General features: G+C 38.7%; 6 protein-coding genes across 8 annotated transcripts in view; 5 read left to right on the top strand and 1 right to left on the bottom strand.

Moving 5' to 3' along the window:
- Positions 1–268: 268 nt before the first annotated feature.
- LOC131308910 (ABC transporter G family member 1-like) lies at positions 269–27,039 on the top strand. Of its 3 annotated transcripts, none has more exons than XM_058335957.1 (8): positions 269–875; positions 23,806–23,885; positions 23,978–24,442; positions 24,544–24,630; positions 24,761–24,886; positions 24,976–25,170; positions 25,459–25,545; positions 25,801–27,039. In XM_058335957.1, the coding sequence occupies exons 1-8, from the start codon at positions 521–523 to the stop codon at positions 26,482–26,484; spliced, it is 2,079 nt and encodes a 692-aa protein (XP_058191940.1). In that variant the 5' UTR covers positions 269–520; the 3' UTR covers positions 26,485–27,039. The 3 variants fall into 3 exon arrangements, with proteins under 3 accessions (XP_058191940.1, XP_058191939.1, XP_058191938.1); XM_058335956.1 differs by lacking the exons at positions 23,806–23,885; positions 23,978–24,442; positions 24,544–24,630; ... (2 more) ...; positions 25,459–25,545; positions 25,801–27,039 and adding exons at positions 964–1,043; positions 1,263–1,727; positions 1,826–1,912; ... (2 more) ...; positions 2,545–2,631; positions 2,779–3,581 and having other exon boundaries at positions 442–875; XM_058335955.1 differs by lacking the exon at positions 269–875 and adding an exon at positions 22,948–23,415.
- LOC131308909 (ABC transporter G family member 1-like) lies at positions 8,513–15,887 on the top strand. Its single transcript, XM_058335954.1, has 8 exons — positions 8,513–8,980; positions 9,273–9,348; positions 9,440–9,904; positions 13,655–13,741; positions 13,872–13,997; positions 14,087–14,281; positions 14,571–14,657; positions 14,913–15,887. Exons 1-8 carry the CDS (start codon positions 8,553–8,555, stop codon positions 15,579–15,581), a joined length of 2,133 nt encoding a protein of 710 aa, XP_058191937.1. The 5' UTR covers positions 8,513–8,552; the 3' UTR covers positions 15,582–15,887.
- Positions 27,040–32,881: 5,842 nt separating the features above from the next.
- On the top strand, positions 32,882–34,281 carry LOC131308914 (ABC transporter G family member 1-like). Its single transcript, XM_058335961.1, has 2 exons — positions 32,882–33,000; positions 33,243–34,281. The coding sequence occupies exons 1-2, from the start codon at positions 32,932–32,934 to the stop codon at positions 33,924–33,926; spliced, it is 753 nt and encodes a 250-aa protein (XP_058191944.1). The 5' UTR covers positions 32,882–32,931; the 3' UTR covers positions 33,927–34,281.
- Positions 34,282–37,652: 3,371 nt separating this feature from the next.
- On the bottom strand, positions 37,653–38,990 carry LOC131308908 (protein EXORDIUM-like 2). The gene has a single exon (XM_058335953.1). It carries the CDS (start codon positions 38,926–38,928, stop codon positions 38,023–38,025), a length of 906 nt encoding a protein of 301 aa, XP_058191936.1. The 5' UTR covers positions 38,929–38,990; the 3' UTR covers positions 37,653–38,022.
- A 9,204-nt stretch (positions 38,991–48,194) lies between these two features.
- LOC131308907 (uncharacterized) lies at positions 48,195–53,934 on the top strand. Its single transcript, XM_058335952.1, has 7 exons — positions 48,195–48,455; positions 48,486–48,622; positions 50,200–50,412; positions 50,929–51,024; positions 51,936–52,081; positions 52,653–52,872; positions 53,548–53,934. Coding segments are annotated over exons 1-7 (990 nt in total). The 5' UTR covers positions 48,195–48,454; the 3' UTR covers positions 53,725–53,934.
- A 5,273-nt stretch (positions 53,935–59,207) lies between these two features.
- The window catches only part of LOC131308906 (7-deoxyloganetin glucosyltransferase-like), a 5,549-nt gene continuing 3,808 nt past the window's right edge, over positions 59,208–60,948 (top strand). Inside the window, exon 1 of the mRNA XM_058335951.1 lies at positions 59,208–59,835. Within this exon, the coding sequence (XP_058191934.1) occupies positions 59,319–59,835 (517 nt within the window). The 5' untranslated portion in view covers positions 59,208–59,318. The remainder of the gene's footprint in view (positions 59,836–60,948) is intronic.

The raw sequence follows: 60,948 nt of genomic DNA, 5'->3' as shown, positions 1-60,948 counted from the left end.
GGGGCAAATTTCATTTTATTCCACCCATGCACTAAAGACATATAAAGGTTATTCGATACTCTAGAGCCATGCTCTTGTGCACAAAATAATTTTTCCTTAAGACAATTTGCAATGTATCCAAAAACATAGTCACCATACCATTATTGATTCCCTAAATCCTGTGTGAATTATGTTCTGCAGATTTCTAAAATTTCTAAAAACGAACTTCCTTCCTAGGTGGTGTTACCAACTAAAATTAAATGGCATAGGTAACTCTGTTTTTCACTTATCATAATAGCATATAAAACTGAGTATATGCTATTCTATTTATTCTCCAGTAATTTAACCTAGGAAGTAATGGGAAATTTCTCTTTGATGATGTTCTGCATGTACGTACTTCCTTTCCAAAGCTAGGTCTATATAAAGTCTGCCATCTCAAAGCCACAAGCAACTCTCTCTCTCTCTCTCTCTCTCTCTCTCTCTCTCTCTCTCTCTCTCTCTCCATATATAGCCCCTCTACATCTTGTGAATACATCTAGCTATGGCTTCCCTTCATCACTCCATGGAACCATATGTTGCTGACGCTCAACTGAATTCCAACTCATCAGCCACACATAGTAGCCTCGAGATCAAAATTAACCCACTAGAGATGGAAACCACTCCAATGCCAAACCATGGAGAAGCAGCTCATCAGGTTGTTGGAGTTGGACCTCCGTCGAATGCCGACAACGGCATTTCCTTGACGTGGGAAGATTTATGGGTGACAGTTCCAGATGCTAAGGGTAGCCGGAGACCCATCATTCAAGGCCTCACGGGCTACGCTCAGCCCGGTGAGGTCTTGGCCATAATGGGCCCTTCCGGCTGCGGCAAGTCCACTCTTCTTGATGCCTTAGCAGGTGCTAAACAATCAGTTAAGAGTGCAAATTTTTAGAAATTATTAAATAATTAAGGAACTGTTTGTTGAAATCTACTGATAAACTGCAGGGAGATTAGGAGCCAACACTAGACAGTTTGGTGATATTCTGATTAACGGTCGCACTCAGACTTTGGCTTATGGAACATCAGTAAGCAAAATATAAACCTACCAACAAAATTAAAGAAATTGATTTTCACGCTTCATTATTGTACGCAAACGTTCCACTTCATGTTAAAAGTGGAGCGCCCTTTTTAGCCCAAAAAAAAAAAGTGGAGCGCTAAAATTAGCATCCCAAAATTAATTGTCTGTAATCTTTATAATTCTTGCCATCACTTGAACATACTTGTTTTGCATTTCATTAAACAAGGCTTATGTGACTCAAGACGAAACTTTGATCACAACGCTAACGGTCAAGGAAGCCGTGTACTACTCCGCTCAGCTCCAACTCCCAAACTCAATGACGAAATCTGAAAAAAAGGAGAGGGCGGAGACGACGATAAGAGAGATGGGATTGCAGGATTCCATGAACACAAGAATCGGAGGTTGGGGAGCCAAAGGCCTCAGCGGGGGCCAAAAGAGGCGAGTGAGCATCTGCATCGAGATTCTGACGCGCCCAATGCTCCTTTTCCTCGACGAGCCAACCAGCGGGCTAGATAGTGCAGCTTCCTACTATGTCATGAGCAGAATCGCGAAACTAGAGCAGAGAGAGGGGAGGACTATCATCACGTCCATTCATCAGCCGAGCAGCGTAGTGTTCGGTCTGTTTACCAACCTTTGTCTCTTGTCTTCGGGTAGAGTGGTGTACTTTGGCCGTGCTAACGCGACAAATGAGGTAAAAGCACAGAGAATTCCTTAAATTGCAGGCATACCTTCTTCTTTTTTCCCGAACCGTTTGATACGACTAATTGGTCTTGATTTTGATGGATTTAGTTTTTCGCATCAAATGGTTTCCCTTGCCCAACTCTTCAGAATCCATCAGACCACTTCCTTAGAACAATAAACAAGGATTTTGACGAGGTAACACACCAATTAGTAGCGCAACTTGGTTTTGATTGCATTTCAATTTCTTATACGTATGCAAGTTTACGCATTATATTTTATACTAGATCATGTGATTTTATACCAGGACATAGAACAGGGTTCGAAAGGAAAGAGAGCAACAGAGGAAGTGATCGAAATTCTCGTAACATCGTTTAAATCTTCTGATGGCTACCAAGAAGTTAAAAGACAAGTTTCTGAAATATGTAAATGGGTAACGAAGCAAATACCTTTAAAACCTATCTTTTCTGTCGTGAATTCAATCTAGTTTCTATACTTGAAACAATGATCACTTATTGTTTGTGGGATAACTTCAGGGTGGTACTGGATCATCACTGGAGAAGAGCAGAAGCCATGCTAGCTTCTTCACCCAATGCCTTGTTCTCACCAAAAGGTCTTGTGTCAACATGTCTCGCGATCTTGGTTATTACTGGCTGCGTCTTGCAATCTATGTCACCTTGTCGTTAGGCGTCGGCACTATCTTCTATGACATTGGATTGGGGAACAGTTCGATCCAGGTAAGATATAGAAGTTGCATTAAGTTTCTGTTGAAACAAACAGACTTCAACCAATAAGTTTCTGCTGATAAGTATGGTTTCGATCATTTCCAGGCCAGAGGTGCAATGCTCATGTACATAGCTTCATTCCTTACTTTCATGACAATCGGTGGCTTCCCTTCATTTGTGGAGGATATGAAGGTATAAACCATCACCAAATCCCCGCTCTTCCTATATTTGTGTCCCCCATGTTTAGCTTTGAAATGTCTTGTGAGTCAGACTCAAAAAAGTCAGAATTCAGAACATGAAAATCGTTTTACTGATGAACTTCCCTCCAAATGACCGCAGGTGTTTGAAAGGGAAAGATTGAATGGGCACTATGGCACCACTGCATTTGTCATAGCCAACACACTTTCTGCCGTGCCATATTTGCTCCTAATCTCACTTATTCCCGGAGCACTAGCCTATTACCTAACCGGGCTTCGTCCAGGATTCAAACACTTCTTGTACTTTGATTCAGTTCTATTCACCTGCATGGTCCTTGTAGAAAGCCTAATGATGATCGTCGCGAGCATTGTGCCCAATTTCCTCATGGGCATAATCACAGGTGCAGGAATCCAAGGCTTAATGATACTAGGAGGGGGATTTTTCCGGTTACCAAACGACCTCCCCAAGCCGTTCTGGAAATACCCTTTGCACTACATTGCGTTCCACAAGTACGCGTATCAGGGGATGTACAAGAACGAATTTCAAGGACTGACTTTTCTGAGTAACCAAACAGGGCGAAAGGGCGTGATCACCGGTGAGTATATTTTGAAATATGAATTTCAGGTGGAAATGGGGTATTCCAAGTGGGTTGATCTTGGGATACTGGTGGGTATGGCGGTTTTGTACAGGGTCCTGTTTTTGGCGATAATCAAGATTGTGGAAAATGTGAAGCCTGCCATTAGCAAATTCTTGTCTGTGAAGCCTAAGCAGAAAATACAAGTGATGGAGACTCCCACTGCTACTCCAATTCACATGAATTAGCTTTCTCACCATTTCTTCCCTTTTCCGCGTTTACTGAGTTTTCATGTAATCGTCAACCTATATATGTAGTCATTGTACTTGCGTTTTTCTATATAGTTAAGTTCGTAGGTTTCATCTTCGAATAGACCTTGATCTCACGTTATTCTAGAGATCTACAATTGGCAGCCAAGACTGTGTTTTTGTGAGTGTGTGGACTGATCTACTTCTGGTTTTTCGCATTTTACCTCCAATTGAAACTGCCATGGGCACACATCTAAGTTTATGTTCCATCTTATATACTAATACTAATAATTATATCCTATCTCACAAGTGATGGTGGAACCTGTTTGGTAACAAAATGGCTCAAGGACTGAGCTCGGGCGTGCCAAGACTTTTCATGGTGAACGTAAAGGACTGGATGCCATTTTTCTGACTTTTTGACCGTGAGCGAGAGTGCTGCGACCCTAAGGGCTGGATCACAGTGATGATTCGTGATTTTGCCTCAACGAGCGAGGACTTAACAATTTCCTAACCGTGTAGGAAAAGAGTAATAACGTAAAAGATAACTTTATTAACCGTGTAATAAAGTTGGGTACAACTGAAAATTAAAAGATCCAATTTACTTAAGGAAGTAAATGGATTGATTGACAGGAAAATAAAGATAAAATGATTCGCAGTGAAGATTTTGGTTGTACGCGTTGGGCTTGATTGACGTGGGAACTCTTTTTTCTCCTTCGGATCTTGTATTTATTGGCCAAAAGCTTCCACGGTTCTGCATGTAAGGGTACCTGCTGGCTTCTCCTTGTGAGGCCATGTGTCCCATGATTGAGCTTTTCCCTCCTGAGCAGCAGTTATTGGAAGTTGGCAGAATATGGCACATGTTATTCTTCAATCATGGGTAGTTACCAAGATAATGGGCTCCCTCTACTACTTGTTTTCGTGAGACTGAAAAAGAATGGGCCATTTGACTGGCAGAATCCCCTACTAACATATTCCTATTTTTGCTCGTGCAATTCCATCATGGGCTTCCACCTTCCAATGCCGAACTTTATATTCTCTGGTTCCAATTTAAATAATACTAGGAGTTGGGGTACACGCGATGCATGTGCAAGTCAAAATTTGACAGAAAATGGCAAAACATCTATATGGGTACCAACACTGATTATTAATTTTTGCAATAAGTGGTAAATTAATGGGTACAAAGTGTGTGTGTGTGTGTGAGAGAGAGAGAGAGAGAGGGCGGGGTAGTAATTTTGTATGAAAGGAGAAAACTGGAAGAGGGAACCATGTGAAACCGTTAATTTATGGGAACCATGAACTGGAAGAGATATTCATAGAAAACACAAAAACTGGAAGAGGAATTCATAGGAACCATGAAAGAGGATGAAAGAAATCTTCTTCTGATTTCTTGGTTTTCGTGTGAAGCATTGTTGGAAAGCACATGTCAAGCACTAGATAATTATTTCTAGATTTCCTCACTTATCCAAGCAGTTGGATACCTACGAGTTGTATTTTATCTTGTTTTACATTATTCTTTTTTTCCTTTATCTTTCTGATACAAGGATTTTTATCCTTATCTTTTGTAACTGATGTACTCCCATGTAACTAGTACATATACGCACTTTGAGATTCAATAACATTTATGCTTTTCTAGCTTTCATTAATTTAACATAGATTAATATCTCTTTTGGAGTTACTACTTTGTAGGTATACAAAGCTTTTGCCAGCAACCAGTAAAATGAAATTTCACCATTTTGGGATAGGACTGCAGAAGGTGAAGAATAACTGTTCGGTGAGTAACTGCAAGTAGTGTTTGTATGTAGGGTGGTTGTTATTTTACTTTGTTGCCCATTTAGTTATTGGGTACAGAGATTTGTTGGGTTCCCTCCTTATGTGAAATACTGAAATTAGCGGAAGCCCAATATTTTATTAACAATTATAATTGTGTTTGGCCTAAATAAGTTATATTTGTGTGGGCTAATTTTAGGAATATTCTACACATTTGGAAGCACATGACTTGCACATGTTTTGTACTTATCTTCTCTTGAAAGCCAAATAGTATTTGTTTTGTCTTTGGTGGAGAATACAATTAGAACCTACCAGAAAAAGAGAAACAGAAGTCCTCGTGTGTGTGTTCATCAGTGAAGTGCACAAGTGTGGGTTTTGTGTTTCGGAGGTCAAAGAAAATTGGGGTAGCTATTTACTCTCTGTTTTTCGAAGCAATCAGCGGCAGCAACTTATTGTGCTCATTGGGGGCTGATCTGCTCTCAGTCCGTGACTCTCCATTCGGCAACTTTGGAAGGTTTTGTTTATCTAATTTGGTGAGGTCTTTCCTTTTTGTATTGAAGTTTGTTGGATACACCTTAGGGTGTTTGTGAGATCTTGAATCTCTTTGTAAACCCATTTGTAAGACGTTCGTTGATAGTGAAATCGGACTCCGATCCCGTGGGCGTACCTCACATTTTTTGGGGAACCACGTAAATTGCTTGTATCTCGCTTGGTTTGTGGTTTTGCGCATTTCGGATTTCATTCGCTACAGTTTTATTATTTCCTTCTTGATTTACTTGCGGGAAATTCCACATATTTTTCCCAACAACGTTAACTGTTTTGATTAGTATTTTTTAGGGCATTTAGGGAAAAGAAAAATAGATGACAGGGTTTTTAAAAAGGGAGACACCAAAGTGGTACTCTCCCTTTATATATTAGAATAGATTATTTCCTTCGTTATTTACTTGTGGGAAATTCCGCATATTTTTCCCAACAACATTAATTGTTTTGATTTGTATTTTTTTTAGGGCATTTAGGGAAAAGAAAAATAGATGACAGTACTTCAAAAAAGGGAGACACCAAAGTGGTGCTCCCCCTTAATATATTAGAATAGATAGACAACCCATAGCTCATAACTTCAGAATTTCAACTGAAATGGATTAAAACTAACCGGGCCCAATCAACACTATATTGGGCCCATTAATTTTAGTCCAATACATCTCTATTTTTTGGCCAAATTTAATCAAATTTCAATTAAATGGCCTTTCAGTACTTGTCTAGGACTGGGTGTCAAAAAATGAGTGTAAACAGAACCTATAACCAGTATCTTGGGTCCTATATATAATCACTTGCTAGAGAATTTTTAAGACGGATGTAGCATTGCTCGTCTCATGTTTGTGGGTGGAGCCAATGACAGAACCAGGATTCACCCAAGGAGAGGCAGAATTCAGGTAGGGCGAGGACTCCTATATTTGAAGGGTGTAGACCTTATAATTCTGGATTATCTTAGAGGTCAGTAATACGGAATTCAAGTACAACATGTAGGTTGAAGCAACACCACTAAGTGATTGTACTAATAGGTAAATATTTGAGTTCCTCGAACACGGTTAAGATTCAAGTCTCTATAGCTACTTGATGAAGCTAAACATATTTTTCAAAGCTCTTACCCCAACAATATAAATGGAGCAAGGTTACAGCTACATTATCCTATCTGCTAATCTGCATATCGCATCATGCACCAAAAAAATTTCAAGGGTTAAGCCTACAAAATAAGTAACTAAACAGAAGCCCAACACAACGAAATGAAAAGGATGTATATATTTCCCTAGTTATGTGCATTCTTATGACTGTTAAAAAAAGTCGATTGTCAAGTACTGCATTCATTCATTCATTCATTGTATTAAGACATAGCCTTAGCATGCCATTATTAACCTAGACCTAACTTGGTAACATTATCATTCATAATATTTACCTTCAAAAAAATAATCTTTCATAATATTATGCTAACAATAACTATATCACATTTAAATTGATCAGAAAGTTGGAGATCAAGAACAAACTCTCTTTTAGTTCAATTTTAAATAGTTAACAACCCAATAATGGAAAATCTAGGCCTAATCTGTGGGTTCGATTTTAAAAAAATAAAATAAAATACGCTCTTTGTGTTTGCCTCAAGGTGATGAAAGTAAGCGAAGCACTAAATGCCAACTCGGATCTTCTGTCCCAATTGCCCTATCCCCATTCCTGTCCCCGTATTCAAAAGCCAACACGTGTCCAGCACTATAGAAAGCCAATGGACTAGACTACACCCAATCCCTCCTGTGGTGTGAAACTTGTTGCCTAAAATCTGTGTTTTCCTCTTCTGCAAATTTCTGCCGCCGCTTCACTTTTCTCCCCGTCAAATAATTGTGTCTATGCGGATCAAAATAAAAAACTATTGTGTCTGTTATTATTATTATTACATTAACAAATAGGTTATCTCGGATTGATCAGCAAAATTAGAAGAAAAATTGAAAACATAAGAAGCCCTAATAGCTCTCTGTATGAATCTCCAGAACACAATAATCTTTTTGTATAGATTCTCAAGCAGAATTAGCAAATCAAAAACGTAAGAAGCCCTAATTGCTCTTTGGTTGTATCTCCATAACACATAAATTTGTATTTTTTTATAGATTGTCAAGCAGGAATTAGCAAACCGATCTACTAATTTTCACTTTGAATAAGCACCTGTGGATCTCTAGTCATCTCACTTAAGTGCGTGAGATGGTTTGCTTGGTTACAGAAGTGAGAAGGCGGCGGTGGTCGAGGGGAAGTGAGGGACGACGACGCCGAGGCCAGACGAAGCGTTGGTGATGTGCGGTTGCTGCAGGTGTGAGCAAGCAGAGAAGATGAAGGGGGGATTGGGTGTAGTTTAGTCTATTGGCTTTCTATAGTGATGGACACGTGTTGGCTTTTGGATACGGGGACAGGGATGGGGACAGGGCAATTGGAACAGACGATCCGAGTTCACTAAATGCTAACAATACAAATTACATTAATTCTGCTGTCGAGAATTTGTACTTCGCACCAACCTTAGTACAATCACAACAGGGCCAAAAATAATTGGACTTCTGTGGCTCACTGCACAAAAACGTGGTAGACATAAATTGGAGATCCATAAGTCCTGGAAATCCTCAAATTGTTGGCTTATAACTTAAGTGTTCGGGCCAGATTGTGATATCTCACCGCCCCACCTACCGACTAATAAAGAACCGCACTGAATGCAAGAAGAAATCTCAATAACTGAGATTTCTCAATAACCGAGCATAAGTCAATATAAGCAGAATTCTGCCTTCCCTTGTCACTGCATGCCCTCCCACCAGCTCTCTCTTTCTTTCTTAAATACACACGACAGAACAATTTCCACACTTCAACACTCCATGGAACCTAATGTGGGTACCTCTCAACTGATCAACTTCAACTCATCAGACACACATACCGATACGAAAATCAAGATTCACTCAGTGGAGGTGGAAACCAGCACTAGCCCAACATTGCCGGAGTACCATGGAGTAATGGTAGATCACGAGGACGTTAGAGTTGAACCTCTGTTGAACGACAATGGAGGCATTTCTGTGACATGGGAGGATTTATGGGTCACGGTTTCAGATATAAAAGGTAGACGGAGACCCATCGTCCAAGGCCTTACGGGTTACGCACAGCCCGGTGAGGTCTTGGCCATAATGGGCCCTTCGGGCTGTGGCAAGACTACCCTACTCGACGCCTTAGCAGGTACGTGTACTATTTTCCCATTTTCAGGACAATGATATACACTCTGATACTGACAAACAAGTGCATGTATCTTGTTTACGGAGGTGCTGTAAACACTTGTCTGTAGAACTCAATCGTGACCGTCCAAAAGTATTCTGGAATGAGATGTACTTATTTACGGAGGTGCCATTAACATGCTGTTTATAGCACCAACCAATCACAGCCGTCCAAAAGTGTTCTGGACGGTCACGATTGAATCTGTAAACAAGATTTTCTCCTCTTGGTATATTTAGTAACATATCACAAACTGCACGGAGATTGGGAGCCAACACTAGACACAGTAGTGATATTCTAATTAATGGTCGCAAACAGGCTCTGGCTTATGGAACATCGGTAAGGATAAAAAATAAATAAAAATTCCTCAACTTATTTAAAAACTCAATCCCTTCAATAACTACTTTTTTTCTGTTTGTCATCAAATCAGGCTTATGTGACTCAAGATGAAACCTTGCTTGCAACGTTAACGGTCATAGAAGCCGTTTACTACTCCGCTCAATTTCAGCTACCGAACTCCATGTCCAAATCCGAGAAAAAGGAGAGAGCAGAAATCACGATACGAGAAATGGGATTGCACGATTGTATGAACACAAGAATTGGAGGCTGGGGCACCAAAGGCCTCAGCGGGGGCCAAAGGAGGCGGGTGAGCATTTGCATTGAGATCCTGACACGCCCAAAGCTTCTTTTCCTCGATGAGCCAATGAGCGGGCTAGATGGTGCAGCTTCCTACTATGTCATGAGTAGAATCACCCAACTAGAGCAAAGAGAGGGGAGGACTATCATCGCGGCCATCCATCAACCGAGCAGTGAAGTGTTCGAACTGTTCGACAACCTTTGTCTCTTGTCTTTGGGTAGAGTGGTGTACTTTGGCCCTGCTAGCACAACAAATGAGGTAAGAGCAAAGGAAATTCCATGTATACATCCTTGAAGTGTTTTCATAAAAAAGTTTGTGTAGCTACTGTGGGTATATGATATATCTTGCAACCGGATGCACCTTTTCCAAGAACTCTGCCGGTGACCATCTCCTGGAGGAGCAAGGCCTCCTCCACAGGATTCCTCCCCAGGAGGAGTAGGCCTCCTCCACAAGATTCGTCCCCAGGAGGAGCACGCACGCCTCCTCCACAAGCTTCGCCTCCAAGAGGAATGTACTTCCTCCACAAAACTCACCTCCAGGAGGAGCATGCCTCCTCCACAAGGTTCACCTCCAGGAGGGGCATGCCTCCTCCACAAAGCTCACCTCCAGGAGGAGGCATGCTTCCTCCACAAGATCCACCTCCAGGAGGAGCATGCTTCCTCCATAAAGTTCACCTCCCGGAGGAGCATGCCTCCTCCACAAAGTTCACCTCCAGGAGGAGCATGCATCCTCCACAAGCTTCACCTCCAGGAGGAGGCATGCTTCCTCCACAAACTTCACCTCCAAGAGGAGCATGCCTCTTCCACAAGACTCACTGTAATACCCGTCCCGAATATTAGAGTATTTAATTCATCTTTTAATTGAATTATATGTTTTTGGGGTTGATTTGTTTATGACGGAAGTTCGAGGGGCTTGTATGTGATTCATGGGTGGAGCATAAGTAAGTTTATGTTTCAATTGCATACAATAATTTTCCCATAGCCTTTATCAAATATCCTGGGGGGTATTTTGGGGGATATTTCTTCCCCTATTTTCTTCTTGTTCCAACGTAGAGAGAGAGAGAGAGAGAGAGAGAGAGAGAGAGAGAGCAACGGTGGAGGGAGAAGAAGGAGAAGAAAAGGGAATTAGGATTAGAACATGAATTGAAGACCCTATTTGGCCGGTAATTCATGCTTTCCTATACTTAAATCAATGATTTTATTGTTCAATTTCATACTTGGCATATTGCTAGCTCTGAATTGAAGCCATGAGAGAGGGTTTTTGAGGTTGGAATTGGGTTTAATTTCAGAAAATTCGTGGTATATTATGAATATGCATAACTGTGTTGAACCAAGTTGAAACTGTCCTGTTTTTGACGAATTTATTCAAGGTACCTAGAAATCTTCTAAATTCTTGAAACAAATCCTGAATGTTTATCTGTGAGTTTATTGCATCGTGTTAAATTTTCAGAAAATAACACAAAGTGGTTTGGCCTACAAAATTCGTGGACCGAGCTGCTGTCAGATTCGCGTCTGTGCAGGCAGCACAGACACGTGTTGGAAACACGGGCATAACTTCTTGCTCGGGTATCGGTTTTACGCACCGTTTCTTGATTCCGAAACTAGACTCGTATATCTTTCTGAATATGTATGGGTTGTGTTATGGTTCTTTCTAGATTATAGCAGTTTTAGAATTAAAGTTCAGGTTTTGTTAACTCTGGAAATCTGGGCAGGTTTTGGAGCTATGTTATTCATCAATGTTATCATAGTTAAATATACTTACTAGCTATGGGTTCTCATGAGTCTTAAACACTGATCAATTGGTGATGTTTTGGTATTAGAATTAATTGAAAAGATTGAGTATGTGATTTTTAATGAGCATTCGATCACAGGCTGTTCTGCAGAAACTGCAGAGTTGTGTTTCTAAGTGTGCATCTTTGGACAGTCGTAACTTTGTCATTCGAAATCTATTTAGGACAAACTCTTTATCGATAATGGTGTACTGAAAGTCTACTTTCTAATGGTGATGGTTTCATGACCCAACTTTGATCCTATAAAATGCTACAGTCTTTTAAAGACAGGCTGGTTGTAGGATGTCTTGTTATTTTGGGAGTGTTGTTGTATTTGAACTTCATGTGTGTTATTCTTTGGCCATTGTTTAGTTCCTTATGAGCTTATTATTCTTGTGTTGATCGTTCGTTGAACTTATTACTAATACGGTTAAGCGTGTGGTTAGGTAACGAGCTGAGTAATCGGGAGGTGCCAAAATCATAAGTTGGCATACTTCGGTCGACTCACAGGTGAGTGTGTTTGATATCTTATATCTTCAATAAGATGTTAACATGTTGGTTGTGCATCATGCTATGGTTGGTTTAGTTACTGGCATGCATGATTGGTGTATGTTGATTGTACCCGTATAAGGTTTGTGGAGTGAGTCACACCTTGTCGTGGGCCGTGCCGTTCTATTTACGGTGAATGGGAGCTTGGTGTGCGGGACACAATACCTTGGGTACATGGGATGTGGCAAACGTGTCACTGCATGCTTATGTGATTTATATTCATGCTGTCGTTGATTCAGTTATTGCTATGTGGTTGTTTATTGGATAATATTGCTATGTTTGGCAGATGTGGTGGTTATAACTAATGTACTCATATGGGTATTGCAGTTATGTTGGTGGTGAATATTCTTATTGATATTCTTTTGGGTATTGTGACATTTTATTGAGCATTTCTATATCTCACACACTCTGGTTTTCCTTTTTGGACTACCAGGTAGCAGGTGGCTTAGAGTGGGTCCACTACTGGTCAACGCTTTGGAGAGTGCTGAGACTAGCGTCGGGTGATGTCTTTGGTTAGATTGTTGCGTAGCTGATTCGTCTAGATGCTAACCTAAATGTTATGTAATTAATTGGAGAGAGGGGTATTTATTATAACTTGTGAGTTGAGGTTTTGGCGTTGACTTGGTTGTATTTTAAGTGAGAAGTCTTCCGCTAAATTGTATTCTGATTGGTTGTAGAGTGTGGTGTGGTCTATTGTGTGGAATGTCACATGGCCGCACTGACTCGGGCCCACTTTGGGTGCCGTTTGCAGGGCGGGGCGTGACATTCACCTCCCGGAGGAGCATGCCTCCTCCACAAGATTCACCTCTAGGAGAAGCATGCTTCCTCCACAAAGTTCACCTCCAGGAGGAGCATGCTTCCTCCACAAAGTTCACTTCCAGGAGGAACATGCTTCCTCCACAAAGTTCACCTCCAGGAGGAGCAAAGCTTCCTCCACAAACTGCGTCTCCGAAGGAGCAAGGCTTTCTCCAAGAATTCTCCACCCGCGGAGGGGTGAGGTCACCTCCGGGCACCTCACCTCCTACTCGACACTTCGAAGACTCCACGAACTCTTAAAGGCGGCTCTATACACCATCCTAGGCCGGGAGCAGGGCCTAGGTACCCCGCTCGGGACCAACGGAGGAATGTGGCTTGGAGGCTAGAGCAAGGGGTTTGTCAAGGCTCTAACTTGACCGGTCCTAGAGAGAGAGGGGGCATTGACCGCCATCTGACACCTCGGAAGAAGTATCATACCTACCGCCTGGCACCTCGGAGCTCGTATCATACCTCGCCTGACTCAGCAGATGATACGGGTCTCCATGTATCACCGAAATAGCCCCTGTCGGCTCCTTGGTTACAAGCCCCAAGGCCTGACTTGGGACTAAGAGAGAAAAAAGAGGTCAACCTCCACTCTGTCCACCAATGGGGAGGAGCCCTACACCTGGCTCTCCCTCATCTCCAAGGTTCATATAAAAGACAAGCATTCAATACCGATCAATAACCAATTCAAGGCATTCAACACACACCTACTCTCCGCTGCCATCCCTCTCTCTCTCTAAGTCCGCCCCGAGCTCTCTCCTCCTCCACCTCCGGTGGTTTCCGAGCACCGTTGTAGCAACCGCCATATACCCGGAGGGCGACCTCAGGTACTCTTCCCACTCCTACCTCCCACAGCTACTAATTCATTCATTCGTGATTTTGATTCGTTCAAGTTTTTCACATCAAAGGGCTTCATTTACCCGACTCTTCGGAATCCAGCTGATCAATTCCTTAGAATGATAAACACAGATTTTGACGAGGTAAAAACCTTATTGAACTGCACCTTCGTTTCGATGCATTCAACTTCATACTTAGTGTTTGATCTTTCTAATAAACGGTTTAATTACCAAAAAAACTTCCTACTTAGATAAGATTGAACATTTTTAACAGGACATAGAGCACGGATCTAATGGAAAGGTAGCGAAAGAGGAAGTGATCGACATTCTCGTAACATCCTATAACTCATCTGATAGCCATCAAAGAGTTAAAAGACAAGTTTCTGACATATGCAGAAAGGTAACTCAGGAAATAAGTAAAACTTGGAATTTATCATTTTTGAAATCTGATGGACATAATATAACGGCAACTGTTCCTGTGTGTTTCAGGGAGGTGGATCACTTGAGACGAGCACAAGCCATGCTAGCTTCTTTACTCAATGCCTTGTTCTCACCAAAAGGTCTTCTGTCAACATGTCTCGCGATGTTGGTTATTACTGGCTGCGCCTAGCAATGTATATCGCTTTGGCTGTCAGTTTGGGAACTCTTTATTATGATGTTGGCACGAGTTACAGTTCAATCCAAGTAAGAAACAGAGGAGCAAAACAATTTCACCATTTTGTCTTTTTTTTAAAAAGTGAACACTTAATATTGTGAAGGTAGGATAGCATTCGTTGCTAAAAAGACGCGTGCTATCAGAACTTCTGCAATGTAGAAGCTTTTCAACGAAAATTCGATGTGTATATGTCATTATTGGAGAGGTAAAGAATTCACAGATGTTAGGATGCAACAAATAGAATGTGTGATTCCATCATTTACAGATTTGTGCAACAAGATAGGCAATATTGATAATTATGGTTGTGATTATTTTCAGCCCAGAGGTGCACTCCTCATGTTTATAGCTTCATTCCTTACTTTCATGGCAATTGGTGACTTCCCCTCGTTTGTGGAAGATATGAAGGTAGGAAAAGATCGCGATCCCCTCTCTTACGTAGTTGTACTAGTAACGTATGGTTCCAAATTAGTTGAACGTCATGCATGTCGCGACCTTATTTTCAACTAAGGTTTGCCATGGCTCTAGTAAAAATTAAAAGAAAACTCAAACGGTGTAAGCCCGTAGTTCTGTGGCCAGTAGCCCCTATGCCTTGAGAGTGTCTTGTGCACGAATTCTGTATCTTTTTCTTGTTACTTACAAACTTTCCCCAAATCTATCAAGGTTTTTGAAGTGGAAAGACTAAATGGTCACTATGGCACCACTGCATTTATCATAGGCAACACACTCTCTTCTGTGCCATATTTGCTCCTGATCTCACTAATTTCCGGAGCACTAGCCTATTACCTAACCGGACTCCAAAAAGGATTTGAACACTTTGTGTACTTCGATTTGGTGTTATTCACCTGCATGATGCTGGTCGAGAGCCTAATGATGACCGTTGCGAGCATCGTGCCAAACTTCCTCATGGGCATAATCGCTGGTGGAGGAATTCAAGGGTTAATGATGTTAGGATCCGGGTTCTTTCGGTTGCCAAATGATCTCCCCAAGCTGTTGTGGAAATACCCTGTGCACTACATCGCGTTCCAGAAGTACGCATATCAGGGACTGTACAAGAACGATTTTGAAGGATTGTATTTTTCTAGTGACCAAACAGGGGGATTGGATGTGATGATCAGCGGTGAAGAAATTTTGAGAGATGAATTTCAAGTGGAAATGGGGTATTCCAAGTGGGATGATCTTGGGATATTGTTGGGAATGGTGGTGGTTTACCGGGTCCTGTTTTTGGTTATAATCAAGAGTGTTGAAAAAGTGAAGCCTGTCATTAGCAATTGCTACTGCAGTTCACATGAGTTGATCTTTTTTTTTCCCCTGGTAAATCACATGAGTTAATCTTTTGTCCATAATCATTAATCTCCGTGTCTTTCCCGGACGAAGGAAGACAATGGTGGAGGCGGTCCAATGATTAATCATATCGATACGTTTGTCGGCCTCGCTGCTATGAGTGTTTGGGTTTTAATCAGTGTGAGTTTACGTTTGCGAGTAGGAGTAGGAATGGGATGACTCATTCTTTGGCAAGGAGAGATAATAGTGGTCCAGGTGTCTGTACCTGGGAAGGCCACTCTGCTACTTCTAGGTGATTCTCTTGTGTACCTGTGTTTCTTATTACCATTCGAACACTTCCTGTACTTTAATTCAGCGCTGTTTGTCTCCATGATGCTCGTAGAAAGCCTAATGATGATCGTCGCAAGCATCGTGCCCAATTTCCACATGGGCATAATCTCACTTGTTCGTCTCTGACGTTTATTGAACTGCTGTATAAATTAATCCATGTAGTCACTAAAATTAGTTGTACTTCGTAATCTTACACAGTTAGTCCTGGGATTGATCTTGGACGTTTATTGGTACTCTATCTCATCGTTGTCTCTCGTTTTGTGTATATATCTTTTGAAAATTCAAGAACTATCATAGAGAAGACGAAGGAATTAAGTACAGCATGTCTCTGGACGGGGTGAAGCAACACCACCAAGTGGCTTGGTGGTTAGTTCAATGGATAAGTATTTGAGTTTCTCGCTCGATCGGTGCTTGAATTCAAGCATCGTAGCAGGTAATGAAATCTTGGCTTCGGCCCTGTTATAAAAAATTCTTGTTTTCTTTCCAATCGACGGAGAATCGACGGGAAACTGTATCGTAAAGCTTGCTGGAATGTGGATGTGAAAAGTGGAGTTTGGTTCCTTGCCGTATTTCAGGACTTCTTTGGAAACAAACAATGAAGTGGGTGAAGTATGAAAGAAGATTAACAAAATGGACTTTATTAACCCTCAAAGTAGAAGAACAATCAATCGAGATGATTGAGTGAACAATTACAAGTTAATTCTACTCCTAGAAAAGAAAAGATAAAGGCCTGATTGGCGTTGTTTGTGTGTGTTTGAAACTGCTACTAACTTGTACTTAAATAGGCCTCCTTCAATTTGAATTTGAATCCTCCCTCCAGTATGGCAGTTATTCTTTCATGTTCTGCCTTTAAACAATTCCCACGAGCAGTGAAGCAAATAACTTCCACATTGTGGAACTGCTCCATGACTAAGCAAAACTGCTCCCTTAATCGTGGGGGTAACTGCATACATCTTCTTTTAACACCTGTAACTGAATTCATCAGAAGAAACAAGTCCAAATAATGCTTAGTTGCATGTTAACGGGAATACACCACATATTGGCCAATAAACGGGCCAATCGACGGAAGGGTAACGCATAAAACTTTGTCATAGTTTTATTTTACTTAATCAAGTTTCCTTAACTTAAACCCATAATATTAAGGTAAACCAAAGTCACCTTTCAATTTCCAATAATATCATTCTTTTTCATGCCATGTGTCACTCAATCGACGAGGATAAGAAAAATCACAGATATGGAGCAAACAGGCCCCGACATTAGTGGGCCATGCTACATGGGCAATATATTATCATCATGTACAGTTATGCACCTAAAAAGTAGGGTGAAGCAAGGAGAATGACTGAGCCAGCCAGGCTCTTCGATGTAAAATATTTTCCAAGACAAAGAATTGCCGAATTTAACATTCTTCACATATTGTTGAATTTAAATATCAACAGATAATCTGTTGAACGGGGCTTCCTGGAAAACCAAAGACCCACAATTTTCCTTCAAGAAATTCATCATGAGCCCAAAAAGTAGTAAAAAAAGACCCAAATTAACAGTCCATACACACAGCTGTACGTATAAAACTTTCAGAAATGGAAAGATGGAAGCTTTACCGAGAATCTGTTGAATGAGGGTTTCTTCAACTTTTAAGTCTCTTCGTCAAATAGTCATTATGGGACGTTCTTCTTCTCTACCGCACTGGCTCTGAGTCAAGGTGGAGGAGGAGGAGAGAGAGAGAGGGAGAGGGAGAGTGTAAGGACCCGCTCAAAATTTTAACGCCATCGCGACTTTAAAAAAGGTCGGGTACAAGGTAGGATGACGATCTAAATATTATTTATAATTTTATAGCACGCAATTTACACTTCACCAAGCAATGTGAGACCACCCCTTCTGACCCCTCTAGTCATTGGTCAAACAGTCCTGCACGGGTCCCAACTGCCCTCAGGCCGGTCGACTACTGCCTAGAACTCCCCGGGGGCGGGGCATGAGGGAGAGAGAGGTGGAGGATGATGGGTGGAGGTGGGAGAAGTAAAGAGGAGAGAGGATGAGGAAGGAAGAGTGTAGACGGTTTTTTTTTCGGAGATCTCAACCGCAAACTTTAACAACCTGGACGCAAAGTGTTTTATCATGACGCAACTTTTGAACCATATAGCCCGAAAGTCGTATGTCATGGCCGTAATGTTAGATTTTGGGTCAGAAATTGGGCTTCTTGGGCTCGATTGGACCTAGCCTACCTCCATTTCAAGTCCGAAGAACAATTGAAGCAAATTCAAAACAACCTTTCACAATCTTTTAATTAGCCCCACATATTTTTTCTTGTAAAAGTATCTCAAGATAAATATTATCAAAATCATTTCTTTGAAAAATTTATAAGAAATTGCTTGGAGGCCTGCGGTTCCACTAAAATTGTAATCCTAGCACGGTAAACTCCTCCGTTGATAGTCAGTGGATTGAAAAGGTGATAACAAAGGGAATTATCTAAATCTTTGAAGCTAAGATCAATTAAAGAACTAGGTTAACATAATTCATCACTAAGTGTAGTTTTTATTACTTATTACTACTACCCAATAAATCTAGTGCAAAATATTTATAATTACTCCCCATCCAGGTGAAGGTTACACATTTTGCCTTGATTATAACTACAACACTCTATTTATCGTGACAACGCAACACATTATTGTTTTAACATCTAAAACTTCACCCCCACCCTGACCACCCCAATATCTACCCTACCACCACCATCTCTACCCCTCTACCACCACCATTTACCATCATTTCACCACTACTAAAACCACAATTCCTCCAGCATCATCATTTCACCTCTGCCACCAATCCCTCACCACCGCACCTCCACAGCAACTACTACCACCACCAAACCACACAATCCCCATCTCATTGCTTCTACCACCACCTCCACCATAATTAATCACAACTATCACCACACCTCCACCACCACTTGATTACCGCAATCACCACCATCACCATCACTTTACTAGGTATCATACCTCCACCACCTTTTTTTCACCCCGTAGATAAATTGTTCTTTGCTTTCTGAGAAAGCTAAAACAAATTTCCCAACAATATTATTTTACGAAATAGGTTCAATCACTCGAAGCTTTCAAACTCCTTCAAGTAAATTATGGTATTTTAGGCCTTGTTTGGTTCATGTTCTGTATAAGTTCTGGGTTTTTGTGGGAACGATTGGTATCCTTTCTTCAAATAATTTGTCCACTGTGCTTTTTCTTTTCCTTGGTTGAAAATACAAGAACATCACTAGATGGGAAGATGAATTTAAGTGCAAGAAGCAGATTGGAATGCAAGAAAGTACCCAAACTGAAGCAAATGGCCTGCAAAACAAAGCCACTAAACAAAAGCCCAAAGCAACGAAAGACCTTTCTGTATGTCTCCTGTTTTATGGCCCCTTATAAAATCAACTCCGTTCCAGCCCAATGTTCCATCAACAAACAGTTGGAACTCTTTTGGAAATAAAAGGACGAAGGGGTCATTTGATCCTTACAATTGGTACCGACCCTGTTCGGTTAGGATTTTAAGAGAGGTTTTAAAGTGTAATGAGTAAAGAGAGAAAAAAAAATTATTGGGGACCGTACGTAGGGGTTTTGAGTACTCCAAACGAACAAGCCTACCTTTTCCATTCTACAGTTGATCCTATCTGCCAAAATGGGAACATGCTCATTGCTTCTTCCATTCTTCTTCAAATAAATAGGGTGTGAAACTTTTCCCCTTCTGGAACTACTTAAACTTGGAAAAAATATAAATGAAATAGCTATAACGACACTCGTCACAATTCTTCAAAATGTCACGTGCTTCCATTCTCAATCCTTAATCACGTCAATTTTAATAGTTTAATATGTGTTTCAAAAATGCTTTAATGCTTGCGCTCACAAGACTGCACCTGCAAGCAAATTATGCTGCTTTACTCTTATATAACTTCATACCACGTAGGTAGATATATATCCATGCCAGTAGCCCCTATGCCTTGGGAGTGTCATGTGCACGAATTCTGTATCTTTTTCTTGTTACTTATAAACTTTCCCCAAATCTATCCAGGTTTTTGAAGTGGAAAGACTAAATGGTCACTATGGCACCACTGCATTTGTCATAGGCAACACACTCTCTTCTGTGCCATATTTGCTCCTGATCTCACTAATTCCCGGAGCACTAGCCTATTACCTAACCGGACTCCAAAGAGGATTTGAACACTTTGTGTACTTCGATTTGGTGTTATTCACCTGCATGATGCTGGTCGAGAGCCTAATGATGACCGTTGCGAGCATCGTGCCAAACTTCCTCATGGGCATAATCGCAGGTGGAGGAATTCAAGGGTTAATGATGTTAGGATCCGGGTTCTTTCGGTTGCCAAATGATCTCCCCAAGCTGCTGTGGAAATACCCTGTGTACTACATCGCGTTCCACAAGTACGCGTATCAGGGACTGTACAAGAACGATTATGAAGGATTGTGTTTTTCTAGTGACCAAACGATTATGAAGGATTGTAATTTTCTTTTTGCAATAGTAAAATGCCCTTCTCTTTCTCCGATGGAGGTAGCTCGGAAGCACAAGTCTGATTGCTCTTATCTGGTGTTTTACAACCATGATACTATATCGGTACGAGAAAATCTTTTTCATGGTTCTGCCGTGAATAGTTGTTTACGGCACTAGTCGTAACCATCCAAAAGTGTTTTGGAAGGTCAAGATATTAATGATTAAACTCTTTCCCGAAAAAATTTTATTTAAAATCTAGACCGTCCAATATCGAAATGGATGGCATATTTTTCCCAACAACGTCAACTGTTTTGATTTGTATTTTTTTTAGGGCATTTAGGGAAAAGAAAAATAGATGACAGGGTTTCAAAAAAGGGTGACACCAAAGTGGTACTCCCCATTTATATATTAAAATAGATTATTTCCTTCGTGATTTACTCGTGGAAAATTCCGCATATTTTTCCCAACAACGTTAACTGCTTTGATTTGTATTTTTTTTAGGGATTTAGGGAAAAGAAAAATAGATGACAGGGCTTCAAAAAAGGGAGACACCAAAGTGGTGCTCCCCCTTTCTATATGAGAATAGATATTAGAATAGAAAACTCATAGCTCATAACTTCATAATTTCAACTGAAACAAATTAAAACTAACCAGGCCCAATCAACACTATCTTGGCCCATTAATTTTAGTCTAATACATCTCTATTTTTCGGCCCAATTTAATCAAATTTCAATTAAATGGCCTTCCAGCGCTTGTCTAGGACTGGGTGCCAAAAATGAGTGTAAACAGACCTTATAACTAGTATCTTGGGTCCTATAATCACTTGCGAGAGAATTTTTAAGATGGATGTAGCATTGCTCGTCTCAAGTTTGTGGGTGGAGCCAGTGACAGAACCAAGATTCACCTAAGGAGAGGCAGAATTCAGGTAGGGCGAGGGCTCCTATTTTTGAAGGGTGTAGACCTTCTAATTCTAGATTATCTTAGAGGTTAGTAATACGGAATTCAAGTACAACATGTAGGACTGGGGGAAGCTGTTGTGCAGCTTCGTGCTGCACAGTGTGCTGCGCACCCTCCGGGGAGCCTTGCCGACATCTGTCCGGCGATCGGAGACGTTCACCGCGTAGAGCTCATCAAGTTCTACGTGTACGCCAAAAATCAGCTCGATCAAATATCGATAAGTGTCTCATCCGAACACATATAACTTGAAAAAAATGGATTCAGTGGTTTTGATCTAGTGTTTTGTATCCATTAGGATTTATTTTTTTCAAGTTATATATATTCCAATGAGGCCCTTAACAATATGTGATCAAGCTGATTTTTGGCGTACACATAGAACTCGATGAGCTCTACGCGGTGAACGTCTCCAATCACCGGACCGATGCCGACAAGGCTTGCCGGCGGGTGCGCAGCACGCTGTGCAGCTTCGTGCTGCACAGCAGCTTCCCCCAGTCCCAACATGTAGGTTGAAGCAACACCACGCAGTGATTGTACTAATAGGTAAATATTTGAGTTCCTCAAACACGGTTAGGGTTCTAGTCTCTATAGCTACTTGATGAAGCTAAACATGCATATTTTTCAATGTTCTTACCCCGACAATATAAATGGAGCAAGGTAACACGTACATTATCCTATCTGCTAATCTGCATATCCCATCATGCACCAAAAAAATTTCAAGGGTTAAGCCTACAAAATAAGTAGCTAAACAGAAGCCCAATACAACGAAAAGAAAATGATGTATATATTTCCCCAGTTATGTGCATTCTTATGACTGTTAAAAAAAAGTCGATTGTCAAGTACTGCATTCATTTATTGTATTACTTAAGACATAGCCTTAGCATGCCATTATTAACCTTGACTGTTAAAAAATAATCTTTCATAATATTATGCTAACAATAACTATATTACATTTAAATTGATCAGAAAGTTGGAGATCAAGAACAAACTCTCTTTTAGTTCAATTTTAAAAAGTTAACAACCCATTAATGGAAAATCTAGGCCTAATCTGTGGGTTCGATTTAAAAAAATAAAATAAAATGCGCTCTTTGTGTTTGCCTCGAGGTGATGAAAGTAAGCGGAGCACTAAATGCTAACCATTCAAATTACATTAATTCTCCTGTCGATAATTTATACTTCGCACCAAACTTAGTACAATCAGAACAGGGCAAAACATAATTGGACTTCTGTGGCTCACTGCACAAAAACGTGGTAGACATAAATTGGAGATCTATAAGTCCTGGAAATCCTCAAACTGTTGGCTTATAACTTAGGGGTTGTTCGGTTAAATAAGCCACTTGGCTATAAGTCAATTTTTTCGTCTTTATTAAAAAAAATTAGATTTCGATCTAAATTTTTTACTTTTTAGATTCATCTTGTCATGAAGAAGCAATGATCCCCAAAAAATTGATCAAAAACTAACAAATGCGAAAATAATTTGAATAAGGACAAAAAAAATGAGCTAAGTGACTTATTTTACCGAACAAAGGCTTAGGTGTTCAGGCCAGATTATGATATCTCACCACCCCACCTACCGACTAATAAAGAACCGCACTGAATGCAAGAAGAAATATCAATAACTGAGATTTCTCAATTACCGTGCATAAGTCAATATAAGCAAAATTCTGCCTTCCCTTGTCACTGCATGCCCTCTCACCAGCTCTCTCTCTTTCTTTCTTAAATACACACGACAGAACAATGTCCACACTTCAACACTCCATGGAACCTAATGTGGGTACCTCTCAACTGATCAACTTCAACTCATCAGACACACATACCGATACGAAAATCAAGATTCACTCAGTGGAGGTGGAAACCAGCACTAGTCCAATATTGCCGGAGTACCATGGAGTAATGGTAGATCACGAGGACGTTAGAGTTGAACCTCTGTTGAACGACAATGGAGGCATTTCTGTGACATGGGAGGATTTATGGGTCACGGTTTCAGATATAAAAGGTAGACGGAGACCCATCGTCCAAGGCCTTACGGGTTACGCGCAGCCCAGTGAGATCTTGGCCGTAATGGGCCCTTCCGGCTGTGGCAAGACTACCCTACTCGACGCCTTAGCAGGTACGTGTACTATTTTCCCATTTTCAGGACAATGATATACACTCTGATACTGACAAACAAGTGCACGTATCTCCTGTGCGATGCACCGATAAAAACCAATGTCAGATTCCCTTCTTCTTTTTTCAAATGTCACAACTTATGCATTAAAGTATTTACTTATGAGAAAATCTTGTTTACGGATGTGCTGTAAACACTTGTTTATAGAACTCAATCGTGATTGTCCAAAAGTGTTCTAGAATGAGATATTCTTATTTACGGATGTGCCATAAACATGTTGTTTACAGCACCAACCAATCACAGCCGTCCAAAAGTGTTCTGGACGGTTACGATTGAATCCGTAAACAAGATTTTCTCCTCTTGGTATATTTAGTAACATATCACAAACTACAGGGAGATTGGGAGCCAACACTAGACACACTGGTGATATTCTAATGAATGGTCGCAAACAGGCTCTGGCTTATGGAACATCGGTAAAGATTAAAAATAAATAAAAATTCCTCAACTTATTTAAAAACTCCAATCCCTTCAATAACTACTTTTTTTCTGTTTGTCATCAAATCAGGCTTATGTGACTCAAGATGAAACCTTGATTGCAACGTTAACGGTCATAGAAGCCATTTACTACTCCGCTCAATTTCAGCTACCAAACTCCATGTCCAAATCCGAGAAAAAGGAGAGAGCAGAAATCACGATACGAGAAATGGGATTGCATGATTGTATGAACACAAGAATTGGAGGCTGGGGCACCAAAGGCCTCAGTGGGGGCCAAAGGAGGCGGGTAAGCATTTGCATTGAGATCCTGACACGCCCAAAGCTTCTTTTCCTCGATGAGCCAACGAGCGGACTAGATAGTGCTGCTTCCTACTATGTCATGAGTAGAATCACCCAACTAGAGCAAAGAGAGGGGAGGACTATCATCGCGGCCATCCATCAACCGAGCAGTGAAGTGTTCGAACTGTTCGACAGCCTTTGTCTCTTGTCTTTGGGTAGAGTGGTGTACTTTGGCCCTGCTAGCAAAACAAATGAGGTAAGAGCAAAGGAAATTCCATGTATACATCCTGGAAGTGTTTTCATAAAAAAGTTTGTGTAGCTACTAATTCATTCATTCGTGATTTTGATTCGTTGAAGTTTTTCACATCAAACGGCTTCATTTACCCGACTCTTCGGAATCCAGCTGATCAATTCCTTAGAATGATAAACACAGATTTTGACGAGGTAACAACCTTATTGAACTGCACCTTCGTTTCGATACATTCAACTTCATACTTAGTGTTCGATCTTTCTAATAAACGGTTTAATTACCAAAAAAACTTCCTACTTAGATAAGATTGAACATTTTTAACAGGACATAGAGCACGGATCTAATGGAAAGGTAGCGAAAGTGGAAGTGATCGACATTCTTGTAACATCCTATAACTCATCTGATAGCCATCAAAGAGTTAAAAGACAAGTTTCTGACATATGCAGAAAGGTAACTCAGGAAATAAGTAAAACTTGGAATTTATCATTTTTGAAATCTGATGGACATAATATAACGGCAACTGTTCCTGTGTGTTTCAGGGAGGTGGATCACTTGAGACGAGCACAAGCCATGCTAGCTTCTTTACTCAATGCCTTGTTCTCACCAAAAGGTCTTCTGTCAACATGTCTCGCGATGTTGGTTATTACTGGCTGCGCCTAGCAATGTATATCGCTTTGGCTGTCGGTTTGGGAACTCTTTATTATGATGTTGGCACGAGTTACAGTTCAATCCAAGTAAGAAACAGAGGAGCAAAACAATTTCACCATTTTGTCTTTTTTGAAAAAGTGAACACTTAATATTGTGAAGGTAGGATAGCATTCGTTGCTAAAAAGACGCGTGCTATCAGAACTTCTGCAATGTAGAAGCTTTTCAACGAAAATTCGATGTGTATATGTCATTATTGGAGAGGTAAAGAATTCACAGATGTTAGGATGCAACAAATAGAATGTGTGATTCCATCTTTTACAGATTTGTGCAACAAGATAGGCAATATTGATAATTATGGTTGTGATTATTTTCAGCCCAGAGGTGCACTCCTCATGTTTATAGCTTCATTCCTTACTTTCATGGCAATTGGTGGCTTCCCCTCGTTTGTGGAAGATATGAAGGTAGGAAAAGATCGCGATCCCCTCTATTACGTAGTTGTACTAGTAACGTATGGTTCCAAATTAGTTGAACGTCATGCATGTCGCGACCTTATTTTCAACTAAGTTTTGCTATGGCTCTAGTAAAAATTAAAAGAAAACTCAAACGGTGTAAACCCGTAGTTCTGTGGCCAGTAGCCCCTATGCCTTGAGAGTGTCTTGTGCACGAATTCTGTATCTTTTTCTTGTTACTTACAAACTTTCCCCAAATCTATCCAGGTTTTTGAAGTGGAAAGACTAAATGGTCACTATGGCACCACTGCATTTATCATAGGCAACACACTCTCTTCTGTGCCATATTTGCTGCTGATCTCACTAATTTCCGGAGCACTAGCCTATTACCTAACCGGACTCCAAAAAGGATTTGAACACTTTGTGTACTTCGATTTGGTGTTATTCACCTGCATGATGCTGGTCGAGAGCCTAATGATGACCGTTGCGAGCATCGTGCCAAACTTCCTCATGGGCATAATCGTTGGTGGAGGAATTCAAGGGTTAATGATGTTAGGATCCGGGTTCTTTCGGTTGCCAAATGATCTCCCCAAGCTGTTGTGGAAATACCCTGTGCACTACATCGCGTTCCATAAGTACGCATATCAGGGACTGTACAAGAACGATTTTGAAGGATTGTATTTTTCTAGTGACCAAACAGGGGGATTGGATGTGATGATCAGCGGTGAAGAAATTTTGAGAGATGAATTTCAAGTGGAAATGGGGTATTCCAAGTGGGATGATCTTGGGATATTGTTGGGAATGGTGGTGGTTTACCGGGTCCTGTTTTTGGTTATAATCAAGAGTGTTGAAAAAGTGAAGCCTGTCATTAGCAAATTCATTTCTGTGAAGCCTCAACAGATGACTCAAGTGACGGAGAATCCAACTGCTACTGCAGTTCACATGAGTTGAACTTTTTTTTTCCCCTGGTAAATCACATGAGTTAATCTTTTGTCCATAATCATTAATCTCCGTGTCTTTCCCGGACGAAGGAAGACAATGGTGGAGGCGGTCCAATGATTAATCATATCGATACGTTTGTCGGCCTCGCTGCTATGAGTGTTTGGGTTTTAATCAGTGTGAGTTTACGTTTGAGAGTAGGAGTAGGAATGGGATGACTCATTCTTTGGCAAGGAGAGATAATAGTGGTCCAGGTGTCTGTACCTGGGAAGGCCACTCTGCTACTTCTAGGTGATTCTCTTGTGTACCTGTGTTTCTTATTACCATTCGAACACTTCCTGTACTTTAATTCAGCGCTGTTTGTCCCCATGATGCTCGTAGAAAGCCTAATGATGATCGTCGCAAGCATCGTGCCCAATTTCCTCATGGGCATAATCTCACTTGTTCGTCGCTGACGTTTATTGAACTGCTGTATAAATTAATCTATGTAGTCACTAAAATTAGTTGTACTTCGTAATCTTACACAGTTAGTCCTGGGATTGATCTTGGACGTTTATTGGTACTCTATCTCATCGTTGTCTCTCGTTTTGTGTATATATCTTTTGAAAATTCAAGAACTATCATAGAGAAGACGAAGGAATTAAGTACAACATGGTTAGTTCAATGGATAAGTATTTGAGTTTTTCGCTCGATCGGTGCTTGAATTCAAGCATCGTAGCAGGTAATGAAACCTTGGCTTCGGCCCCGACATTAGTGGCCATGCTACATGGGCAATATATTATCATCATGTACAGTTATGCACCTAAGAAGTAGGGTGAAGCAAGGAGAATGACTGAGCCAGCCAGGCTCTTCTATGTAAAATATTTTCCAAGACAAAGAATTGCCGAATTTAACATTCTTCACATATTGTTGAATTTAAATATCAACAGACAATCTGTTGAACGGGGTTCCTGGAAAACCAAAGACCCACAATTTTCCTTCAAGAAATTCATCATGAGCCCAAAAAGTAGTAAAAAAAGACCCAAATTAACAGTCCATACACACAGATGTACGTATAGAACTTTCAGAAATGGAAAGATGGAAGCTTTACCGAGAATCTGTTGAATGAGGGTTTCTTCAACTTTTAAGTCTCTTCGTCAAATAGTCATTATGGGACGTTCTTCTTTTCTACCGCACTGGCTCTGAGTCAAGGTGGCGGAGGAGGAGAGAGCGAGGGAGAGTGTAAGGACCCGCTCAAAATTTTAACCCCATCGCGACTTTAAAAGGTCGGGTACAAGGTAGGATGACGATCTAAATATTATTTATAATTTTATAGCACGCAATTTACACTTCACCAAGCAATGTGAGACCACCCCTTCTGACCCCTCTAGTCACTGGTCAAACAGTCCTGCACGGGTCCCAACCGCCCTCAGGGCGGTCAACTACTGCCTAGAACTCCCCGGGGGCGGGGCATGAGGGAGAGAGAGGTGGAGGATGATGGGTGGAGGTGGGAGAAGTAAAGAGGAGAGAGGATGAGGAAGGAAGAGTGTAGACGGTTTTTTTTCGGAGATCTCAACCGCAAACTTTAACAACCTGGACGCAAAGTGTTTTATCATGACGCAACTTTTGAACCATATAGCCCGAAAGTCGTATGTCATGGCCGTAATGTTAGATTTTGGGTCAGAAATTGGGCTTCTTGGGCTCGATTGGACCTAGCCTACCTCCATTTCAAGTCCGAAGAACAATTGAAGCAAATTCAAAACAACCTTTCACAATCTTTTAATTAGCCCCACATATTTTTTCTTGTAAAAGTATCTCAAGATAAATATTATCAAAATCATTTCTTTGAAAAATTTATAAGAAATGGCTTGGAGGCCTGCGGTTCCACTAAAATTGTAATCCTAGCACGGTAAACTCCTCCGTTGAAAGTCAGTGGATTGAAAAGGTGATAACAAAGGGAATTATCTAAATCTTTGAAGCTAAGATCAATTAAAGAACTAGGTTAACATAATTCATCACTAAGTGTAGTTTTTATTACTTATTACTACTACCCAATAAATCTAGTGCAAAATATTTATAATTACTCCCCATCCAGGTGAAGGTTACACATTTTGCCTTGATTATAACTACAACACTCTATTTATCGTGACAACGCAACACATTATTGTTTTAACATCTAAAACTTCACCCCCACCCTGACCACCCCAATATCTACCCTACCACCACCATCTCTACCCCTCTACCACCACCATTTACCATCATTTCACCACTACTAAAACCACAATTCCTCCAACATCATCATTTCACCTCTGCCACCAATCCCTCACCACCGCACCTCCACAGCAACTACTACCACCACCAAACCACACAATCCCCATCTCATTGCTTCTACCACCACCTCCACCATAATTAATCACAACTATCACCACACCTCCACCACCACTTGATTACCGCAATCACCACCATCACCTTCACTTTACTAGGTAGCATACCTCCACCACCTTTTTTTCACCCCGTAGATAAATTGTTCTTTGCTTTCTGAGAAAGCTAAAACAAATTTCCTAACAATATTATCTTACGAAATAGGTTCAATCACTCGAAGCTTTCAAACTCCTTCAAATAAATTATGATATTTTAGGCCTTGTTTGGTTCATGTTCTGTATAAGTTCTGGGTTTTTGTGGGAACGATTGGTATCCTTTCTTCAAATAATTTGTCCACTGTGCTTTTTCTTTTCCTTGGTTGAAAATACAAGATCACTAGATGGGAAGATGAATTTAAGTGCAAGAAGCAGATTGGAATGCAAGAAAGTACCCAAACTGAAGCAAAAGGCCAGCAAAGCAAAGCCACTAAACAAAAGCCCAAAGCAACGAAAGACCTTTCTGTATGTCTCCTGTTTTATGGCCCCTTATAAAATCAACTTCGTTCCAGCCCAATGTTCCATCAACAAACAGTTGGAACTCTTTTGGAAATAGAAGGACGAAGGGGTCATTTGCTCCTTACAATTGGTACCGGCCCTGTTCGGTTTGGATTTTAAGAGAGGTTTTAAAGTGAAATGAGTAAAGAGAGAAAAAAAAATTTATTGGGGACCGTACGTAGGGGTTTTGAGTACTCCAAACGAACAAGCTTGCCTTTTCCATTCTACAGTTGATCCTATCTGCCAAAATGGGAACATGCTCATTGCTTCTTCCATTCTTCTTCAAATAAATAGGGTGTGAAACTTTTCCCCTTCTGGAACTACTTAAACTTGGGAAAAATATAAATGAAATAGCTATAACGACACTCGTCACAATTCTTCAAAATGACACGTGCTTCCGTTCTCAATCCTTAATCACGTCAATTTTAATAGTTTAATATGTGTTTCAAAAATGCTTTAATGCTTGCGCTCACATGATCGACTGCACCTGCAAGCAAATTATGCAGCTTTACTCTTATATAACTTCATACCACGTAGGTAGATATATATCCATGCCAGTAGCCCCTATGCCTTGGGAGTGTCATGTGCACGAATTCTGTATCTTTTTCTTGTTACTTATAAACTTTCCCCAAATCTATCCAGGTTTTTGAAGTGGAAAGACTAAATGGTCACTATGGCACCACTGCATTTGTCATAGGCAACACACTCTCTTCTGTGCCATATTTGCTCCTAATCTCACTAATTCCCGGAGCACTAGCCTATTACCTAACCGGACTCCAAAGAGGATTTGAACACTTTGTGTACTTCGATTTGGTATTATTCACCTGCATGATGCTGGTCGAGAGCCTAATGATGACCGTTGCGAGCATCGTGCCAAACTTCCTCATGGGCATAATCGCAGGTGGAGGAATTCAAGGGTTAATGATGTTAGGATCCGGGTTCTTTCGGTTGCCAAATGATCTCCCCAAGCTGCTGTGGAAATACCCTGTGTACTACATTGCGTTCCACAAGTACGCGTATCAGGGACTGTACAAGAACGATTATGAAGGATTGTATTTTTCTAGTGACCAAACGATTATGAAGGATTGTAATTTTCTTTGTGCAATAGTAAAATGCCCTTCATTTTCTCCGATGGAGGTAGCTCGGAAGCACAAGTCTGATTGCTCTTATCTGGTGTTTTACAACCATGATACTATATCGGTACGAGAAAATCTTTTTCATGGTTCTGCCGTGAATAGTTGTTTACGGCACTAGTTGTAACCATCCAAAAGTGTTTTGGAAGGTCAAGATATTAATTATTAAACTCTTTCCCGAAAAAATTTTATTTAAAATCTGGACCGTCCAATATCGAAATGGACGGCATATTTTTCCCAACGTCAACTGTTTTGATTTGTATTTTTTTTAGGGCATTTAGGAAAAAGAAAAATAGATGATAGGGTTTCAAAAAAGGGAGACACCAAAGTGGTACTCCCCATTTATATATTAAAATAGATTATTTCCTTCGTGATTTACTTATGGGAAATTCCGCATATTTTTCCCAACAACGTTAACTGTTTTGATTTGTATTTTTTTTAGGGCATTTAGGAAAAAGAAAAATAGATGACAGGCTTCAAAAAATGGAGACACCAAAGTGGTGCTCCCCCTTTCTATATTAGAATAGAAAACTCATAGCTCATAACTTCAGAATTTCAACTGAAACAAATTAAAACTAACCGGGCCCAATCAACACTATCATGGCCCATTAATTTTAGTCCAATACATCTCTATTTTTCGGCCCAATTTAATCAAATTTCAATTAAATGGCCTTCCAACACTTGTCTAGGATTAGGTGCCAAAAATGAGTGTAAACAGACCCTATAACTAATATCTTGGGTCCTATAATCACTTGCGAGAGAATTTTTAAGATGGATGTAGCATTGCTCGTCTCAAGTTTGTAGGTGGAGCCAGTGATAGAACCAGGATTCACCTAAGGAGAGGCAGAATTCAGGTAGGGCGAGGGCTCCTATATTTGAAGGGTGTAGACCTTCTAATTCTAGATTATCTTAGAGGTCAGTAATACGGAATTCAAGTACAACGTGTAGGACTGGGGGAAGCTGTTGTGCAGCTTCGTGCTGCGCACCCTCCGGGGAGCCTTGCCGGCATCGGTCCAGCGATCGGAGACGTTCACCACGTAGAGCTCATCGAGTTCTGCGTGTACGCCAAAAATTAGCTCGATCAAATATCGATAAGTGTTTCATCCGAACACATATAACTTGAAAAAAATGGATTCAATGGTTTTGATCCAGTGTTTTGTATCCATTAGGATTTATTTTTTTCAAGTTATATATATTCCGATGAGGCACTTAACAATATTTGATCAATCTGATTTTTGGCGTACACATAGAACTCGATGAGCTCTACGCGGTGAACGTTTCCGATCGCCGGACCGATGCCGGCAAGGCTCGCCGGCGGGTGCGCAGCACGCTGTGCAGCTTCGTGCTGCACAGCAGCTTCCCCCAGTCCCAACATGTAGGTTGAAGCAACACCACGCAGTGATTGTACTAATAGGTAAATATTTGAGTTCCTCAAACACGGTTAGGGTTCTAGTCTCTATAGCTACTTGATGAAGCTAAACATGCATATTTTTCAATGTTCTTACCCCGACAATATAAATGGAGCAAGGTAACACGTACATTATCCTATCTGCTAATCTGCATATCCCATCATGCACCAAAAAAATTTCAAGGGTTAAGCCTACAAAATAAGTAGCTAAACAGAAGCCCAATACAACGAAAAGAAAATGATGTATATATTTCCCCAGTTATGTGCATTCTTATGACTGTTAAAAAAAAGTCGATTGTCAAGTACTGCATTCATTTATTGTATTACTTAAGACATAGCCTTAGCATGCCATTATTAACCTTGACTGTTAAAAAATAATCTTTCATAATATTATGCTAACAATAACTATATTACATTTAAATTGATCAGAAAGTTGGAGATCAAGAACAAACTCTCTTTTAGTTCAATTTTAAAAAGTTAACAACCCATTAATGGAAAATCTAGGCCTAATCTGTGGGTTCGATTTAAAAAAATAAAATAAAATGCGCTCTTTGTGTTTGCCTCGAGGTGATGAAAGTAAGCGGAGCACTAAATGCTAACTATACAAATTACATTAATTCTCCTGTCGATAATTTATACTTCGCACCAAACTTAGTACAATCAGAACAGGGCAAAACATAATTGGACTTCTGTGGCTCACTGCACAAAAACGTGGTAGACATAAATTGGAGATCTATAAGTCCTGGAAATCCTCAAACTGTTGGCTTATAACTTAGGGGTTGTTCGGTTAAATAAGCCACTTGGCTCTAAGTCAATTTTTTCGTCTTTATTAAAAAAAATTAGATTTCGATCGAAATTTTTTACTTTTTAGATTCATCTTGTCATGAAGAAGCAATGATCCCCAAAAAATTGATCAAAAACTAACAAATGCGAAAATAATTTGAATAAGGACAAAAAAAAATGAGCTAAGTGACTTATTTAACCGAACAGAGGCTTAGGTGTTCAGGCCAGGGGTGCACTCCTCATGTTTATGGCTTCATTCCTGACTTTCATGGCAATTGGTGGCTTCCCCTCGTTCGTGGAAGATATGAAGGTAGGAAAAGATCGCAATCCCCTCTCTAAGTAATGTATGGTTCCAAATTAGTTGAATTTCATGCATGTCATGACCTTATTTTCAACTAAGTTTTGCCACGGCTATAGTAAAAATTAAAAGAAAACTCAAACGGTGTAAGCCCATAGTTCTGTGGCCAGTAGCCCCTATGCCTTGGGAGTGTCATGTGCGCGAATTCTGTATCTTTTTCTTGTTACTAATAAACTTTCCCCAAATCTATCCAGGTTTTTGAAGTGGAAAGACTAAATGGTCACTATGGCACCACTGCATTTGTCATAGGCAACACACTCTCTTCTGTGCCATATTTGCTCCTGATCTCACTAATTTCCGGAGCACTATCCTATTACCAAACCGGACTCCAAAGAGGATTTGAACACTTTGTGTACTTCGATTTGGTGTTATTCACCTGCAATATGCTGGTCGAGAGCCTAATGATGACCGTTGCGAGCATCGTGCCAAACTTCCTCATGGGCATAATCGCAGGTGGAGGAATTCAAGGGTTAATGATGTTAGGATCCGGGATCTTTCGGTTGCCAAATGATCTCCCCAAGATGTTGTGGAAATACCCCGTGTACTACATCGCGTTCCACAAGTACGCGTATCAGGGACTGTACAAGAACGATTTTGAAGGATTGTATTTTTCTAGTGATCAAACAGGGGGATTGGATGTGATGATCAGCGGTGAAGAAATTTTGAGAGATGAATTTCAAGTGGAAATGGGGTATTCCAAGTGGGTTGATCTTGGGATATTGTTGGGAATGGTGGTGGTTTACCGGGTCCTTTTTTTGGTTATAATCAAGATTGTTGAAAAAGTGAAGCCTGTCATTAGCAAATTCGTTTCTGTGAAGCCTCAACAGATGACTCAAGTGATGGAGAATCCAACTGCTACTGCAGTTCACATGAGTTGATCTTTTTTTTTTCCCCTGGTAAATCACATGAGTTAAATCTTTTGTCCATAATCATTAATCTCCGAGTCTTTCCCTGACGAAGGAAGACGATGGTTTTGGCGATCCAATGACTAATCATATCGATACGTTTGTTGGCCTTGCTGCTATGGGTGTTTGGATTTTAATCAGTGTGAGTTTATGTTTGCGAGTAGGAGTAGGAGTAGGAGTAGGAATGGGATGACTCATTCTTTGGCAAGGAGAGATAATAGTGGTCCAGGTGTCTGTACCTGGGAAGGCCACTCTGCTACTTCTAGGTGATTCTCTTGTGTACCTGTGTTTCTTATTTCTATTCGAACACTTCCTGTACTTTGATTCAGCGCTATTCGTCTCCATGATGCTCATAAAAAGCCTAATGATGATCGTCGCAAGCATCGTGCCCAATTTCCTCATGGGCATAATCACAGGTGCAGGAATCCAAGCGGTAATGGCATTAGGAGCAGGATTTTTCCGGTTACCAAACAATCTCCCCAAGCCGTTCTGGAAATACCCTATGTACTAATATTACCTTCCAGCAGTACGCGTATCAAGGGATGTACGAGAATGAATTTCAAGGACTAACTTTTCCGAGTAACCAAACAGGGAGAATGGGCATGATCTCCGGTGAATATATTTTAAAAAATGAATTTGAGGTGGAAAGGGGGTATATTCCAAGTGGGTTGATCTGGGGATATTGTTTGGTATGGTGGTAATGTATAGGGTCCTTTTTTGGGTGATAATCAAGATTGTGGAAAATGTGAAGCCTGATGTAGTACAAGATTTGGGTGTTTCTATATTTTTTATTTCTATATTGCTTTAGAATAAGATTTTTACTAGGAATATTTTCGTTTAAGTTAGAATTATTAACTTTCTGTATTCGGTTTGATTTTAATTTTTACCTTTATTAGGATTTTTGGTCTACAAGAATTAGGATTTTATTTAATTAAATAAGAAATATCTTTTCTTTAATTCCGCTTGTTTTAGCATGATTTAAGGGTTAGGGTCTTATAGAAAGGACTGTAACTTATTCAATTATGAAAAGCTTTTATCAATATCGCAGAGTTTCTCTCTTTTTTCCTTATGCGCAAGGTTTGCTCGTTGCGACGAGTTATTTATCACGTTTGAACTAGTATGTTAACTAATCTCTTGTGAATTCCGCTGCGTCAAGTGGTATCAGAGCTACGCTTTTCTTGGTTCGATGGCACCAAACCAAATTGAAGACACACCATTGACGTTGGTCGTGGTGAAGGATTTAATAGGACTCGCACCAAGGGATTTGCTCATGATCAATCTGTTAAATGCAAAGTTGATAGGAATCGCGTTGAGAGATTTGCCAACAACTAACCTATTAACCAAAACGTCTCCAGAGGATATTCTTATTATCACGACGGCAGTAGGAATAAATTTAAAGGAGAGCTATTCAAAAACCATGATGATTATCAGTCAATAAAGCGACAACCAAATTTCAGGTATTATGATAATTTGCCAAAATTTATTGGTCTTGAATTTTTTGAAGATCATTTGGATTGGATTCTAGATATCGAAGATTCCTTCGAGTATGCAAAAATTCCGACATAACAAATGTGGAGGTATTTGTTAATGAAGCTTACGAGTCCAGTGCTACGATGGTGGCTAGATATGCAATTTCTAAGAGATTGATTGGGAAAGCATTGAATTCATGCATGGTATAGAATTAAAAAATGTATGACGGAGAGATTTTTATCATGGAATTATGAGCAATTGTTGAAGGAAAAATATTGGCCAAAACAGTATCATGTAAAATAAATTATTATAGAAGCCGTGGGAGATGTCAAAATTGAAGTTGAAGATCAAGACGAAATTGACATCGATGCTTGTGTGCAAGAGGATACTGAAATTGTTTCGGATGCGGTTGCGAAGGAACAAAAGAATATTGCATCGGAGGTTTGTGTACTTGGGCTTGAAGAATCACCCATAATGGAGTTGACTACAACACTACAAGGAAATATATTTGTTGCCGGAAATCAATTTTGTGACGAAGGAGTGCCAACTAATTGTAGTGTATGTGGGTGGTCCATGGGTCATCTCAACATTAATAAGTCTCTTACTTCTAATAGCGATACTACCCAATGGAAAGAACATATGACAGTGGCTACACCATGGTATAACCAAATTAGTTCAATTTCAAATTTTTTGAATTATGGTTCTCAAATTATTGAAGTAACAACTAGTCTTCTTCCTAATCTGTTTCTCAAAGGAGTTATGGATAGTCCCAATAGTGAAAAGGAAGGGTTTTTGAGTGATGATTTTGATGTTACTTTGCCCACAGTTGATGGGTCAACCAATTTTAAGATGGGAAAATATGGAGAGAACTCGCAAAGTTAACATAAAGTTTCTGTATAAGTTATGGGTTTTTGTGGGAACGATCGATACACAATTTTGTTTCTATTTGTATCACAAACATTTAATCGAAACTTTCAGGAAAATACCCACAAGAAAGCAACACTTTTTTTAAAAAATGAAATAAAAAAATCTAGCTTAGACAAATATCAAAACTCGGCTTTGAAAACATCGTAGCACAATATTCCTTTCTTCAAATAATTTGTCCACTGTGCCTTTTCTTTTCCTTGGTTGAAAATACAAGGACATCACTAGATGGGAAGATGGATTTAAGTGCAAGAAGCAGATTGGAATGCAAGAAAGTACCCAAACTGAAACAAAAGGCCTGCAAAACAAAGCCACTAAACAAAAGCCCAAAGCAACAAAAGACCTTTCTGTATGTCTCCTGTTTTATGGCCCCTTATAAAATCAAATCCGCTCCAGCCCAATGCTCCATCAACAAACAGTTGGAACTCTTTTGGAAATAAAAGGACGAAGGGGTCATATTTGCTCCTTACAATTGGTACCGACCCTATTCGGTTTGGATTTTAAAGGAGGTTTTAAAGTGGAATGATTAGAGAGAAAAAAAAAATTTATTGAGAACCATGCGTAAGGATTTTGAATCCCCAAACGAACAAACTTGCCTTTTCCATTCTACGGTTGATCTTATCTGCCAAAAATGGGAACATGCTTCATTGCTTCTTCCATTCTTCTTCAAATAAATAGGGTGTGAAACTTTTCCCCTTCTGGAATTACTTTAACTTGGGAAAAATATAAATGAAATAGCTATAACGACACTCGTCACAGTTCTTCAAAATGTCACGTGCTTTCGTTCTCAATTCTTAATCACGTCAATTTTAATAGTTTAATATGTGTTTCAAAAAAAACTTTAATGCTCGCGCTCACACTACTGCACCTACAAGCAAATTATGTACTTTACTCTTATATATAACTTCATGTGTGTCTGTGTATATATATTCATGTCCAGTGAGCACATAGAAAATCCAGAAGCGAATTCCACAAGGGACCCATTTCAATGATACGGAGTAGAACATTATTAGACCGCCGCAACACCAATGGAATATGGAATATACCCACCAAATGCCTCCATTATGGATTCCCCGCCTCAAGCAACATTTTTATTTTATTTTATTTTTTATTTGGAAGCAACATTTTTAATATACTCCTTTCCTATTCATCAAAATCAATAAAGTCACAAATATGGCCCTCGCTAATCTTACTTTTTTTAACTTGTGCTTAACATCTAAGCAACATAAAAGAATATAAGTAGAGCAGTGCCACCACTATCTTTATGGATTAGCTTTTCCTTTGTCCCAGTATATTCAAAATTCATTACCCCTCAAATGTAATTTTATTTTTTAAATTCCACAATGTTATGTACATTCTTACCAACTCCTTCCGAACCACTCTTTTCTTACATATGTATCGGTTTCATACATTAATTGTAAAGTCAATCTCATACATATATGTAAGAGATGAATGATCGGAGGTGGTCAATAAGAATGTACGTGGACTTATTGTTTTAAATTTTCACAACTTCCTCGACGTAGTACAGTAGTAATTTTCCAAACAAGCACAATTTACACGTCACGCTAAAACGACAACCCGGATGTTGCCCCAAGCCTCCATACTTATATCCAACGTGCGAGTATATCCGCAACCATACACATGCCCACACCCAATCATTTTTCCGCCAAAAACATCACACGAGAGTTTTACACGTAGACGTTTCTGGGTCCCACATGGCTGGCAGCAAGAACTTCCTCCCGCCCACCCCATTCGCATTGTAACTCGCGCCCGTGCTCTTATCCACGAGCACGTTGCCCGCGTAACCCGGGTAAGCGCCCGACCCGAAAATCCCGGTGCAAGCCGAAACCGCCTCCAGCGGCGCTGTGGCGGGTCCCTGAAAATACCCGTTGTTGTACGGGTTGGTAACAGTTCCAGCCAATACTGTAGCTAAATTTATAATCATCCCGTCGATCCCAACGTCCCCGTTAGGCGCTACTAACGGAGGCGTCTGCGGGCCGTACAAGGGCTGGTGGAACGGCCACGCGCACATGCCCGGGCACTGAGTCTCCGGGTTCCCCACCCAAGCATACGCCACCCGGGTCTTCCCCCGGGTCGATCCGTGGGTCCCGCACCGGCTCATGCAGAACCCGTCGACGGCGACATCCTTCGCCGTCAGGACGACGTTGATGGATCCGACCCGGTTCGGCTTAGAAGCCAAAGCGGTGATCTGCATGGTTTTGAGAGACTTTCCCATTGAGTAATTCTCGTCGAGGGTTTGGCTTCCGATGACGAGGTTGGAGGCGCCGCCCTTGTATTTCGAGGTGGTACGCCACCAGGAAGCGGCGGAGGGCGGCGGCGGAGAAGCAGGAGAGTTGAGCGATTCGATGAAGTCGACGATTATGGAGCGTTGAGTGGGGCTGAATTTGCCGTACCAGATGAGGTTGACAGTGATTTTGCCTTTGAGCAGAGGGCCATTGTGGTATTTTAGCACCAAAGGTTGTTCTTTTACGAGTGCTGCGAAAGAGGTGGCGAAGAAGAAGAAGAAGAAGAAGAGGAGCAGGAGTGAGAGGTTAGTGGTGAATCGGTAAGTAAAGGCCATTTTGAAGGTCAAAAGTTTTTGATCTTTTTTAAGAGAGAACTGTGAATGGTGTGATGAGAGAGAGGGAGAGAGAGTGGTGGGGTATTTATATGGTGAGAGTAGGGGGGAACAGCTGGAGGGCGCGTAGGAGTAGATGTGTGTACTGCCAGGCTGTGAGGTTCTGGAAGTGACGTGGGTGGTGATTCTGGTTTTTCAATGCCGACCTTTGGGCTCGAAATTAATGGGTGCGGCTGGTGATAATGAGATGCTGCTGGACTAACATAAATGTGCGTCCGTGTGATTTCTACTACTCCTAAGATTGGATCCACTAATATTTTCGTCAAAACCAAAATGGACAAATATTCCTCCCAACGTCCAAATTTAAATACTTTTTTTTTACGTTTTTTCGTGCATTTTCAAACTCCAGAAAATATACTTGTATATATTATTTTTCTTATTTTTTTACACCAAATTAGAATATTTGGCAATGAGTGGAGAGACTGTCCAGACTCATATACTAGTTTTGTAAGAGCTACTTTAATTTGGTGTAAGAAAATAAAAAATATAATGTGTAGAAGTATATTTTTTGGGTGTTTGAAAATGTACAAAAAATTATAGAGGAAATTTAAATTAGGACGGAAGGAGTTTTACTTCATACTTGTACCTATTCTAGTTTACTAAAATAAGATGCTACTAAGGCCCCATTTCGCAAGGGGGAAAAAATCTTTATTTTTTAAGAAGACAATTTTAAGCTCAAAAATTATGGACTTGTTGAAATTTAAAAATATGCAATATGGATCTTATTTGAAAGATCGCATCGAGATCTTTTTATACGATGCAAAAAAAATTTGAAAATTTAATTTAATTTACATTATTTTTTAGTTTAAAAATGTAAAATAAACTGCTTATTTTTTAAGTTGGTTTCTAGAAGGGGGCCTAATAAACAAAGTAAGTTATTTGATTTTGAGTTTATGTTCACTCGTTATAAGTGTACTTGAGATCAAGTTATTTGATAACCAAATTAGATTTTCGTATTTTTTTAAAATCATATAAATTACTCAAAATTAGTCGTGTTTTGCTTAATTAAAATTCGTTTTGAAATCGATTCGGCTTGTAACCAGACTAAAGTTGAACATATTTTGAAAATTCTTTAAGCGTTCAAATCAAAACTAACGTACGCAACCGAATGCTAGGCTCTGTATGCTCAATCAGATATTGTAGAATTAATTTCAGACCCGTTGAGAATTTGATTCAATCATAGGCATGGATGAGTTGAGTAAGATCACCAACTTTCAAAGTTTGTGAATTGAATTGGTACACGGAAATCATGGAGTATGTTTCCTACTGGAGTAGTATTGTTGTTTTTACGACGAAGAGGCAGTAATAAATTCATACATAAAAGCAAGCAATTTATAGGAGGACAGATTAAAACGCCAATAACAGCATACAACCCGATTTAATTAAGGTTCTGTTTCAGAACATTTTCTTAAAAAATAAGTATTTATTTCACATTTTCGAACTCAAAAAAAAATGTAAATGAAAAATAATTTTTCAGTTTTATTTGCACCCTATAAAAGATCTTAATGAGATCTATCAAACAAAATCCATATTGATAGAAAAATTATTTGCGTGAGCACATAATTTTTAAACTTGAAATTGCCTTATTAAAAAATAAGTATTTATTTCCCTTTCGGGAATGAGGCCTAAGTATGTGTCGTTACTACTAGGTGAATTATACTCCCTCCGTCCCAATTTACTTGTTATTTTTTGGAGTTCGTACCACTTTTCAATTAATTATATCTTGTAATTTATAATATTTTACGTGATTTCGAAAATATCGAATTATAGAATAAATTGAGATCTATCAAACAAAATCCATATTGGATATAAAATTTATTACCACTTTAGAAATATAACTAATTTTTTAATTCAATTAGATTAGAACTGAGATAAATAAATTGAGACGGAGGGAGTAATATTTTACTCCAATCTGTTGATGTCAGCTATTGCATGAATTTTAGGTGAAAATATCTTGGTATTTGTGTAAATTTCTGCTTTTTTGGAATAGTTGTCCAATTTCCGTTCAGATAGCTTGGATTTTGCAAGCTGGCCGGATGCGAAAGCAGAGGGAGAATAAGTCCGTGACAATCCGTGTGTGGAGGGCGGAAGCAGGGTCGGCAAATACGGCGTCGTAAATAGCACTCACTTGGGATGGGGTAGTATTATTGGGCGAGATGCCGTCCCCTCTTAATTAATGATATGTGCGTAATACGCCAAGCATAAAGGCGGAGCTAAACGACGACTCTGTTGACTTGTGTAAAGTCTTGGCCCGCCCCACACAGGGTGGCATTCCTTGTCAGTATCTTATGATTTCCCAACGTTATACCCCTTCTTTTCCACAGAATTGATAATAATCTATCGGCACTTATTACACAGAGTTTATTAAAAATATTTGGGAGAAAACCAAATAAATTATCTAAATGTAAAATAAGAAACACACAAGACAGTAAATAGATGTCTTTCACCTCAATTCAGACAGACATTGTGCTTAATGCTAACAATGACACTCACTATCTGCTGTAAATTCATACATAGAATCATCAGTTTTAAAAGAAATAAAGTACTAGTCAAAGATCCTAAAAACAACAAAAATCCAGACGATTAGATGGACTTCAACCAAATATAAACGTACCAATGCATATTTCAAAAGCTACAGATCTGATAAGCCAACACGAGTTGCCACGCTAAAAACATCATGCTATGGTAAGAGCACTGTTGACACATATATCATTGCGAAGCAACATCGTCTTTGAAAGAACCCGATCTGCAGACGAAATATTCGTCAAAAGACGAAACTATACAGCTCTCGAGAAGACGAGAGACAAAACTCTCACAGATCAAACGATCTGAAGAAACGAGCTAGAAGAAAACAAAAAAAACAATGAAAAGTTTACTTCATCCATATAGCTAGCTATCTAGCTTCCATATTTAACAACTCGATCAAAGGTTACTTCGTATATACAGTGACTCCATATAGCTTCGGTCCGTGGGAGATTAATCAGGATGAAGTCTGGAATATGTTGAATCGAAAAATAAATGAGTAATTGTCATACGTATCGCTAAGTCTTTTGTCGGCCCCATAGCTTTGGCAATCTCAATAATATAAATTTGGCAGAGCTTGATATAGAGTAGGTGCAGTACTGTTGGTCGTCCTAACCTAAAGGAAAACTAGACTAATTTGTAGGGTGATAATTGAAAGGACGGGAAATATTCAAAGCACGGGCCCAATTAACTTCATAAAATTTAGAAGCATTTTTGTCGTGTATAATAGCTTCTATAATTAGCTTTTTAATTAGTAGAGTACTTGTAATGTCTTGTTCCACTAGGAAGGGGAGTGCTTAATTAACGTGGGTGCATGGGTTCCACTCCTTAATTTAGCCCATCTTATATTTACACCATTTCATGTAAGGTGTAGTTAGGGGTCACCTCCCCTCCATACCCTCATTTTGCCTTGTTCAATTGTGGGTTCGGAAAATTTTTGGGTAATGAGTGAGAAGAGAAAATAAGAAAATAATTGGGAATATGGATAATAAGTGGGGAGAAATAGAGAGAGAAATGAAATTAATGATTAGATATAAGGATAATGAGTGAAGAGAGATAGAAATGAAAGTAATGATTGAAAATATAGGTAATGAGTGGATTTGGGTTTGAATTTTTTTTTCCAAACCCACAACCGAACAAGGGCTTTATGTCCTTCAATGCTTATGAGCAGTGACAGCTAAAATTTTGAACTTGGGGATCAATTTAACAGACACATATTATTTTAATTAGCATAACATATACTCCATTTATATATTGTTATATCATAAGATTTTTACTTTCCAATATACTACATTTATATATTGAAATGATTCTAGCCTAATGTAGTTAAAGTATACTAATTATTTTATTTTTTTTCTTAGGCTATTTCAACTGTCATGTGCTTATTTTCCACTTTATGAAAGAAATTGATAAATGAGAATGTAAAATAACCAATTTTTTTATCCAATCAAACCAAAATTATGAAGATTATAAGTAATTATACACGAATAATTATCAATTATATTTAAAATAAAAAATTTTAAAACTCAGACACTCGGATCCCAACATAGCTCTGCCCTTGCTTAGGGGTCTCATCCCAAGCCCATATTGATCGTGCAAATCGTTGATTTTGTACATCTCAAGAAGAATATCTATCCCTATAAAAAAATTAACTGATCAATCGATATCGAAAGATAATTGGATAATTCATATGTTTATTTATAAGATGGACGGCTTAAGTTAAAAATTATGTTTGTCGCCTATTAAATGCGAGTTATATAAGGGATTAATTTCCTCGCTACAAATGCAAGTTTTGTTTTACTTACCTTGTTTATACCATCTCAAAATTTCTTCATAGATTCATGATCTATAAGCACAAACTAAGGTGTTTGAAAATTCCATTCTTATATATGCTGTGAAAGACTACACAGACATTTTGAGTTCAAGGTGTGAACTTAAAAAATGAGGATCTTTATGCAACTCTACAAGAAACATAATAGAAAGAGAAGTCAAACTGCAAAAATAAGTAAAATGAATTAGGAATGGCTTGTATTGCAAGTCAATTACTACTTGCCAACCATTGCTTGGTGCATCTAGGAGGGGTTGGGCTGACAAACGTAATGACGATATTTTGGTAATCAACCCTACCATGAATGGATGGAGAGGGGGTCTTTCCTTTTGTTAATGGGTGTCCGAGTCAGTTTGTGTACCTCAATTAATTTAGTATCTTAGAGTTAACGACCAAATAAATATTTCCACATACTTCAAGGTTATCTATTTTCCCTGATGGTAAATGTCAAACTCAAGAGAGCAAAGCCAGCCTTACTTGTTAACCCCAAGGGATTTAGCCAAGTGATTGTGAGAAAACAATACGCGTGATCCTCCATGAGGCTTAAGTTACAAGTTCCATTCTCACGAAGGCCAAGCATTTCAAACATTGGGGTCATCAGTGGGAGTTATGTCAGGTCGTTACCTTCAGGGCCCCGAAATTAGTCGATGTGCATGCAAGTCGGCTCGGATATCCGGTTATAAAAAATAAAAATGCCTTACTTGTGTTGTTATACTCCAACTCACCAACCTATTGGGATTAGGGAGATGAGATGAGATCACATCTGCTTAGCTATCTTATAATTTGTCTGATAATGAGAAGTGAAAAATACATTGATGCCCATATCTTTTTCATCGATCTCTCAAATAATTCAATTGAATGATGTATACACGGATATATTTGACTCATGTTTAATGCGTTTTGGGTCCATCTCTAATTGCCAGACCATAACCCACGTACCCCTCAAGAAGCATGCATCTACATTTTATAGGCATTTTTTCCCTTCACATTGAGGATTAATTGAGCCATATTTCTATTTTCTGAAGCCCCACTTTCATAGATTGCTTATCTAATTAGGTTCTAAGTAGTTGTGATAAGGTAGCGTTTATGTATTAATTAATATGGGGCAAGGTTGAATTTTCGTCTTTTCGCTGAGTTGATTTTTATTTGTTACTTATCTAATCTAAAAATACACAAACTATATACATATATATATATGTGTGTGTGTACTGAGTTATAACAAACTTTTTAGGCTGATGTCTGGCAAAATTTTAGCTTTTCGGCTTTAAGTTTTTTGGTATGAGATCCTTTCTAATCTTGGTCCACTGAGCCCCTTTGAAAATGACTTAAGCCTCGAACAAGTTGCGAATATATGGCTTAGTTTATTTACGGTCTTTTGCAAAAGTGGAATGTGTGTGTATATATATATATATATATATATATATATATGTACGTTGTTTCGTGAATGCATTGTAATCCCATTTTTGTCAAGAACCAAAAATGGCCCCTCAATAATGCTAATGGGAAACTCTATCAGGCATGTGGTCACATCATCTAATGGTCTTGATTGGGGATTTGCCAAAATGACACCAAACCAGTACAACATTATTATTTTTTTGACTTTTTGGCACTATAGCAAGCTAAAACTTTTAACTTTCTTAAAATCATTTTCACGACAACTGGTAAACTTGTTCTAACTAGTTAAAACTATTTTGGCAATATATATGTTGGCTTGCCAAGAGTTGAGGACAAGGCAATCCTCCCACGCCACAATCCTGGATTGTCAATTAGTTCCTGCCACTCGGTGCAACCATAATTGTTTGGAGTTTGATTTGCCTGAGTGACTACTTATATCCAAGTCTTGTAAGTGGTGAGCCATCTAATTGTATATTACGGTTCAACTCTTTCTCTATTTATCGGTCGCGGGACTCTATTCTTCACTCATCTCTTCCCAATAATAACTCTTATTACGAAAACTCTCTTTACAATATTAGAGACTGATCAAATTCTCCAACGTCACTCCAAGACTCCAAGTCAAGTTTGGTATCCGCGTGCCAAGTCAAAAGGCTACTGCTGGCAGAACTTTTGTTAATCATATAGCCAATCGTCAATAAGCTCAAAAATTGAAACAACAGCCTGTGATCAGCTGGACTATTATATCCCAAGTTAGGCCTGTCAATAGATCGGATTCGATCCGAAAAATTCGATTCGGATCCGGATCCGATAACGTCGATCCGATAATTCGAATCCGGTAATTCAATACGGATCCGGATCAGATCGGATTAAATCCGTTATCAATCCGAATCCGAATTTTATTTTTTAAATTATTTAAAAAAAATAGTAATTTTTTTTTTTGAAACAAAAAATGTTTTCAGAAGTTGTATTTTTTTTTTTTTTTTTAATTTTTTAATTTTTTTAAATTTTTTTCGGAAAATTTTTTTTTTTGAAAAAAAAATTGTATTTTTTTGATTTTTTTGCTAAAATTTTTGAAGTAAAAAAAGTTTCCGGATCGGATCCGGATTTTTCGGATCCGGATTATCACTATCGGATTTGAGTCTTATCGGATCCGGATCGAATTGGATTTTATCGGATCCAGATCCGGATCTGTCGGATCCGGATCGGATCCGGCCCATTGACAAGCCTATCCCAAGCTATCTATATAGTATACTACCTCTAGTCCAAACGATCTAAGCTAATTCTCAACCATAAAAACATAGGTCCACTTTTAATCTCTATCTATTGGTATTTTATATGGGTGCCAATATTGCATGCATCAATCTCAGACAGTTCGAAAGACAAGTTCGTCTTTCACCGTTAGAAAAGAACTCTTGATCAGCTCGCTAGAGTTTTATCTGATTGTTAAACTTTCGGGTCTTAAATTACGCAAAGTATACTTAGGCCGGTCTTGACACTCTGCATGAATCATCATTTAAACGGTCATCACTACTTTTTTTTTTTGGATAAGTATCATCACCACTTTATGTGTAACTAACCATAAAAGATACACACCCAGAAATTGCCCCAATAGTAAGGGCGAGTGCCAAACGTAGGGAGTAATTCCATTGATCTAGGGTTCGATTTCCCATCGGATGAGTACGCTGGTGTTTAAGTGGGGGGTCGCAGCTGGTGTGTTATAGCTAGCTCTCCCCAAGATTTGAGTTGTGCAGTCGGGTCCATAAAAGAGGTAGCCTGTCAATAGTCCATTCACCCCATTGTGCATGGATTGGAGGTGTATCTACGACCATTCATGAAAATCTACCTTTTCTGCCTGAATTATGGAAAAGCAAACCAAATTTGACTATGCGGCTCCGCTTTAAGGATGTGAATAAATTTTCCCTCATATTAAAAAAAAACACAACAAATCAATATCAGCTGATTGAAGCAAAAGTTTTGTTTTTTCCCAACGTATTTGCACCACCAATGCTATTTTATTTTCCAACAAGGAATTACTACAATTCTTCTTTTTTGAATTAAAATTTTTGGTGGAAATAAAACCGTTTAATTTCAGAGAGTACAAGTGAATGCAAGTTTTAAAGAAGAATTGTGGTTGACAAACATGGGCCGGTTTACGGTGGGCCTTGTACTTATGGCTTCAATGAGGCCCACTCCAGGAAGTGGCACATGTTTTAGAAAGCCCATTAGTTTCAAGGCCCAAGCACAAATAGTATGATAGCGATATGAGAAACTTTTCTAGCTTTTTATATTTTATTAAGTGCATAGGATGATAGTGACATGGCGGCCCTTTCCACAAACGGATGGGTGGTTCGATTCTATTTTTCACACATTTACAACATTCAAGTTATTGTCCCGTACTCTCGGACAATCAGCGGCGGAGCCAGAATCTGAAATCGGAAATAGCATTCACGAATATCTAAATTTGTAATACACAAAAAAATTAGACGTGTTTTAAGGGTAGTAAATTACAATATTTGAAAAATTATTTATTTATCAACCGAAAACAATAATGAACTCATCTTGTACATATTCTTTCTTTACCGATAGTTTACAGATTCGATATGGAATTCATCTCGGATTCTCGGTGTCTCACATAAATAATTCAAGCAGTTTTCTTGTAAGGGTCATTGAAAAAAATTTGCTTAATTGGATAGCTCAAAGAGCGTGGTCAATCATTCAAAATTTTGTCCCTATTAATTTATAGACCAAAAATCAAATTAATAAACCAAGTCCTTACAAATACGTAACTTCATTATTTTTTTTTGTAGGCGCACTTAAAAAACTATTTTAAACAAAATGAACTATTTAGATTATTTATGTGGGACTTTGAGATAGATCCCACACATACTATGTATCTTCTCCGATCGGGGTGGCACGTGTCCCACAGTCTAAATTTTTTTCACAATACAACATATTCTTACGGGGATCCTTTTGGGATTTACACTTGCGAAATACCTTTAGTAACTGTCGCATTGTCTTTTACATGTAACTTACACAGAAGAGTGTGAAATTATAATCCTTCTCGAATTTTGTCAACACATTTATAATTCAGATAGTAATGCCAAAAACAAAACATAGACGACGACTGAATAACTAGACGCATATGTCTAAAACCGTATGACGCATGTGAACGGATATATCTAGAACTGTATAACGCATGTGGGTTTCGCATCACACCATCCGTATAGATCAAACAAAACAAAAACTATGTCCCTCCACCTGTTCCGAAATTTTTAAGCAGACCCCCCTATGCTAATTCTTTTTGTTTCGGTATAATTCTTTTTGTTTCGGTATATCTGTCGAACTAATTTGCACGTATATGGATTAAATTCTAGAGGACCAATTTCAGTGTACCATTAGACTTTCTGTTTTAAAAAGCCGTAGCAAAGTTCCATTTCGAATCCTCAAGCAGTTAGGAGGGAGCAAATCCTTTACCCGTTGGGTTCCTTAAAAGCCAGTGCCCACGCAATGGAGAGAGAAAGCAATGGAAAATAACGAAGACCCTTAGCTGACGCCCCTCCGCGGCGATGAGGAGACGGAGAAAGAAAGAGTCACTTTCCTCCACTCCCTTACATATATATACCCCCATAGATAAACGATCTATACATAACAATCAGGAGTAAAAAACTTGCTCTACAATCATACAATATATAGATTTGTGTCATAGAAGAGAGAGAGAGAGAGAGAGAGAGAGAGAGAGAGAGAGAGAGAGAGATGGGGGGATGGAGAGGAATACTGGGTTTTGACTACGGAATAGTGCAGGCACCATTAGGACCCGACATTTCTGGCCCGGAGCTAGTTGCTGCTGTCGCCAATGCTGGTGGACTCGGTCTACTCAGAGCCCCCGACTGGGTCAGTTCCCCCCCACTTCCCCTCTCTTTTTCCCCACCTCCGTATTTTGTTTGGTTGCTACATTTTCTCCAACATATACAAGGTGTTGATCAAGAATAACCCAAACGCTAATCTTGTGGCAATCTTGAATAATTTGATTACCCTTTCCTGATTTATGAATCATAATATGCACTCATTATCTGTTAATTGCACATAACTAGCAGTGAATTCTCACGGGACCACAATTTTGGTTCTTGATGTTGTTTTTTCACTTATGATCACTCTCTTGTTTTTTTGTTTTTTGTTTTTTGTTTTATTTTTTTAAATCTGTTCTGAGAGCCACTTGGTGCATATATTGCCAAAGGTCAGGTATGTCTGCGATCCTCCCCGCCCATACCCCAATGATTGGGGACTAGATGGGTGCTGTTATTGTTGTTGTTGTTTATCTGTTCTACTTGGTAGTCAATCATGAATAACTGGGATCCAACTTATAATCTTCTGGGAGTTATACATTATCAATTTTTTCACTTGTGATCGCTCGCTTGTTTACTCTTTCGTTATTGATTTTACTTTTGGTTGCAATTTGGAATTGCTAAGCTGTTGGGAATGCTTTATTGGCAATTAGACTATTAGCGGTAGTGCAGCATATCATATGCACCATTTGATGGAAAGATTATGGTTAACAAGCCAAGTCAATTGGAAAACGATAGAAAAAGAGGAAATTTCGTGTTGTGATATATACCCGTGTAATTTTCATTAAATCCTACAGGGATAATCTTTTTATAAGTTGCCCACATAATTGCTTCTATAACTTGTCTACCAGAGATTGCTTTAATTGGTGGTCTCTTGATATAAGCTTGCAAGTAATCCAACCATTGCAGTCTTACACTCTTACTACATGCTCAATGCTCCTTGGCACCCTTTGTATCAAGTACGGTATAACATGTCATAACTAAACATTGAGTACGTGGGAGGAATAGAAGTGTGTAATCTTCATCTTTATACTCAATTAATTGTGGGCATGTTCCCAGTCTTGAAATTGGGACTTGAGATTGCTGTTGGAAGTATAAGTTGGCTAATCTTTTTTTTTTTTGGTAAATGATGCATTTTATAGCCAACCAAACAAGAATCTCAGGGGAGAACCCCTTCTACAAACAATCTTTACAAAGAGAACCTACTACACACTACTAGAATCAATCGATCTAGCAAACTAGCAGAAATGCGCCAAAGATCACATAATCTTTGGTTCGTTACATAAGTTGGCTAATCTTAGTCGAGTTTTCTCAATACTGTTTGAATATAAAAGCAAATGCAAATGGAAGTGCTTCTAGAAACTTAACAGGATTGCTCAGCATGATTATAATTTATAACTGTGGACATGCCTTTGATTGAAAAAGGAAAGATCGAAAAGAACTCTTCTAACAACTTATGTTACATTTTACATCTTAGCAACTGCCTCTCTACCAGAACCCTTCTTTTTTGTTCTATTTTTGTGACGAAGGCCTATGTTTCTGACAAGTGGGGTGGTGAACATTTTCGGTAGGGACTCACAATTTGGGCGATGTCATATAATTTAATTTAATCTTCTTGTGTACCAGGAGTCGCCAGAGTACTTGAGGGGTTTGATAAGAAAGACCAGGACCTTGACCGATAAACCATTTGGGATTGGTCTTGTTTTAGCATTTCCCCACAGAGAAAATCTAAAGGCCATACTGGATGAAAAGGTTGCTGTGTTGCAAGTTTACTGGGGTGAATGTACGGAGGAGCTAGTCCTTGAAGCTCATCAAGCCGGCGTAAAGGTTGTTCCCCAGGTAAGCATTGTATGCCTATTTTTCACTGCGCTGATGTTATCTTATCACCGTGAGTCTAATAGAAAAAGAGCCAGCAATTTCGGTACAAAGGCCCCATCAGTTTGCTTACATGCATGTGTCAAACAATGGTTCAATGGCCATTATGTTCTTGCTTTATACTAAAACTTTCAAGGTCATTGAACCATATGTTAGGGATACTGTATCTGTATAATACTGTATCCGTTTCTAGGTATAAGTGGTTTATTTAGTTTGTTTTACACCTGACTAATAGGTTGTTAAAATTCGGGCTTCTCTCTTGGATAAGAAAGTATGCATTTGTTACCATATCCATGTTTATAAGAACTGATGTATATTCCTGAAATACAGGAGTTGTGTTGTTTCCTTTGGTTTCTTGCAAGAGTTGGACTCTAGATGATATATGAAGTCATATTATATTCCCTTTCTGATTTCTTCTCTAGTTATGCATCGGACAAACAAAGCAAAAATCTTATGACCTGCAATTTATTGTCATTCAAGGTTGGGAGCTTTGAAGAAGCGAAAAAAGCTATTAATGTTGGTGTAGATGCGATAATTGTCCAAGGGCGGGAAGCAGGAGGGCATGTAATCGGGCAGGTATGATTGCTAAATGGGTCTTTTAGTTGTGTATGCATTTTATCTAATTATGGAAACAAAATTTAAATTTCCTCCTTGAAATGCAATAGCGGTCAAAACAAATACAATGTACTAGTAGAGAAAAGCATTTTAAGCAAGACACAGCACAATCTCTGGTTTCTTTTACAGAGTCTTTATTTCCTGAAGAAGATTTCACATCCCTCCTTGAGCACAAGTAACCCCTGAATTAGTTTTGAGGATACTCTGCCCACAATCTGTGGTATTATTCCTGAAAATCCTTTGATTTCTTTCCAGCCATAGAGATACAGAGTGGCTGCTGCTGAGCACTTTATGATAAAACTTTTGAATCTTTTCCCATTGCATTTTGGACACACCATTCAATTATTTTCTTCATTTTGCACGAAGCACCTTGTTGAGAGCTATTGTTTTTGCCCCATACCGCCAGCTACACCTTTTTTGAGAAGGGCAACTTACAGAAAAAATGCAATAGAATTGGTTGGTCGTGTATACTATTGGTGGATTTAACACTACAAATAGTTGCAAGTTTGGTCCCATCATACTTCCCACAATCCACATAAATACTACAATCACTTGTCAGTTGTCATTGGGATGTTTTATCAACCAGCCTCAAGTGAGGAAATGCCGAATAGGACACTATTCATTATTAGAAAATCTTTGTTTGACAGGACAACTCTGAAAGGCATAAAAGCATTTTATGATGGACTTTTACTTCAGCTTTTATCCAGTACCTTCGATTATTCTAGGCAGTGGCTAATAGTAATTACCTAAAACGTATGCATGAATGTGACGGCTTGAAGAACCTTCATTTTTGGAAGCTTCAGCTTGACTAACTACTACTACTACTACAAAATAATGATCATTTTCTCCTTGCCTGGTTGAGTTGTTTACAGGATGCATTAATTTCGTTGGTGCCAAGACTAGTTGATCTTGTTGGTGGTGGGGGCATACCAGTAATTGCTGCAGGGGGAATTGTAGACGGACGTGGTTACGTTGCTGCTTTGGCCCTCGGTGCACAGGGTGTCTGTCTAGGCACTAGGTTTGAAACCTTGAAACTATCTCATTTTGTTTCCTAAAATCTTGAACGAGTTTAGGCAGCAATGGGGTTGATGGATTTGAATTAGCTTAGTTGAATTTGATCCTAGCCAATAAAAATACAGGTTATACAACTAATAAATTGATATTAAGAACTTTGTATTGATTTGAGAACCTCCTGTGTTATGAAACAAGAAGCCGAAGATAATTATTTAAGAAATTGAAATTATCTGTATAAAGCATTGGAAATTTTAAAGTGTTTTAGTTGGCTTTACCTATCCAACTCAACCTCAACTCTGTCTTTCTAGTCCCATTTAACTCCTAGTCTCCTACAGCCAATCCTCTCACATATTTGTTGATTTCAAAACAAAATCATGGTTCCAATTTCCAAACCTAGCGATCTCTTTCTGCCTTGTTCAGTTCCAAGAAATGCTCCTCAGGTATCATTATTCTGTCTTTCCGTTTTCTACGTTCAATCAAACTTTTTGAAAATTTATTTCCCTTTTGTGCTCTAGTTTGATTTTTTTCAATAACTAGTTTGCATTCTCTAGTATAAACTCAAGGTTATATTGTAGGTTTCTTGCAACGGATGAAAGCAATGCTCATCCAACGTACAAGAGGAAGTTGCTTGAACTTGAGGAAACAGAATACACAGATGTATTTGGTCGTGCAAGGTGGCCTGGAGCACCTCAGCGTGTCCTGAAGACACCTTTCTTTGCTCAATTGACAACTCTTCCAAGTGATGAAAATGAGACCAATCAACCGATCATTGGCCATTCAACCATTCATGACATGGTGAAAACTTCTACCCTAGTACCTCATCATGTCGAAAATGTCCTAGTTTTCTTATTCAAAATTTTCTTTTTGATTCTGTTTCCAGAATCAATTTAAGAACACTTCAAAAAAAAAAAAATTTCAGACAAGAAAGAGAGTTTATTAATCTTTGAGTATCGGATTTACAAAGATTAAACAGACCCTGAGCCTAACAACATCACGATGAGGACGAGAGGACACAAGTATCCCAACTATGTTGGCACCTCCACTCCCAAACAATCATATGCCACTTAGGACCTTTTAAGCATTGAAACTAGTTTTGAAGCATTTCTTTTCGAAAATAACCCATTTTTCAGAAAACACCGACAAGATGTTTTCGAAATCTTGAAAAACCATTTTCACCTGGAAATGACTTAGTGCGAGAAATGATGAGTGTTTGTATTTCACAAATAGTATTCTGGAAAGTGTTCCAAACTAGTGATTGTGCAGCAATGACCAAACTGGTACACCCTTTTGCATTGCAATGCTAGTTAATCATAAAAAGTACCCACCCAGGGTTAAATTTTATTGGACTGATTCCTTATTCTCATAATTCATCTATCCTAGGAGGGTTATTGCTTCCAAAAAGTGCTGAAATTTTATGTAGATACTTCAGTTCTGTTCTGGATTCAGTTGATTGATTTTCATGTTCAACAGGAAAAAGATATTCGTCGTTTAGCCGGTACTGTTCCAAATGCAACGGCAACGGGTGATATCGAGAGCATGGCAATGTATGCTGGGCAAGGCGTGGGCCTCATCAACGAAATTTTACCCGCGCGCGAAGTGATTGAGAGGCTTGTTGCGGAGGCTCAATTCCTCATCAGTCATTTTTAGTTTTGAAAACCGCTGATTCTCTCCCCCTGTCATTAGCCTTTTGTTTTTTCTTTTTTTCTTTTTTTGTTGGTTGTTTGTAGAAGACTTGGATCTTGTGATATAATCTCAAACTCCTATTGCTGAAAAGTGTTGAAATTTCATTAGGTCGTGTAATGTACTTGATGCTCTCCACAAAAATTTCCTGTAATGTTCAATGATTGATTTCCTGAACTTCTTATGTTATCTCTCTTTTTTTTTCTTTTTTTTTGCCAGAAATTCTTTGAAATTTGGTTATGTCTCCCTTATTTTATTATTGATAAGCTTGCACACACTTTGATTAATACTAGGACTCTAAAATTAACGATCAGGCAAATCTCCAGTGGCCCGAGGTTGAGAATATTTGGCTTTCGTGGAATTCGATCTACCTGCCTCTTGACGGCAAGTCCTTTAGTTACCTTCTTGTACCCACCAGTCCAACCCCTTGATGGTTGGGTCGTCTTCTAGTTGTTCTAGTTAAGCACTAACAAACATGTTTGACCAGGGTCTGTAGAAACAGTATGAAGCAGGAAAAACAAATTATATCTAATACTATTCAATGATGTAAGATATGACGCAAGCTATCTTTCCTTACGCCTATAAAAGGAGGGTTCTACCTACTGTAATAACCGAGTTAGTACAAGTCAGTGTAAATCAGTATGTTCTCTATAATTAATACATCTCCCTGTGGTGTTCTGTTACTTCTAGACTTGCTCTGGTAGACACCAGGTTTATACAGTATCAGCATGAATGTATTACTACAATCCAAACCACGTTAAATGCTGGAACTGTGGTATTTACCTTTTACCTCAATTTCAACATGCCACTAGCAGATCCTCATCTGCTAACAGCTCTGAAAGTGCAAGTTCAAATTGATGGTGCCTCCCAAATTTCCACTACATACACAACAATTTTTTCCTGAGAGATCAAAACCATAGACTTGGTGTTTTATGATGTATTCAAGAAAAAGTTGAATGGTAATAGGCTTACTGAGTAGAGTGATGACAAAAGTTTCTCCATTGGTTGCTGTAAAGGGTCTAAAACACGATTGCCAGTAGGATCTGGGGAGGATTGCTGAGTTGAGAATGAAGGCTGCTGCACCAGTATAGAAGAAAGTGATAACTGGTATGAATTTCTCATATTTTCCAAGCAAGATTTTGACCTTAACTAAAGGTTGAGCCACCATGATATTTGAGAACTCAAATGTTTGAATTTCATAGGGTAATGAATCAGAATCATCTGATTCTGATGAATTATCTGAATCATCAAAAGTGAATGCAAGGAGTGCTTCAGCTGTTGCTTCATCATCAATAAAAAACAGAGATTCAATATCAGCATCTTCAAGATCATTATCAATAAGAGCCAAAGAGCTCACCATTTTGTCATTTGTTACTTTATTTGGACACTGTTTGACATAGTGCCCTTTCTTTCTGCATATGTAGCAGCGATTAGACTATTTATTATCTTGCAAAAAATGATTCAAAGGCTCGTAATTGATAACCAGTCGAAACTTTCCTCTTACTTGCTCTGTCATTTTGTTTACATAAAATGCTTCACATGCCCACTGAGAGGTTATGGACTCAATCAAACCTTCTGATTGGAGTTGCTGGAGTTTTTGAAGAGTAAGCTGATAGTGTTCTCCATGTCAAAAAAAAAATTTTTGATAGTGTTCTAGATTCATTTCATGATGGATAGCTTTGGTGGGATTGATATCTTCATTTTTCTTAATCCACATACAGACAAACTGAAGAAAAATATGCACAAATGAGACCACATGCCTTTTTTGAATGAATCAAATAGGCTCTATCTCTTTTTTTTTTTCTTCCAAAAAATGCCAGTTCTTTCCAATTTGAAGTCAAAAGCCTAAGATGTCAAAAGTTGAGAATTATTATCCCTAAAAGAGACAATTTTGAAGCAATTTGGTTGATCGAGAAGTAAACTGCGGAAGAGTAGAATGCAATCAATCAAGTTGAGTCAAAGGAAAAAATGTCAGCTTCACGTGATTTTGAATGATTTTGAATTTGTTTTACTAGTAATATTATTTTGTATGGTACCTAACCTTTGACCACTAAATTAGAATAATACTAGTATTGCCTTTCAGTCGCATGAGACATTTTGATTTGCCCGCAATTTGAGTCAACCTGTGGATTGCTCATTTCCATTTATTTGAGTAATTATATTCAGCGGCCACCGCCCCAACAGCCCACTGCATATTTATGTAAACCAAATCAAATCAAACCAAATCAAGTTTTATGTTTCAATCACTTGGAGTCGGTTATATAAATCTTTTTCCTCCATTTACCACTACACATTTATGTAAAATGATAAAAATCCGAAACAAGCTTGTTTGTTCTCGGTCTCAAAATTTTAACGTACGATCTTTAATAAGTTTTCCCTTTCTATCTCTTTTAACTCATCATTTCCAAAAATATCTTCAAAATCCAAATCCAACATATGTGACTCAGTCAAAGGTTATCAAGCGAGCAGCTAGGTGGCACAAGTACTAGTATTTTTGGTAGCTACTGGCTAGGTGGCACAAAGAGGCTCCTCATATTCTGTCATGTCCTTTGCAGACATCTAATGCATTAATAAGATATGACATCTTATCCCCATGGCCATACTATTAATAAATGCAACACGGTTATCAACTACCTCTTCTGTCCAATAATAATTATTCGGTCCGTAAAATAGGAACTCAAAAATAATACTCTCTCCGTCCCTTTTTAAGTGTCATATTTCGTAATTCCAACTTATTAAAAAGACATCATCATTATACTTTTTACGTCAATTTTTTTCTCCACTTTTCCTACTTACCCATCATCATTACACTTTTACTCACTTACTTTTTAAAATAGAATCTATTTTTAGGGACAAAATAGACAATTCACCAACTTTTACCGACTAACTTTACAAAATGGACACTTATTAAGAGACAGCCCAAAATAGAATACCGGACTATAAATAAGGGACGGAGGGAGTATAATTTTTGTAAGAAAAATTTTAATTTTTTTCAACAATTCACTAGATATTAATGAGTTCTTTAAATTTATGAAAAAAAATTGAATTTTTTCTTGAAAGAATTGTATTATTTTTGAGTTTTAGTTTTGCGGACTGGACAACATTTTAGGACGGAAGAAGTACTAAAAACTGAGATCATGCAGTGGACCTACTGGAACAGTTCTACACTATAGTCTATAGATAGCTCCATTAACTTCAATTCTGAGTAGTTTTTGGCTACACAGCTTCAATGAATTAGCTCCGTGATGTATTTATTTTCTATTTTGCGAAACACATCATTAATTATCTAACAATATATTTAATTCAAAAAATAAGTAGGAGTACTTATTTCTCTTAATGGAACGGAGCCTAATATATATATATATATATATATATATATATATATATATATATATATATATTTGAAATTTCTTTCAATGAATTAATGGTACATACACAAATTCGGACACAAATATGTTTGAATCTCACATGATGTACATGTGTTCCACATGCGTGAACGACTCTGGACTTATCATATGTATAGCTAGCAAATATGTATTCCCTCTGTTCCGAATTCTTGGTCAGGAAGCGCATGTCATTTTTCAATTGATTATATCTTACAATCTATAATCTTTTAAGTGATTTTAAAAATTTTGTATAAAAGAATTCATTGAGATCTAAACAAGTTTCATATTTGATATAAAAAATATTATAAAATAGAATATATGGCCAATCTTTTAGAATTTTAAAAAAAGAAAAGATGACTAAGAATTTGGAACAGAGGGAATAGTTACAAAATGCCCCCTTGAATTTCCATCTCTACTACTGCATTCTTTAAGGGGGGAAAATCTTGCGATTACGACCAATTCTCCTCCTTGAGTATATAAAAAAATGATAAACGATAATACTAAAATATAGACCAATATACAATTATTTATTTTTGTATTTACTCTAGCCATCACCGAGGACTATAATGCATGGCCTTTTGACTTCGTTAAGTTAATTTATTAAACATTTAAATTCTCGGGGAGTGATTTTGCCAACTTCATTTTTTGTTAATGTTACTCTCCTTTGTGTCTTTATTAAATAATTTGTTTTGTAAAAAAATATGAGTGGCATTAATAAAAAAAAGTGACAAAATCAATTCCCTTAAATACTTGTATAATTTCGTAGTTATTGACCGACAATTGACAAAGCATTACAAAGGGTCAGCAAGAGGTGACTGAAATTACTTTGGGACATCTTTAGAGAATCCTTTCATGCTTCACACGCACTTTCGTTGCACAGTTTTTCAAAAATGGTTTTTGTTTCCATATTCAATCGTCGCTCTGTGTTCGCGCTATCAATCCTCGCCCTCACAAATTCTAGTTATTTCTCGGTGAAAAAACACTTTCATGCTTGTATTTGCGCTCATGTACACGTGTCAACGTTCACCCGCACACTATGTGACTTATTATTATTAAATGTTAAGTGAGAGAAAGTTTGAGCTTAATGGAAGATTGATGAGCTGAGCTCAAGTTGAGTTGGCCAAGAATTGAGGCCGTGTTTCCACTAACAATTGTGTTTCCACTCAGACGATGATCTGAGTCAACAAGTTTAGCTTGTTGTTCACACTAAGCGACAAGTTTTGCATCCCATATATAACTTATTCAATAATCCAGTGCACTGTTACATGATGTTATAACACCCTCTCTCTCCACAATGGCATACTTGCGTGAATCATGCGACGCGAGTTACATTTTAGTTTTGGATTGCAGAAGAGGTGCAACACCATGTTACAGTGCCCTAGGCCATGATTCTCAAATAATTTTTCCATATGAATGTATCGCGCTTGGTTGAAATTGCATATGTTGAGGGAGAACTTATTTGCTAGTTTTCGAACACCGTCAAATAGTAGCCCAACACCTTTCTCCACAACACATTTTTGTAGAGCGCAATACTAAAGGTGGCGGTGCTCCAAGAGGACCAAGGCTAACGAGCAATTACTGAAGTTGCCGATCGACCTTGAGGTCCAACTTAGGCCCCGTTCCGGAAACGGAAATAAGTACTTATTTTTTAAGAAAGTAATTTCAAGCTCAAAAATTATGCATTTATGTAAATAATTTTCCTATCAATATGGATCTTGTTTAATAGATCTCATTGAGATCTTTTATACGGTGAAAAAAAAATAAAAAATAATTTTTCATTTATATTATTTTTGAGTTTGAAAATGTGAAATAAGTATTTATTTTTTAAGAAGGTGTTCTGGAACGAAGCCTTATTGAATCACTTTCTCGGAATATGGAAATGGTACCTTTTTTCGCTGTAGTTTTTCCGCTAATAAATAGAATATAGCTTTACATATCTACAAAACCAATTTGTAGATGTCTACCCAATGTGAACTTCAACTACATTTGTTTAATCATAAACGGTATACAAATCCAATCTTACACTCTTACCTATTACGTACAAAACTAACATTCCCCATATAAAATCGTGCCTAATACTATTCAGCACCAATTTGTCTATATAAAAGATTAAAAGGAAAGAAGCGGCCTATCTACCCCTCAGAGAGAGAGAGAGAGAGACAGAGAGAGAGAGAGATGGGTTCCATAAGGATATCAGAAAAGCCACACGCAGTGTGCATCCCATACCCAGCACAAGGCCACATTAACCCAATGCTAAATGTGGCAAAGCTCCTGCACCACAAAGGCTTCCACATAACCTTTGTAAACACAGAGTACAACCACAGGCGTTTGCTCAAAACCAGAGGCCCCCACTCCCTCGACGGCTTGCCGGACTTCCGCTACGAAACCATCCCCGACGGCCTCCCGCCCACCGACACCGACGTCACCCAAGACATCCCTGCTCTCTGCCAATCCACCACCAAAACCTGCTTACCGCACTTCCGCGAGTTACTCAACAAACTGAACGATACGGTCTTGTCCACCGGTCCGCCGGTGACGTGTATCGTTTCGGATGGTTGTATGAGTTTTACTGTGGAAGCTGCCGAGGAATTTGGGGTCCCTGATGTGCTTTTCTGGACGACCAGTGCTTGTGGATTCTTGGGTTACACAAAGTATAAAGATCTCGTGGAAAAAGGCCTTGTTCCTTTAAAAGGTAATAATCTCGAATATTCTTCTGTTTTTAATATTATACTCCCTCCGTTCCTTTATTATAGTCCAGTATTTCATTTTGGGCTGTCCCTTAATAAGTGTCCATTTGGTAAAGTTAGTGGGTAAAAGTTGGTGCATTGTCTATTTTGTCCCTAAAAGTAGATTCCATTTTGAAAAGTAAGGGAGTAAAAAGTGTAATGATGATGGGTAAATAGGGAAAGTGGAGGAAAAAGTTGATGTGAAAGGTATAATGATGATGTTTTTTTAATAAGTTGGAGTTACGAAGTAGGACATTTAAAAAGGGACGGAGAGAGTACTAGTTACCAGTTTTGGTTATAGAAAATGATTCTAGGTGTAGTAACCATTTTTAGCTGGAAAATTTGATGTATGATTTTTTTTCCTTACTAGCCCAAATAATTGCTAAACCAATTCAATCCGGACCGGAGTGGATTCAGCAATTTTTTTTTATTTGGCCTGATTCTATGATTCTGGTTAGGTTCTGAAAAAATATAAGAGCCATTTGCTCTCAAATTTTAAACCATGGTTAGAACAAAACCAAACCGTATAGTTTATATCAACATTTACATACCTATATATGTAATTATGTATTCTCATTTGATAAATTATTATTCTCTCCGTCTCACTTTAAGTGTCCCATACGAGAATTCATGCATTAAACCAAATTAAAATACTCAATGAATGCTTTAATTTGGTGTAAAAAATAGAAAAAAAGTAAAATATAGAATGACATTTTTCGAGAGTTTGAAAATGCACGAATTTCTGTAAAAAATATTTAAAATGGGACGAAAGGAATATTTTGTACCTTTCAAGTAGTACCGCCATTTGTTGGCCTTATACGACAAAAAACAGGCAGTGGTTCTCCTGACTTGTTGTGAGGAAGGAGTTTTGATGTCTTGATGCAAGAAAAATGACCCAAACAGAGGAACAAGATATCTGAGTTTTTTAGTATTATCGTTTATGGAAAGTACTTAAAAAAAAAAAACCATTGAGCTTTTGCTAAAAGTAATAGAGTTGTTGCTAAAAGTACAAAAAAAATACTTAAGTCGTTAAGAGTAAAAGGGTATGTTGATTTATGTCAAAAGTGTATCAAATTAGG

Source organism: Rhododendron vialii, chromosome 11a (genome assembly GCF_030253575.1).
Source record: "Rhododendron vialii isolate Sample 1 chromosome 11a, ASM3025357v1".
NCBI classification, from domain to species: domain Eukaryota; kingdom Viridiplantae; phylum Streptophyta; class Magnoliopsida; order Ericales; family Ericaceae; genus Rhododendron; species Rhododendron vialii.
The sequence above is the reverse complement of the archived record's forward strand: the minus strand, read 5'-3'. Positions and strand labels throughout refer to the sequence as shown.

Coding starts and splice junctions, on each gene's coding strand:
- LOC131308909 (XM_058335954.1), top strand. CDS start 8,553: ATGCCCTCCCACCAGCTCTCTCTTTCTTTCTTAAATACACACGACAGA. Junction 13,742..13,871: donor TAAACACAGATTTTGACGAG/GTAAAAACCTTA, acceptor CATTTTTAACAG/GACATAGAGCACGGATCTAA. Junction 14,282..14,570: donor CGAGTTACAGTTCAATCCAA/GTAAGAAACAGA, acceptor GATTATTTTCAG/CCCAGAGGTGCACTCCTCAT.
- LOC131308910 (XM_058335955.1), top strand. CDS start 23,043: ATGTCCACACTTCAACACTCCATGGAACCTAATGTGGGTACCTCTCAA. Junction 24,631..24,760: donor TAAACACAGATTTTGACGAG/GTAACAACCTTA, acceptor CATTTTTAACAG/GACATAGAGCACGGATCTAA. Junction 25,546..25,800: donor CGTTTGTGGAAGATATGAAG/GTAGGAAAAGAT, acceptor AAATCTATCCAG/GTTTTTGAAGTGGAAAGACT.
- LOC131308914 (XM_058335961.1), top strand. CDS start 32,932: ATGTTTATGGCTTCATTCCTGACTTTCATGGCAATTGGTGGCTTCCCC. Junction 33,001..33,242: donor CGTTCGTGGAAGATATGAAG/GTAGGAAAAGAT, acceptor AAATCTATCCAG/GTTTTTGAAGTGGAAAGACT.
- LOC131308908 (XM_058335953.1), bottom strand. CDS start 38,928: ATGGCCTTTACTTACCGATTCACCACTAACCTCTCACTCCTGCTCCTC.
- LOC131308907 (XM_058335952.1), top strand. Junction 48,623..50,199: donor TACTCAGAGCCCCCGACTGG/GTCAGTTCCCCC, acceptor CTTGTGTACCAG/GAGTCGCCAGAGTACTTGAG. Junction 52,873..53,547: donor ATTCAACCATTCATGACATG/GTGAAAACTTCT, acceptor CATGTTCAACAG/GAAAAAGATATTCGTCGTTT.